The 71940-nt window shown below is 34.9% G+C and overlaps 6 protein-coding genes across 7 annotated transcripts; 3 read left to right on the forward strand and 3 right to left on the reverse strand.

Annotated features, from left to right (window-relative positions):
* The first annotated feature begins 269 nt into the window (after window positions 1–269).
* On the forward strand, window positions 270–6350 carry LOC108996059 (E3 ubiquitin protein ligase DRIP2-like). The gene is made up of 8 exons (XM_018971808.2): window positions 270–472; window positions 571–783; window positions 1749–1848; window positions 2621–2954; window positions 3115–3554; window positions 3676–3726; window positions 4945–5017; window positions 5700–6350. The coding sequence occupies exons 2-8, from the start codon at window positions 669–671 to the stop codon at window positions 5871–5873; spliced, it is 1287 nt and encodes a 428-aa protein (XP_018827353.1). The 5' UTR covers window positions 270–472; window positions 571–668; the 3' UTR covers window positions 5874–6350.
* A 4916-nt stretch (window positions 6351–11266) lies between these two features.
* On the reverse strand, window positions 11267–12506 carry LOC108995906 (PRA1 family protein E-like). Its single transcript, XM_018971577.2, has one exon. The coding sequence runs from the start codon at window positions 12280–12282 to the stop codon at window positions 11716–11718; it is 567 nt and encodes a 188-aa protein (XP_018827122.1). The 5' UTR covers window positions 12283–12506; the 3' UTR covers window positions 11267–11715.
* Window positions 12507–17596: 5090 nt separating this feature from the next.
* On the reverse strand, window positions 17597–21709 carry LOC108995908 (GABA transporter 1-like). The gene is made up of 7 exons (XM_018971579.2): window positions 21389–21709; window positions 20356–20478; window positions 19857–19951; window positions 19548–19734; window positions 19289–19419; window positions 18764–18979; window positions 17597–18139 (listed from the first exon to the last, which is right to left on the reverse strand). The coding sequence occupies exons 1-7, from the start codon at window positions 21609–21611 to the stop codon at window positions 17744–17746; spliced, it is 1371 nt and encodes a 456-aa protein (XP_018827124.1). The 5' UTR covers window positions 21612–21709; the 3' UTR covers window positions 17597–17743.
* Window positions 21710–34760: 13051 nt separating this feature from the next.
* Window positions 34761–38804, forward strand: LOC108996036 (probable WRKY transcription factor 21). The gene is made up of 3 exons (XM_018971770.2): window positions 34761–36150; window positions 36294–36419; window positions 38278–38804. Exons 1-3 carry the CDS (start codon window positions 35387–35389, stop codon window positions 38420–38422), a joined length of 1035 nt encoding a protein of 344 aa, XP_018827315.1. The 5' UTR covers window positions 34761–35386; the 3' UTR covers window positions 38423–38804.
* An 8173-nt stretch (window positions 38805–46977) lies between these two features.
* Window positions 46978–47739, reverse strand: LOC108995945 (ethylene-responsive transcription factor 3-like). Its single transcript, XM_018971622.2, has one exon. It carries the CDS (start codon window positions 47636–47638, stop codon window positions 47129–47131), a length of 510 nt encoding a protein of 169 aa, XP_018827167.1. The 5' UTR covers window positions 47639–47739; the 3' UTR covers window positions 46978–47128.
* Window positions 47740–65048: 17309 nt separating this feature from the next.
* LOC108995979 (putative pentatricopeptide repeat-containing protein At1g12700, mitochondrial) lies at window positions 65049–70831 on the forward strand. Of its 2 annotated transcripts, XM_018971679.2 has the most exons (3): window positions 65049–65363; window positions 65973–68014; window positions 70516–70831. In XM_018971679.2, the coding sequence occupies exons 1-2, from the start codon at window positions 65246–65248 to the stop codon at window positions 67220–67222; spliced, it is 1368 nt and encodes a 455-aa protein (XP_018827224.1). In that variant the 5' UTR covers window positions 65049–65245; the 3' UTR covers window positions 67223–68014; window positions 70516–70831. The 2 variants fall into 2 exon arrangements, with proteins under 2 accessions (XP_018827224.1, XP_018827223.1); XM_018971678.2 differs by having other exon boundaries at window positions 65049–68014.
* The last annotated feature ends 1109 nt before the right edge of the window (window positions 70832–71940 follow it).

The raw sequence follows: 71940 nt of genomic DNA on the forward strand, positions 1-71940 counted from the left end.
TTCAGCTGTTATTGCCTTTCCGACACCACATTTCAAACAAGAAGTTATATTATATTTCACATTCTAAATTATTTTTTTTAAATTATACTAATTTATCGATTAAATTATTATTTCTGTCTGTTAATCTCGAAAATATATTTCATTATTAAATGATATTTTGAATGCAAATGAACGATTTTGATTAAAAAAAATACAGACGTACGTAGGATAAAAAGGAAAGAAAGAAATAGTAATTTAGTTTATATAAAAAGAAAGAAATTTCGGTTCATGCTATTTTCAACGAATAGAGCCTCTCCTTCCCTCGATTCAGATCAATCAGCCACACCCCCTCTCTCTGTCTCTATTCTCTACAAATACACCAAAACCCACGTCGAATCCCCACGAATATAACTGACCCATTTGATAATCTCACGATCTTGGGCCACCAGCTTTCGGGTTCTCCACCGATTAAGAACCATATTATTGCCTCTCTGTATGCAACTATGCATTAATTTCTTCGTTCTGGTATGGTATTTGCAGGCTTTGCTTGCTTATTCTTGTGCTGGCTTCTGCATCACTGGTTTAATGCAGGTGAGCTTGGTGAAATGGACGTAAATTTTGCGTGTGTGCCTGTGGTGGTGACATGCAGTGTGTGAACACGTGGGTCGGAGAGGCTTTGACTGCTGGAAATGGCGAATCAGGTGGTAAGGGTCAGGAGGGAGGCGATTGCGGCGTGCATGACTTGTCCTCTGTGCAATAAGCTCTTCAGGGATGCCACTACAATATCTGAATGCCTTCATACGTGTGAGTCTCTCTAATCCGTTCCTTTGTGGTCTGAATCTTGTTTGCCTTGACTTTTTTCGTGGCAATTTTGAAAATTTGCGTGTTGTAGTAGCATTTTGCGGTCTTTGTTATTTTGATTGTTGTTATTTCGTGTTTTGTTCTCTGGGTCTGGCTTGGTTTGGCACTTATTGTTCTGGGCGTTGGATTATTTAGAATTTCGATGTTTGTTGCGATCTTTGTTATTCTGTCTCTGTCTCTCTCCTCTTACTACTTGAAAATATAAATCCTTCGATCAACTGTGACTATCTGTAAATTAACAAGTTTCTGTTTCATAAATATACGTGTTGGAGAATGATTTGGATGTTTGATCGATAGTGATAGAAACGGAGGGCCTTTTGTTATAGTAACTAAGTAGAATTGTACTTCTGCAAGAGCTCTTGGATTTAAGTCCTTGCATATTCTAGATTTAGCTAGGCTTTGGGTGTGCTGGCCCTATTAGTGAGGCCAGGCTATACGGTTTGGCCATTGCGAAATTGAGTATCAAGGGACCCGTCAATTCTCCTTTTCGTTGGTAATCCATGATTTAAATTTTGCGATCACGTTACTCAAAGGCCTCTTCTTCTGGTCAGGACTCTAAATAAAGCTCCTTTCGTAGGAAAAGGAGATTTGAAGAATGATCATTTATATTCTTGCATAGTTCTTTTATGCCTCTTGTATATCTTTGTTTGAGTTAAATTTGAGTGGTTAACTCAGAAACTGCTAGTGGACGGTATGTGTCACTAGCAAGTGATGCTCTATATAAATAAGTTATTAAAAATCTGACATACCTCTTATTTTTGCTCTCCACTTTTCCTCAGCTATAGAGTTCATTAAAATTTAATTTCTTGAACACGTGATATTTGTGAACTTCTTTTTTCCTGGTCCTTTATAGAGTTAGTGACTCAATGAACAGATGTCTGATGATTTGTATTTTAAACTTCATCCAGTCTGCAGGAAGTGCATATATAATAAAGTTTCAGAAGAGGAATTGGAATGCTGTCCAATATGCAACACTGATCTGGGTTGTGTTCCACTGGAGAAATTAAGGTTGGATCTCATGACCATACAATCTCAGCTATAAGTGGAATCTCTCTGTCCTTCTGCGTCTTTACTTTCAACATTGTTTACTGAGTTGTATATTGCATGAGTTGGGGCTTAAGAAGTGATAAGTTCAGGTTCGTATGATTGGCTGGATACCACTACCTATCCTACCTATCCTACCATATCTTAGTTCTTGAGATGGAGTTTTTGGATGATTAATGACACTGCATATGCATAAGGATCATACCATTTATCTGCAACATTTCTATCCAAGAATGCTCATTTTTCATGCTTCAATCATAAAATTTGGGTGTTTCTTTTGGTGCTTATTTTCTGTTTCCCTAGTTAGGAGGCAATATGTTTTGTAGTTTCTAAGAATGTGGAAAGGCACTAAAATTCAACACACATTTCATACTCATCAGCCTATTGGGTTTTTGGAACTTATTTTTGTGTTATGTTTTCATTGGTTAATATTTATGATACTCTCTGCATTTCTGGCAATATTCTTGATTATCTTCTAGAGCTATGCTTATACGACTCTTCTGTGTGTCTGCGGGTGGGTGGCTTTGCATTCATTTGAATATGCTTAGATTGTGTAAATTGCAGCTTCTCATGCCTTGTTTCTATTTCTAGTCCCATGTTCCACTTTGTAGCAACAACAAAAGTTGTCCTCTTAGGAGCATGCAGATTTATTCTGTATATTGACCATATCAGAGTGGACGCTTTACATGGGAATTCGTTCTAATAGCTAGCATACTTATTTATCTCTGATCATCAGGCCAGACCATAGTTTGCAAGATGTAAGGACCAAGATTTTCCCTTTCAAAAGAAGAAAGGTAAATGCACCGGAAGTTGTGCCTTCAAATACATTGCCAGCAAGAAGAAAGGAGAGATCACTGTCGTCATTGGTGGTCAGCACTCCCAGAGTGTCAGCCCAGGCTACCATGACTGGAAGAAGATCAAGAGCTGTTGCAAGAAAGGCTGCTGCTTTACAAGCCTCCAGAGTTCCCATTGAGAAACAAGTTAAAAAGGAGGAAGATTCTATGGAAGATCATCCTAAGAGTTCAAGCTCACCTGAGACTTCAAACAAGCTTCTGCAATATACTGGGCAGGTAAAAAGGAGGCTAACATGCTGTTTTCTTGAAATCTTTATGCTGACATGATTTTTGTTTTCCGGCCTGTCTATATGGTTTTGTTTCCCATTAGCTGAAAAAGGTTGCATCTTTTCCATTTCACTAATAATATTCTTGCTTGTATATTTGACTGTTATAGAATTCTTACCCTGGTGAGCCTAGTCATTCCACCCCTATTAAAGAAACAGAGAATGATCCTGAACAGTGGGACGCAAAACTGGATCTGTGGAAACCTTTGAACTGTCTGGTGGAAGTTGCAAATAGGACTAAATCTTTCAAGTCACAGGGGTTTGATGCTAAATTAGAACCTATGCAAGTGAATGAGACCAAAGGTCAAGTGCGAAAATCCAAAATTAAGGAAATCAAACACAAGTCTAAAGCCGAGGATAAAATGAATATTACCGATCCTGCCTCTTCGGAAATATTAAAACCCAAAATTTTGCGGAGGGCTCGTCGAAAAAGGGAACCTGATTTTGGAGACTCAGGCATTTCACCCCAAGCTGTGCTGGATGCTGCTGGTGCTAAACACAAAAGAAGACTCGGTCCAGTTTGGTTCTCTCTAGTAGCTTCCCAAGACCAGTGAGAAACGACTTTAGCTTTCAAACTTTAAATAGTTAAATCCATAATGAAAAATGAACGAATTTTCTTGAAAATAAAGTCCTCGTCGGTTTTTTTATTGAGCTGGAATTGATGATTTCAGGGAAGGAAGTGCACCCTTGCCCCAGATTCATGCAAATTACTTGAGAATTAAGTAAGTTCCTTTCGCCCTATATAGGTATGCAGGCTTGTTTATCATGTTTTCTGAATAAGTTCATTCCTTGTTGTTTTAGCATGTAAGATCAATTGAATACAGTAGCATGAGTTTGCACAATTTTAAACTTTGAAAAAGATTAACACCCATTGATCTTTTACTGGTTTTTTTTTAATCCTTTGACATATAGATAAAGAACGGCATTTACATGGTCTTCATTGCGTAGCAAAAGACCTTGGCATTCATTGCTTTGACATCACATCTGATAACTTAACTCTGTATATTTTGATGGATTATGCATTAGTAAATTTTACATTTATCAATAAGAGATCGTAGACTCATCCAAATTCGAAACTGTCCGGAACAAAGTTGTCTTAATTGATTAATCCTGAAAGTCTCCAGTGGGAAGTCTGTCACATATTATCGAGCCACATATTTTAGGGCCTCCATATGATAAACTCTGGTATGTAGTTTTAGTCTCTAATATTTGAACAGGTGTGTATACTGTGGAGACTTCTAGTGAGCATGTGGAGGTGAGATTCCTAAGTAATATGTTCTTCAGCTGCCATCATAAACCTCAATGTGGGTTAGTTTTTCATCATCTTATTTGACTCCATTATCTCTACCAAACTGACCTTCAATCAAAATCTGAACCGTCTCGTGTTATATAACGGAACCATCTATTTTGAGCTGCTAATAGCATAGATGCTTCTCCCGGCATGTATTAGTGTGCAGTAGCTGCTTGCACAGGAATTCACATTCGGCTCAGCCTTGTTGAAGGAAATCATATGTCCTGAGTATACCAGACCAAATGAAAATTGTTCCATTTTCCGCACCAAAATATGTAACTTTAACTTGGATTTTGATCCTCTCTTGCACGTGTACTATTTTGATAAAAAAGCTGCCCAGAAGAGCCAATCGTGGGAAATCTCAATTGCCTTGAAATTATGTTTGCTCATCCCGTTTCCCTCCCCTACTAAAAGAAAAAACACTAAAAAATTACCTTTATTTAATTGGGGTAAATGATTAATTTCCATCAGAGGTAGTACACGTTGCTACCCTGTGAAGTTAATATGTTCAAGTAAATACTTCCATAGATACTGTTGAGTGCATAGACCAAATTTGTCAATTGGAAAATGCTTTTGTTAGTGACTAAACTAAAAGATTTGTGAGATACTAGGATATATCTTTATGACATGTTTGTTGCTTTTGTCACAGGGATGGAAATGTACCCGTATCACTGATTCAACAATACCTGATGAGGAAACTAGATCTCACCAGTGCTGCCGAGGTGAGTGAATCTGGCCATGCTTCTTTAAAAAGATAATCTCTGGTTGATTAGAAAACCAATTTGAGAAATCTTACTGTTCTGTTTAGTTGTGGTGTATGTATCTGTGTTGATGCTGGGCTGCCATTACATTCGGCCGAATTTTCATATCTTTTAATTAATGTATATTGTACCTGTCTAAGAATTAAGATTCAAATATGTTGCATGTCATTTGAGGACATGGCTACCCAATTAAAGTTTTCTTAAGACTAATTTTTTTTTTTTCAACGGGAAATTGAACTTGTCATTTTCAATTTTATAACATCTTGCATTTTTTTAGTTTGGCTCTTGGTCCACCTATATCTGAGCCTGGTTGCATAGATGCTGTCACATGGGTTATAATATGTAGCATCAACAGAAGTTTACATTTTGTAATGTCCTCTCAACTGTCGAATAACAAACGAGGGCCATATCCGGTGTTTGACCCCAACTACGTAGGGCCTTGGAGTGTTGGCTTGAGTACAATCATACCTTCAGCATTCCTCTCTCGAGACTCGAATCATTAATTTTCCCTTGGCAGATTTTACACTTATAATAGATAATGGCCTCTTGGTGGATAAGCAAAATAATTTGTTAAATTCTGCACACGAGGGTTGGCGTTTCCAGTCTACTCATTGCTAACCATATATAGTTGACACTCTTGCAGGTTGAGATCAAATGTATGGGACAACCAGTTGTCCCGACCTGGCAACTCCACAACGTAGTTGATTTGTGGCTACAAAAGGCACCCACATCAGAACGAATTCCGGCATCAATTGGATCGTCGGCCAAGGATTTCGTGATGGTGCTGGCCTATTCTCAAAAGGTTCCAGAAGCATGATCGATCATGGTTTTTCTCCATCTGCTGCCGTTCAAATCTTCAAAATAATCTGAGTATACTCTAGTCTTCCTAGAATCTCGGTGGTGACCGAGTGGCATTTTTCTTGATGATCCGGCATGTATGTTGTTACGAGGAATAATTGGTTCATTCGCAGCCAACATTTTCCTAGGCTTCGAAATAAAGAGTCGTTCGCTTAATGTTACTACATGTCTGAGACAATCACCCTTTGCTATGGCCTGGCAGGCTCTGCATGTTTGCTGCTGCTGCTGCTGCTGCTGCTGCAGCATAATTAAGAGGTCCAATCTTCAACTGTTACGGATTTATAACTTAGACTACTGCATAATTACACACCACGTTGTAGAACCCTATAAATTCTTAACTGATACGCGCTTTTCGGGCCTCTAGTTGAGCTTGAGCTTGAACTTGGTTGTAACAAAATATTCAAGTAAATTAATTACCAGCATCTTTTTTAAATTACTGTGCGAGAAACCACTAGTTCTCACTCTTCCTTTTTATTTTTTTCTTCTTCTAATGAAGAGAACTCCATGTTAGTAAGTTACAAAATGACTATGGCGGCTGTACAATGACACAATACAACATACAAGGAAATCCTAATCCAGCTAGACGGGTCGAATCAACCCGCTGATTAGGATTTACTTAGAGCATTCTCAGCCAGTTAGCTAAAATTTTAGCTAAATTTAACTAAGATTTGTACTTTTTTTTTTTTTATTTAGCCATTAAGGTATTTTATGGGACTACATTCCACACTCTATATTAACTATTCAGGATGAGAAGATCTCTTTTTCTTTGCATTCAATCAGAGGTCAAAGCTCGCAATCCATATTTTGTCCAAAAAATAGACAATGCTAGAAGACTTCATTGTTTTGGCCTTCAAAAGATTACAATTGCACTAAGAATTCTAGCATATGCAGTAACTGATATTTTGTGGATAAACATTGAAGAGTTTCAGAGACCACTGCAATGAAAAGTCTAAAATTATTTGCTAAAGCGGTGGTTTGTAATTTTGAAGAACAAACCTTGAGGTTATCAACAAATGACGATGTTGCGAGATTGCTAGCGATTAATGAAAGTCGTGGCTTCTCAAGAATGTTGGAAAGTATCAATTGCATGTATTAGAGATGGAAAAATTGTCTAGCTGCTTGAAAATGTATATATTCTGGCTATAGTCGTGAATCAACTATTATTTAAAAAGTGATTGCATCTCATAATCTTTGAAAAGTCTAAAAAAAGTTATAAGAGAATGAACAACAAGCAAATAGATAGAGAGAAATAAATGGGTTTTGGTTTATGGAATTGATTAATAAAAAATTCAATTATTTTAATAATATATATATATTTATTGAGTGAATAGTACTGCTAGCAAAAGATTGATAGCATGTAGCAACTGGCTAATTCCAAAGTCATTACTGCTAGTCGGCTGGAGTTGAATTTAACTCACTTTTTCACATTTCACTGGCTAAATTAGCCTTTACCTTACCAGTTGTAAATGCCCTTATATATTATATTATACTCTTGTATGGCTGTAAGACTCTTTGATTATCATTTGAAATAAAATTTTTAACAATTATGTATACGCAAGTATGTTATCGAATCACAAAAATCTCGTATCTCGCATGTGATTGATTCCCCCTTTTGTTTTTTCTTATCATTCCTAACATTGACATCATAGAAATATGTTGTCTTTACCCAATTAAACTCTGAACATGTGTAACAGATGTAATCTACTCCTTAGCTAAATCATCAGCTTTTCATAAGAGCAAAATCTCCTATTTTAAAATATAAGAGAAATAATAAAATAGTCTCTAATTTACCTATTTGGATGTATTAGTCCTTTAACTTCGAGCTTTTTAAACCCTATACTTTCAACTTTAATTAAATCAATCATTTCATTAATATTATTCTAAAATGTCGCATGTCATTAAAAAAAAAACTAAATATGAAATAAATTATTTTAAAAAATAAATGTAAATTACCTGGATGACCCCAGACCGACGCTGGGTTATATTCAATGTGAGATGTGGACAAGCCCAGGCACGCCTGCTGGGTTATATAATATTGGTTTCAACTGTGCACTTTATCCAATAAAATTATATTGCTGCAAAACTCTTTAACCATGTAGTTCAGAGCCATAACACTAACTACTGTTCAGAGAAACCCAGGACATAAAGAACATCAAAGTCTATAAATGTAAAAGTTTGGCTATAATTAGGTTATTAAGTTGATAAGTTTGTATAGGATTAAGTGACTAAAATGATAGAATTTATCTTATTATTAAGTTGGTGATTTTGAATGAATGTAAATTATTTATTGACTTTATCTATAATAATATTAAATTTATCTAGAAGTATTAAATGATGTTTAGATAAGTTCTCAAGGAATCTGCACTTATTCAATGAAGAGTTATCGTGAAATGTCAACATTTCATCAGGAGACAACTTTGGGACCATCAATAGAGTCTTATTGCAGATCAAATTCCTACCAGACTCATTCCGTCAGCAGAGTCCTACTACATTTCAAACTCCTATCAGATTTGTTTCATCAGTATAATTTTACTGCAATTGAAATTGATTTTCAGATTGTTTATTTAAGGGATCCTATTGGTTAAGATCAGTAGAGATTCAGATTTGCATATTTTCTAGAGCACTTTCCAGTGCATATTTTGTTGAGAAATTTTTTTTGAGAAAATTCATACTGTTTCTCTCAGAGAGTGGTACTTGAGTGTGAGAAATTTCGTTTGAGAATTTTTTAGTGTTTTATCTATCTTTTTTAGTGCGTACATACTCCGTGTCGGAGTTGAGGTGACCGAGTTCAGTCATTGGAGTTCTAAGAGAAAAGTCAATATTTGAAGATCATCAGAGGTTCTGGCTACTACTGCGGTAGAAGACAAATATGTTATTTGTTTGGTCAATAAAAAGTGTCAATTGACAAAAGTTTTGTAATTGAACTTGTAATTAATTTTCAAATAATAAAATTGACTTTTTTGGGTTTGGCTACCTCGTAGCGTGTTACCTTTAAAGAGTTCTTTAAATGGTTTCCTTACAATACTAATCTTGGTGTTATACAATTTATTTATTTTCTATTATTGCTTAATTATTAAATTAATTACATGTTTGACGACTAACCAATTTGTTAAATAAATTGATAGATATTTCCGTTCCGTTACAGAGGTACTTAAAAAAATGCAAATTTGAATCTCTACTGATCCTAACCAATAGGATCCCTTAAATAAACAATTTGAAAATCACTTCCAATTACATTAGGATTCTGCTGATGGAACAAATCTGATAGGAGTTTGATCTGCAGTATGACTCTGCTGACATAATGAGTATGATAGGAATTTGATCTGTAGTAGGATTCTGCTGACGGTCGCGAAGTTGTCTTCTGATGGAAAGATCTGTGCGAATTCTAAATAACGAGGAAGTATGACACGATAAGGGTGATAAGTGGTGTTTGTTTAGGACATGAAAAGAGTGAGAAAGGATTTTTGGTGGGTTATGAGATTATTCATGTCAGTTTTAAACTAATGTCTACCAAGTGTTTGTTTTTATGTCTTAACCAAGCTACTTTATTTATTTTGTCATGATTTTACTTGCATTCATGGTCATACATCATGTGCATTTAATCCATGAAAAGTTGAGATACATAGGAGTTGTTTATCATGTCTTTTTTAGTGTATCCATCTCGATTTACATAAGTGATATTTATTATCTTATGAGTCTTGTCAGATTAGTGACAAAAAAAGAGAGATTTAAATGTGTTATTGAGGTAGAGTTGAACGAGCTGAGGGAGAGATTGAGGGGGAGCAGCAGAATATTGAAGGGGATAACTATATACTTGAGGGGGAACATCAAAATATTGAGGGAGAGAACTAAGTACTGAATATGGTTATTGATTATGACTAGAATACTATTTTAGTAGGTTTAAAAACCATCATAACTTTTGATTTTGTTGAGACTAATTTCAAAGAATGTTTTATGTCATTTCTTCTCATTGTTGTATTAAGATTTTATTCACAAAATCTTGGTCTGCTGGTTGTTTTTGTCTCGAGTACATACTACATTCATCAAGTTTGTTTTGTCATCATTCTGCCAAAGGGAGAGATTGTAGATGCAAGACATTCATTAATTTGACTTTGTCACCAATCCGCCAAATGGGAGATTGTAGATGTAAAGTTTGGATATGACTAGGTGATTAAGTTGATAAGTTTGTATAGAATTAGGTGACTAAAATTATAGAGTTTATCCTATCATTAAATAGGTGATTTTGGATGAATGTAAATTATTTATTGACTTTATCTATAATAATATTAAGTTTATTTAAGAGGTATTAAAGGTTGTTTAGATAAGTCATAAGTGAAAAAATCGAGTCTCAAATAATCAGCACTTATCCAGAGAAAATGTTGATTTGAAATTTGTTATTGCAGTGAAGAGTTATCGCGAAATGTCAGCATTCCGTCAGGAGAAGACTTTGCGACCGTCAACAAAGTCCTATTGCAAATCAAATTCCTACCAGACTCATTCCATCAGCAGAGTCCTACTGCAGATCAAACTCCTATCAGATTTATTCCGTTAGCATAATCCTACTGCAATTAGAATTGATTTTCATATTGTTTATTTAAGGGATCCTATTGGTTATGAATAGTAGAGATTTAGATTTGCATATTTTCTAGAGTACTTTCCAGTGTATATTTTGGTGAGAAAATTTCTTGAAGAATTTTCATATTATTTTTCTCAGAGAGTGGTACTTAAGTGTGAGAAAATTCGCTTGAAAATTTTCTAGTATTTTATCTTTCTTTTTGAGTGCGTGCATATTCCGTGTCGGAGTTGAGGTGATCGAATTCTGCCATTAGAGTTCTAGGATAAAAACCAATGTTTGAAGATCGTCAGAAGTTCTAGCTGCTATTACATTAGAAGACAAATGAGTCATTTGTCTGGTCAAATAAGAATATTAATTGATAAAAATTTTGTAACTGAATTTTACTTATAATTAATTTTTAAATAATAAAATTAATTTTTCTAGGTTTGGCTGCTCCATATAGTTTTATCTTTAAAGAGTTCTTTAAAAGATTTCCTTACGATACAAATCCTGGTGTTATGTAATTTATTTATTTTACGTTATTACTTAATTATTAAATTAATTATATATTTGATAACTAATTAATTTATTAAGTAAATTGATAAATATTTTCGCTGCGTTACATAAATATTTGGATAATTTCAAAATCAATAGATCAGTGATAAATAAAGAAAGTGGATCCGACTGCCATTTTACAAGCAGATGCGATTGATACCAACCTTGCTTCCTATCGCAATGAAATTCATCTTTCTACGTCAAGAGTCTAATCACAAATTTTCGGTCGGGACAAATTTTCGGTGGGTGAAGACTCTTGACATAAAAATCCTCTTTTTTATATGAAAGAATCACAATACAATTTTCATCGCATTTGTACTTGTAAATTCCATAATTCCACAATCATCAAGGTGAAAGCTTTAGAACAAGAATACCCAAATTTTGCCTAATCCCCCGTCAACAGGCTCCTCTTGCTAGCATGGCAAAGCAGTAACTACAAACAAAACCTATATAACGTCGATTCGTGCTATAACATTTACAACCATATCGACGGAATGAAAATTTGAAAAACGAAAACCATTTCAGAAGCAAACTATAACCAACTTTGAACTATAACCAACACGAAAGAAGAAAAATGAAATCGATTTGAACTTTTAAGGCTGGAGAAATCAATGCTGTTCTAACCAGATTTCTTTGCCCGAAGCCTAATCAAGTAATGCGATATTGTGTTTTCGGCGCGTGAGGGATGATGTTACACGCGGCTGAACCCAGCGCGCGTGGGGATACTCCCCACGACAGATAAGAGACCTCCTTCTGCGGCCTCTCGCTCGTCGTCGTAATACAAGTCCTCCGTGCCACGAAACGTAGCGTGTAAAAAGACGATGGCGGCCCCAACCAGGAGTGAGACCAACACGTTCAGCCACACGTCGGTGAGCACCAGAGCGACGATCGTGACGAGTGCTAGAGAGGCCAGAATGACGCGGTCGTCGACCTGGCGATTGAGGACGACGAGAGGTTCGTCGCGGAGAAAATAGAGGTAGCACCAGGCGGCGAAGACGATGAGGAAGACGATCATAGAGACCGGATGCCATAAGAGACTGAGGAAGAGGACGAGGAGGACGATGAGCGTGTAGTTAACGCGGAAGTGGCTGAGGTTTCGCTTGATACGGAGGATAGCTTCGCCGATCGCGTATGGGCGCGTGAAGGAGGAGAAGGGTTGGACGAGCTCCCGCCATGGACGTTGCGAGTGGAAAGAAGAGCGAGTGGCGGAGGAAGTGGAGCGGAATACGCCAGAGTATGGCGGCGATTGTGAATTCATTGCAGAGGGAAACCCTAGCAACAATCAAATTGGTTCAAAGTTTCAGACACAGATTCATTCAGTCCCCAATCGAAAACAAAGAGAGAAGCAATGAACGACGTCGTCTCATGGTCCCCGGTAATTTATCCATACTTTCGAATTGGATTGGCCCGTGAAAAAGGAGGGATGTCGGCAACCAACAAAATATATATCGAATTAAATTTTTTAAATTTTCTTACCAATTAAATTATATTAGTAGCGTAAAAAATTATGTCAATTTAGGGCTGCCGGCCCATCCGGCTCCCACCTGCATGATGCCTGGTGTGCTATCCTCCTGCCTCATGCGGGTGAGCGGGCGGGTTGTTGATTTGGAGTAATGATATCCTTACACATTTTTTATTATTATTTTATTATTATTATTATTTTTTTTGTTAATTTTACTATTTAAATATGGATAAAAAAATCTCAAAATATGACTTTCTTGCTTAATCTAAAAATAAATAAATTCAATCAACTAACGTAATCATGTAATTTAATTAAAAATAAATTTAATTTTATAAAAAATGACATTCTTAGTTGATTAAATTTATCTTCTTATAAATTATGCAAGAATGTCATATTCTGAAATTTTTAATCCAGATTCAAATGGTAAAAAGAAAAAAGAATTAGATAGTAAAATAGTAGTAAAAGAGGTGTAAGGCTGCGTTTGGTTCCTTAACTCATCTCAACTCATCATTACAACTTTTTCAAATCCCAACACAAAATATAATAAACAATTTTATTTTTTCAAATCCCAAAATAATAATAATATTAAAAAATAATATTCTAACAATATTTTATTATCTCAACTCAACTCACTTCAATATCCAAACACAACAGTGTATCATTACCTTTGTTTTATGTGCGAGGGACCAGGTGGGTGGAATCTGCCCAATTCATCGTGTAAAAGGAAAAATTCATAAACTTCGTAATTATTTGTGCAGGAGAGGTGCTAGAGCCACAAACAGATTTTACAAAAATAAACTCATAAGTTGATGTGGTTTCATATTATATAATAGATCTGTTTTACAATCTAATGTACCATATCAATATATAAATTTAATTTTGTGAAATTCCTTTCATGACTATAGCATTTATCTTTTTATGGTCGTCACCCAACACAATTTCCCTCTCCTTCACGCTCATCGCCTAACGTCAATGCTTCTTCACTTATTGTCCTCTTCTATTTTTCATCTCCTCTTTTCATCCTCTTCCTCTTTTTCTCCTCACAGACCCCATGGCCACGGTAGCCCGTCGCTGACATGCTGTCTTCTTCACCCTCTTATTCTTCTTCTTCCTCCTCTTCTTCTCTCCCTTCTCTTATTATCTATACAAACCCATTGCCAACCGTGACCATTAGTCTCTAAATAGACCCTCGGCCAGTATCGATCGTGTCTCTACACAGACCCATGCAAGGTCAATCGCAGTCGTGGTTCTTTGCGTATTTCTTTGGCTTCATATGTTGTTTTGTTAGATATATGTATTATTTTGTTGGATAGGTGTATGTGGGGTTTGATCCGTAGATTTGGATATGTTGATTTGGTAATTGGGCCTATTAATTTGGTGGTTGAAAATAAATTAGTTTTTGTTTGGTGAATTCTGGAGGGCTTGCAAGGCCATCTGCCCGCTTGGCAACTGGGCAGGGTACCAGGAATGGGGCTAGCAAATGTTCGCCCACCCAGGCGAGAGCGGGGAGCAGATTGGGTAGCTTCCCACTCATATATTGTGGGTAGGTAGCTTTGTGCTAATCACACTGGTTTATCCACTTTTGTCAACCTCGCCAACTGCCCACTGTGGATTGCAGCTAGGGGTGTAATCGCTTCGGGAGAGGTCATGGGCTGAAAATTTCGGTCAATTAATTTTGCTGGACCAGACCGTTAACAATCAGTCCGGTCGGTCCATTCAGTCCGATTTGGTCCATGAACATTTTTTTTCTCTTTTTTCTTTTTTTGACAGAAAAATTAATACAAAAAATTAATAAAATTAAAATTAAGTAATCTCTTTAACATTTCATTGTATATATGGTCAATAATGATATCTTAGATGAAAATTATATAATTAACTTATACAAGTACTATACAAAATAATATATTATATATATAATATTTAAAATATATATACATTCAGTTGGTCTCGATTCAGTCCATTCAATTTTTTGGGTCCGAATTGATAGTCTTACAACCCTGATTGCTGCCCCTTCTGGCTCACCACAATCGATTAATAAAAATAAGAGATGATTCAAAGATAATACAAAATTACTACATTTACATAAATGGATAAAATGTTATATATAAGGTACCTTTAACAAAAATATCTTACAGTCAAATCTCATTCCAATAATTAGTAAGCTTTCATGCGTTTTGTTTTGCTTTGAAAAGGGGAGGTGACAGTGCAAAAATCAAGCACCACCAAACAACTATAGTTTGTAGCCGAAAAAAGGCTTAAAATAGTCTCAAATCTATTCCAAAAATTAAAAAATAATGAGTCTTAGCCATAAGTACATTTCGTTTGGCACGAGTCTCAAAAATAGTAAAACCATAGCATACCAATGAAGGGGAAAAAAAGAAAGCACAAGAGAACAAATGAAAAACGTGAAATATGCATTTTCAGGCATGAAATTTGAAGGATTCGTTAAATCCTATTATTTGGTATAGAGATTACAGGATAAAATTAAAAATAAATTTAATTTTATAAAAAATGACATTCTTTAACTCTTTGAATCAATTTTTATAAAATTAAATTTATTTTTAATTAAATTACATGATTATGTTGGTTGATTAAATTTATTTTCTTCTAGATTATACAAGAAGATCATGTTCTGAAATTTTTAATCTAGATTCAAATAGCAAAAAAAAAAAAAAAAGGGTAGTAAAATAGTAGTAAAAGATGTGTAAGTGTATCACTACCTTTGTTTTATGTTTGAGGGACCAGGTGGGTGGAATCTGCCCAATTCATCGTGTAAAAGGAAAAATTCCTAAACTTCGTAATTATTTGTGCAGGAGAGGTGCTAGAGCTACAAACAGTTTTTACAAAAGTAAACTCACAAGTTAATGTGGTTTTATATTATATATTAGATCTGTTTTGCAATCTATCGCGTCAATATATAAATTTAATTTTGTGAAATTCCTTTCACGGCTATAGCATTTATCTTTTTGCGGCTGTCGCCGAACACAATTTTCCTCTCCTTCACGCTCATCGCCTAACGCCAATGCTTCTTCACTTCTTGTCCTCTTCTTTTTTTCATCTCCTCTTTTCATCCTCTTCCTCTTTTTCTCCTCACAGACCCCATGCCCATGGTAGCCCGTCGCCGACACCCCGTCTTCTTCACCCTCTTATTCTTCTTCCTCCTCTTCTTCTCTTCCTTCTCTTATTATCTATACAAACCCATTGCCAACCGTGACCATCAGTCTCTAAGTAGGCCCTCGGCCAGTATCGATTGTGTGTGTCTCTACACAGACTCATGCAAGGCCAATCGCAGTCGTGGTTCTTTGCATATTTCTTTGGCTTCATATGTTTATTTTTTAGATATGTATTATTTTGTTGGATAGGTGTATTTGGGGTTTGATCCGGAGATTTGGATGTTGGATTTATTGATTTGGTAGTTGGGCCTATTAATTTGGTGGTTGAAAATAAATTAGTTTTTGTTTGGCGAATTTTGGAGGGCTTGCAAGGTCATCTGCCCGCTTGGCAACTGGGCAGGGATACCAGGAATGGGGCTAGCAAATGTCCCCCCACCCAGGCAAGAGCGGGGAGCAGATTGGGTAGCTTCCCACTCGCACAGTGTGGGTAGGTAGCTTTGTGTTAATCACACTGATTTATCCACTTTTGTCAACCTCTCCAACTGCCCATTGTGGATTGCAGCTAGGGGTGTAATCGCTTCGGGAGATGTCATGAGCTGAAAATTTCGGTCAATTAATTTTGCCGGACCGGACCGTTAACAATCAATCCGGTCGGTCCGATTTGGTTCATGAATATTTTTTTTTCTTTTTTGTGACAGAAAAATTAATATAAAAAATTAATTAAATTAATAAAATTAAAATTAAGTGATCTCTTTAACATTTCATTATATATATGGTCAATGGTGATATCTTGAACGAAAATTACATAATTAACTTATACAACTACTATACAAAATAATATATATATTATATATTTAAAATATATATACATTCAGTTGGTCTCGATTCGTTCGTTTAATTTTTTGGATCCGAATTGATAGTCTTACAATCCTGATTACAGCCCCTTCTGGCTCACCACAATCGATGAAGATTATTAATAAAAAAAAAATTTACATACTACACCTTCATTCACTCTTATCACTAGGATCAAGTATCAAATATATGTAAATTGTTAAATTCTTTTTGATAAAAATAAGAGATGATTCAAAGATAATGCAAAATTGCTACATTTACATAAATGGATAAAATGTTATATATAAGGTACTTTTAACAAAAATATCTTACAGTCAAATCTCATTCCAATAATTAGTAAGCTTTTATGCGTCTTGTTTGGCTTTGAAAAAGGGAGGTGACAGTGCAAAAATCAAGTACCACCAAACAACTATAGTTTGTAGCTGAAAAAAAGGCTTAAAATAGTTTCAAATCTATTCCAAAAACTTGAAACAATGAGTCTTAGCCATAAGTAAATCATTTCGTTTGGCACGAGTCTCAAAAACAATAAAACCAAAGCATACAAATGAAGGGAAAAAAGAAAAGTACAGGAGAACAAATGAAGAACGTGAAACATGCATTTCAGGCATGAAATTTGAAGGATTCGTTAAATCCTATTATTTGGTTTAGAGATTATAGGATAAAACTAAAAAAAATGGAAAAGTCATTGAGATTGTGATTGTGGGGATCTCGAAAAATCTCACTTATTGACTGTAGGTTTGGATAGTGAGGTGAAAATTTTTAATTTTATATAAAAGTTTAAAATATTATTTTTTAATATTATTCTTGTTTTGCAATTTGAAAAAGTTGAATTATTTACTATATTTTGTGTGAAAATTTAAAAAAATTGTAATGATGAGATGAGATGAGAATTTTATGTCTCATCCCACTTCACTTGCCAAACTTGCCAGGTTGGAAAGTGGGGAGGTGTTCAAACTTTCCAGGTGTTGGTACTAGCAACTGAAAGACTGTTGGATTGACATGGGCATTACTTATTGACTAACCCAAAAACAAAATGACACAGTAACATTTGAAAACACCATGAGAGGCTTACATTGGTTGGTGCAAGTTTGAACACTTGGGACCAAAAATGCACTGACATTTACAATGTAACAATGCATCAAATTAGTAATGAACAAGTAGATGCTATATTCGCACATTAGCTATACTGGAAATTAAAGCATTTTGATATGGTTTCAAGTTCAGTCTGCAGTGTAAGCTATGAATAGGAAACTCGCATATCAGTTGGAAAATAAATATATTATAAACAGTACTTACATATCATGAAAGAATTTGTATGTCTTGATATCTTTGATGATGAACTTAACAGCACCAATGCAACCTAACACTGCAACAGCTGAGAACCAGGTAGCTATTGCAATATTAAGGAGCTGCACTGAATGGCGAAGTTTGGTGTTCTTGGGCATGCTACCCGCTTTCAGATATGCTATTGCAGGGAAGACAAAGTCCAGTGGAGTGAACCCAATTGCCCCACAGATGGACACAAAATCCCCAAAAAAGGGCATTGCGGAGGCAATAAGAGTAATAAGAACCATGTAAATGGAGGTGAATGTAAGACGGATGAAGTGTTTTCTCAGAGGAACATTTCTATTAGCTTTATTGGACAGAAATCTTTCCTCAAAGTAGGCATATGTTGGCCTGCAATATATCTAGAAAGAAGCAATTTAGTTCAAAGAGGCATTCAAGTAATAAGAGAAAAAACATGGAAAATGCGAACTTGTCCTATGGTTTTGCCCCCTCATTTTGACTGCTCACGTATTTTTTTTAATTTATTTTATTTACTGATTAAGGAAGTAACTATTAGTAAATTTGTGTATTTTTGTTAAAAAATGTTTAAAAATTATTTGAAAGAAAGAAAAAAAAAAATTGCACTAGCTGTATTACCATTGGGCAGCCAACTAGCACTGTCCAAAAAACATATATGACAAAATAATGGGAAGATTCTAGTGGAAAAAACCTAACACTGCAAACTTGGTTTGATGCCGAGAAAGTTTAAAATTATGTATCTGAATGCTCATATGGCCAATTTCTCTGTTCTTTTATTTTTCAGGTATTTTCTGTATTCACAATTTGAATTTATGTAAGACTGATATTGGTTGTCACAGTGCAATATTGTTTTCAGAACATTATTTTCTACAGATTTTATGGGTAAATTATGACACGCTTTTAAAAAGAAATCTAGAAATCTGTCCTGAAAAAATGAGAAATATAAACACGAAAAAAAAAGAGAAGGAAAGTGCAGATGTTTATTCAATACATGTTACAAAGAGTACCTGATAGCATCCTGATATTTGAATCACAGCAAAGAGATTGGCCATGACAATTGTCCATTCAGGAACACTTAAAGAAGATACTATGTAAGCCTGGACTTCTGATCCAAACGCCCAGTATCCACAGAAGGCTAATATCCAGTAAGACACGATAATGATACTGTATGCTGCCGTTACACCTTTATACATATTCTTCCTTGCAGGTTCTCTTACAGTGTTCTGGCAAGCAAATGATTGTTTGTAGTCACCATATTCATTGTTAAGAACGTATGAATTTCAAAACTCAGTTTCAGTTATCAATTTAAACAGTTTAGAATATAAACTAAATAACTAAATTCACTTCTTTTCGTATATCATGTTAAATCACCAATTGTCTTAAAAGCTTAAGCTTATGAACAAGATGAATTTAACTAACAGATTAAAAAGGAAAAGAACATGGCTTTTGGCTGATTGAAAAAATCAACCCCAAAAAAAAAAACAAAAATTAAATTTAACTTCTTGATGTAAGTTGTTGTGGAAATATATTACTTGTATTTCTGGAAGCATTGCATCTCCAAAGGAAAAGGCAACTACACCAAGAGCATTAAAGGCTTTAAAGATCTTAAGAGAAGAGCTCCCTTGCAAACTGTAACTTGATGTGTTTCTGTCAATCTTTTTTCCTAAAAGGACATGAAAAAAGAAAAGTTAAAAACATAAACTGGAGATGAAGTTGTGAAGTGACTACTTTGGAAGGGGGAGATAGATTCAAGTCAAGAGAGCAGGCAAACAGAAGTATCACAAAGCCTACCATTATAAATTGACACACCAATGGTTGTAGCAGCAAACCCAATCGTGCTTAAAGTGCACAATGAATTTACCCATCTCAATGAGTGGATGTCAGGAAGCTGAGAGAGAACAAGTTCAAAGGCTCCAAAGAAAATAATGAAATGCTGCAAGGTTAAGGCACCATCCTCGCTAAAGTGTTTATAAACTGCCTGCATAAAGATGGAATAGAAATTCACCACCTCAAACCCAAAAAAGAAAAACTGGAAAAAGAAAGAAGAATGAAAAAAGAAACACATATATTACTGTTCTTATCATTTTATGATTTCCTAACCTTAAGGCTGCTCCCAGCAGCAATTTGAATGGCAATGTTGTTGCCCAAAGATGCCACCTGCTGAAAAAATGCAATAGAGTAATAACCCCAGAATCCTTGGAAAAAAAAGAAAATATTAGAGTCAGGTAAGCATAAAATTAAAATAGAGAAGTTAAGTTCAGGTTATAAACAACAAGATCTTTTAATTTTAGTTGTCTATGAGCATTTGTAGTTCATAATTGCCTGACTTAAAAACAAACTATAGCTCATTCATTATCCAAAGGGAGAAACAGAGGGTCTGGTGTTCAATAAAGTTGGCCCTTATGTTTTAGGTCGACAAGACGATTTGGGCGTTCAAGTTGTGATGTTCTGAAATGTACCCAACAAAACAAAAATGTCTCTCCATCATTTTACTATCAACAATTATAATGAAGTAAAGGTTATCTTTCTTATTGTTGTGGCTGCTGTCACTATTGTTCTTGTAATTATAAACTGAAATAATTCAGGAGCTAATACCAACCAAAGATGCTCCCTGCAAGTTTTCTGTACGTAATTTGCTTCTTCCCATTCCATCTCCATAACGATGCGATCAGAAGACTAGAATACCAAGTTGCCAATGTTCCACTCACTAAACTACTCACACCTGAAAGGAGGAGTAGCAACAACATTATCCACAATAAGTACTGCCAATTTAAGGGAAAAATGCAATTAAAAAGAAATTATCGCTCACCGAATATAGACGAGAAGAAAATAAAAGGCCATGACTTAAAGCATAGCTTTATCTAAATTTCCAGTGCCAGAGACTCAAATTAGAAAAAAAAAAAAAAATCAAAACTTTAACTGAATTCAGCTTCTGTTATCCGGGTTCCCCTTACAGGCCTAACTGGGTAGATAATATTTTGGCAGTTGTGCACGTATTGGCTATTGGAAAGTGATCTTTTGGATTCGGATTCATTTGAAGGGAATCACGTCCCTAACTACCTGGTAACCAACAAGGCACTTAGAGCCAGCCCAAAATTTTAAAAGAAAAATCCGTAGTAGTTAAGAAATGAATAATAAGAAGAACAGTAGTTAGTACAGAAGTAACGATCATGCTAAGTGAAAATAGAGTATTTGGGTAAGCAACCCTTCCAAGAGTGCTCTGGTTTTTGGGTTTGTTTCTGGTTGAATTATGGGGCCGAGAGAATTCTCTGTGCAGGTTCTCTTTTGGGTGCTGAAGAATACGTCGGTCGATTTCCCCTCTGCACTTACTTGTCAAAGGTTCGAGTGCTGCTGGAAGTGTCTTCTCCGATGTGCAACTACAGTCAAAATTGAGGTTTAAAATTTATTGAAAAGTTGCTTCCTTGTCTGTTTTGAATCAACGCCATCAAGCACGATTATTTCTCCTTTTATCGCACTTTAATTACTTACTTAAAAGAAGTAATTTTATCATTCCTCTTCTTCTTCTTCTTAGGAGCTCAACTCAGTTGAGTATAGCAGTTTTCTATTGCTTAACAAGTTTTCTTGGCTACCAGACACAGAGTTGATAAACAGAGGAATCAAATAGAACTGACCGAGGGGCCAACCGAGAGAGGCAAGAGCAAAGGGCAAGGGAGCGTAAGCAGCAGGAGTGGCAATCGTGGTGGCGACATGGAAAGCCGCGTGCTTCCACGTCCCTCTTCCATCCACCTCTCCTGCTTCTTCTACACTATCTTCTCCATGTTTCTCTGCTGCTGCTGCTGTTGGTGACGGCGGTAGCGAACTCACTGGTGGCTGAGAAGAATACTCTGAGAACATTGCAGCGGGTCAGCTAGTTAGAATTTTGCAGTTGAAACTGGCACAAATCACAGACTAGGGGTAAGAGTCGTCCATTCATAAATGAAACTCCTTTTCTTTTCTTTTGACCTTTCGTTTTGTGAACATGCCGGGGAAGATAAACCGTGGGGAAGTTTGCAAAGTCCAAACGATTACGTAATATCCCACGACATAATTCAGAACCCTATAAAGTTTGGTCCCAATAATACTATCATCCCTATGAATATGATTCCATGTATTTATGTCAACGTGTTTACACCCGAGTTCTGGGAAGTGCAGAGAATTGACGACTGTCTGTATTAGATTGTCTGGTTGTCATACTTATTTTCCTTTTAATTTATTTCGTTGGTTTTTGGATTGTTTTTAGAGTGTCGAACTTGAACACTTCCCACGACGGGGGGCGGGGAGCTGGGGACAGCTCTTTAAACAGCGACGTGTTGGAACTAGGAAGTGAGTGACACTGTTATTCTTTATTACTAGCTAAAGAATAAAAAGTAGAGCACTAACGCAAGAAATGCAGAGAAAGTGTTTGAGAGAATGCCTCAATCAATAATTCTATTATATCATTTCATCCTTGTTATTTATCACACTTATACATAACCTTACAAAGAAGAGCTTTACTAAGTACAAGCGGTTTGGCATACCAAACTATGTACCTACGCTGATATGACTTTTTTATTGAAAAGAAAAACAAAAGAAGAACAAAAGAAGAAAAACTTTGTAGATCAATTTATACAAGACTATTGAAAGAGAACAATTCCACTATTTTCCAGATCACACGACCCCTAACACTCTATCTCATCAATTCATTTATACAAGAATATTCTAGAGCTAGCTCTACACCTTAGCATTTGTTGTTATGAGAAACCTTTCCAGAAGCTTCTAAATATGGTGGCATATCTTCATGTTGCAATATCTCCCGTGGACAGGTCTTTGTAGAATCTTCTTCTTGAGAGATGATTGCCTTAATAGCCCCCTGTGAATCAAGCAACACCGGAGAAATGGTGAGGTTTGATCGTAAAAGATTGAACCAAGCAGTAGAGAGTGGCTTAGTGGAAATGTCAGCAAGTTGATATTTGCTAGAGACAAAGGAGACTTTAAGAGCCTTGGCGGCCACTCGATCTCGAGCAAAATAATAGTCAAGATCAACATGCTTCATATGAGAATGTAGAACAGGATTAATAGTTATGTATGTAGCACCAAGGTTATCACACCAAAGAGGGGGTGAATCAGGAAGAAAAATACCGAGCTCGCCAAGCAATGATTGTAACCAAAGAAGTTCACAGGTGGTATTAGCTACTGCCTTATATTCGACTTAAGTGGAAGACCTAGCTATGGTGAGTTACTTTTTAGAACCCCATGAAATAAGGTGTGAGCCAAAGTAAACACAGAATCCACCAATGGATTTGCGATCATCAGGTTAACCAACCCAATCAGCATAAAAAAAGGCAGATAGAGTAAAAGATAAAGATGTAGAAAAGTGGAGACCAAAGTGTTGAGTGAGACGTAAATATTGAAGAATTCCTTTGACAGCCTGCCAATGAGGAATCCGAGAACAATACATGAATTGACACACTTTATTAACTGCAAATGAAATATCTGACCGAGTAAAAGCCATATATTGCAAACTACCTACAACATTGCGATAAAGTTTAGGGTCCTCAAATGAGGGGACATCAAGGGCAGTAAGTTTAATAGAAGATGACATAGGAGTGGACACAGATTTAGAATTGTGCATATTAGTGCTTTTGAGCAAATCAAAGATGTATTTGGACTGAGACATGAATAAACTATGAGGATTTCAACTGACCTCTGTGCCAAAAAAAAAAAATGTAAAGAATCGAGATCTTTGACTGGAGATGAGGCACAAAGAGCATCCATAAAATCAGAAATTAGAGATTAATTAGAGCCAGTAACTATAATATCATCAACATAAATTAACACATAAATGGAATCGGTGGAAGTGCAGAGAATAAAAAGAGAAGAGTCTGACCGAGAACTGTGAAATCCAAGAGACAATAGCTTATTACTCAATTTAGAAAATCAAGCCCTAGGGCTTGTTTGAGACCATAAATATATTTGTGCAACTTACAGATATGTGTAGGGTAGTCCAGATTTGTAAACCCAGGGGGTTGTTGCACGTAGACAGCCTCATCCAGATCGCCATGTAGGAGGGCAGTCTGAGTATCCAGTTGATGCAAAGGCCAATGAGATGACACAACAATGGAAATGAGAAGCTTGATAGTGACAGGTTTAACAACAGGGCTAAAGGTTTCAGTGAAGTCAATACCAGCTTGTTGATGAAACCCTTTAGCCACAAGATGTGCCTTACGAAGCTCAAGAATCCCATCGGCATGTCGCTTGGTCTTAAGCACCCATTTGGAATCCAAAATATTGAGAGTGGAAGAGAAGGGAATCAAATCCCAAGTGTGATTTTGAAGAAGAGCTTGGCTCAGTGGCCATAGCCGCACACCACTATGGATATTTGGAAGCCTCAGTGAAGGAGGTGGACTCTTTAGGTATGAAGGAAGGCACAAAGATCGAAAGGGCAAGGGAGACTTGGGAGGGGACCATAGAATTGTACCGTTAGATCAAAGGAAAGGGCAATGAACATTGTTTTTAGAACGAGTGACCATGGGATGAGTGGGAGATGGCCAAGAAGGCAGCGTGGACAAGGGAAGGGCAGAGTTGTATGGCGTTGGTGAAGAGAGATTTGAGGAAGACGACCTAGTCAAAGGAACGGAGGAAGTTGGGTTGATAATGAAGTAGTGGGAGTGTGGGCTGTGGTAGGGGACTCATAAGGGAGAACGGGCTTAGTGAGAAAGGCCTAGGAGAAAGGGAGAGGGGTGGAGCCTTATTAGGGGATGGGCTGGAGAAAGAACAAGAAGGCCAAGATAGTGGTAGAGGCCTAGGAAAAATATGGTCCAAAGAGGGAGAAGTATTTTTGGGCAAACAGTGGGTCGGAGAAGTAAAGGGAAAAGAGGTTTCATGAAATTGAGCATCACGGGAAATATAGGTTCGGCCCGTGGGTAGGTGTAGACAAAAATAACCTTTGTGATATGGGCTATTGCCCATGAAAACACAAAGTTTAGATCGAAGGTCCAATTTGTGACGATTAAAAGGTCGCAAATTGGGTCAACAGGCACATCCAAAAGTCCGTAAAAAAGGAATAATCAAGAGGATGGTGAAAAAGAGCCTGAAATGAAGAAAGATTATTGAGAATAGGCGTGGGCATACGATTGAAAAGAAAAACCGTAGCATGAAATGCCTCAGCCCAGTACTTATGTGGAACAGAGGCATGAGCTAAAAGAGAAAGTCCAATCTCTACTATATGACAATGTCGTCATTCAACAACACCATTTTGAGCATGAGAATAAGGATATGTTATATGATGGGTGATGCCGACCGATTGAAACAATTTATGAAATGGCTTAAATTCACCACCCCAGTTAGATCGGACTGACACAACATTAGAGGAGAATGAATTACTAGCATATCGAAAAAAGATTAAGAAACTAGAAGAAACATCAGATTTAGATTGAAGAGGAAACACCCAATTGTATTTAGAAAAGTTATCTACAATAGACAAATAAAATCGACAATCAGAGGAGGAAAGCACAGGTGCCGACCCCCAAACATCAAGAAACAAAAGTGCAAAAGGCTCCTGTGATGGAGATGAAGGGGAGTGGTGAGGCAGGGAATGAGACTTTGCTTGAGGACAGGTAGGACAGGGAGGAGCAGCAGCACCGGCAGTGACTGAAAGCTGAAAATGATGAAGGGTGAAGGAAGTGGTTTGAGGGGATGGGTGACCTAAGCGAGAGTGCCAAATCTAAGGAGAGGTGCATTCACTAACAAACGCTTGAGGCGAGGAACTGGAGACAGAGAGAGAGTGAGAGTGAGGCCGAGACATCTGGTGGTAAGAATGTAAAGAACATTCCTAACGTGGCCACGAAGAAGAGCTGCCCGGGTATGCAAACAAAGAAACAATTAAAGTGAAATTCAAAATACACCGAATTATCAAGACAAAATTGACGTACAAATAGCAAATTGCGTGTAATATAAGGGACACGAAGGAGTTTGCGAAGAAGAAATTTGTCAGAAGGAGCATGCAATTGATCTGTGCTTATGTTTTGGATAGGACCATCACCGATGCTGACTTGATCGGAGCCCTGATAAGCAGTAGCGTCCAGATTGAGGTTGGAAAAATCCGCAGTAAAATGATTTGTCACTACAGTGTCAGGGAACCAAGCACTAGACTAGGGTACAGAAGAGGGAAATGTCGTGAAGTAAGCTACAAGTGATGGAGGGGCTAGAGCTTGATAAGCTTGGTTGAACTGGTGATAGCAAGATAGTGTGTTGTGTGACCAATTTTTTGACAAACTTGGCACACTGGCAATTATATGGTTGATTGGAGAAGAAGTTATGGTTTTGAGAGTGACCACCTCAGCTTCCCCCGCGTCCTCTTTGTCCACGATGGAAGTTCCCTCTACCCCCACCAGAGGGAGTTGATGAAATGGGTTGTCTGGTTGTAGTAGCATGAGTGGCAAGCTGACCATCTGAAAGAAGAATTTGAGTTTGATGAGCAAGCCAAGACTCATGATTCAAGAGATAATTATAAACTAGCAGAGTCGATAGCGAATATGGCCAAGTAGTAATGGAGGTCACCAGTTATTCATAGTTAGTGCCAAGGCTTGCCAGTAAATAGATAATAAATTCAGATGAAGAGAGCGGTTGGCTAGCAGTGCCAAGAGTGACTGCCAATGATGTTGCTTTGTGAAAAGACTCATTAATAGACTTACATATTTTCTTTAGAGTTGCTAATTGATACTGGGTCTGCATCACATGAGCTTAGGATTGAGCTGCAAAGAGTCTGTGTAGCGTGGTCCATACCTTGTGTAAGGTTGCACAATCAAGAACTTGAGCTAGGACCGTGTCTGATTAAGAGGAATTGATAGCTGAAATGATTAACTAATCTTGCAAGATCCATTTGGTGTATACTGGGTTGACATTTCCTTTAATTATGGGAGGTGGCATAGCAGTTGAGCCATCCACATATCCAAACAGCTGATAGCCCATGAGAAATGGCACTATTTGTGCTTTCCACATAAGGTAATTATCTATGGTAAGTTTGAGTGTAACAAAGTGTGTGGCTAAGTTAATAATGATCGGATTGATCATGGGTCCTTTGGTAAAGAAGAAATGGACGTGGGTCCTTTGGTAGCTCTGGTACCATAAAGAAACAAGCAAAGCACTAACACAAGAAATGTAGAGAAAGTGTTTGAGAGAATGCCTCAATCGATAATTCTATTATATCATTTCATCTTTGTTACTCATCACACTTATATAGACCCTTACAAAGAATATTTATACAAGACTCATGAAAGAGAATAATCCCACTATTTTCCAAATCACACGACCTCTAGCACTAAACCTCATCAATTCTGTTATACAAGAATATTCTAGAGCTAGCTCTACACCTCAGCATTTGTTGTTATGAGGAATCTTTCCAGAAGCTTCTAAATCTGGTGGCATATCTTCACGTTGCAATATCTCTTATGGACAGGTCTTTGTAGAATCTTCTTCTTGAGAGATGATTGCCCTAATACTACCTGTAAATGTGACTTGTGGCATGTGGGTTTGTTGATTTGAAAGGGCCGATTCAAAATGTATTCGTAATGCATGGTTAAAGTAAGACTTTCGAAGACTGATGGAGTATTTCGACGTAATAAATACTCCTTATTCAATCAATAAACTATTGTTTTACTTTAACGCTAAAAAAGAAAGTCGTTAGGTTCTGTCTTGTGAAAGTTCTTGTAAATTGGCTCTCAAGATCCCTAATAACAAAGACGTATGAGTGTTCTATTTTGATGTTTTAAAGAATTTTGTTCATCTTTTGTTTTGGATCAAACTACTTGGAGTATTACTATAATGAATACCATGATTTGAGTTTCAATGAGGAAGGTCTAAGGTTGTATTCAAATGCAAAGATTATAAGTTCCTTTGTGGATTTGGGGTCTAGAGATTATTTAAAGCAAAAACGGAGCATTTCGATCACAAAACCATCCACTTCATAAATAGCTGAATCCTAAACCAGCCAATGTTTAAACCCCTTGATGTATCTATGTTTGGTGGTTTGATGCTAGTCAGCTAGTGTCCTACCTTCAAGTTTGTCTTATCTTGCTGAATTCTGTTACATGATAGCCTTCATTTTTAGTGGTGTCAAAATGCATAGATGAGCTTGCTAGGAGCAAAAGTCTCTAGATAGTTGATCTACAAGATATCATTTATTCATACATTTAGATGAATTTGTCCCAACTACAAGGGTGTCGGAACTTGAAACAAAAGTTTCTCCGATATGTTTGGCAAGATTTTGAACTCTGAGCTGAATTGGTTTCGAGGTTTATGTTGTGCAGTTGATTAGCTACCAATTGCCACCATATCTAACATATCAAAGGAAGGGTGAAATGTCAGTGTTAATGCCTAAAAATAGAGCAACAGTCTGGAAGGGGAGAAATATCCATTCTTGGCCCCGTTGAGGTTGTTCGGGTCTCGATTGGTGTTGTGTGGGCCCTCGACAGTGGTTCGATGCAGCTATATAGTGTCTGTGCGTGCATCAATGGCGGTGACCAGTAAAAAAATGCAAGAAAAGTAAAGAGAATGGGACACACATATTTACGTGGTTGGACACTAGGTCTACATCCACGAGGGTTCGAGGAGGGGAGAAATCCATTGTAATATGCTTGTTTACAATCTATCATGGTCTCTCATCCTTATTGTACAATAGAGATCTAAACTCTACTATCTGGCTTTCCTCCTCTCGCTGGAGTCTATGTGGTGAGGTTGAAGAATGTGAAGTCTCAGAGAAGCCTAGCCTGCTAGTCCCTGAAGTCATATGTGTTATTTCCTTTTATCTCATGTTCTCATTTGCTTTATGTCATATCATCCCTCATTTATGTATACTCCGTTCTTTTCTTCTTGATAGCCTTTCTAGCCTTTTGTCTCCTCCTGCCTTCTCTCTTTCTTCTCTTCTGATGAGTTTCCCCTATTAAGTTAAGCCTAAAAATACTATGAGCCTGTTATATTATCTCTTAGAGTCAGCTACTATTGAGCATCTAGTACCATTTATGTTTCTTGAAGATAGTGGTCTCAGCACGAGTAAAATGTTTGCACCCTTTCAGCTGTGCAAGTTTCATGGATTGAGATGTTTTCTGGTATTAAACTCTTAAACACATATGTTTTGTTTCTTCTTCCTTGCCATCGGAAAAAAAGAAAAGGACTCCAAGAACTAGACTGAGGTGTGAGAACTTTTGTACATGTGAACTCTTAAACCATTATCATTTCCAGACGTAAAGCGCAAAGAAAGTGTTGCTGTTATCTTACTAATTGCTATATCACTGTCCGAATGCAAATGTGTGTGGTGGCCTGCATTTTTTAGGGTAAAAAAAGGTATGAACATGGCATAACTGTGTCAAATCAGATTAGAGCTAGAACACTGGCAACAAAGAGGCATCCTTGTGGACAACCAAAAAAGATTACAAAAAACAATGAGGCCCATGATCGTGCTTTTATGTTTAATCAGATTTGCAAAAATCAGAACAATATTTGGATTTAACACGAGGGAGATATCTCCAATTCTTCTACATTTGTGTTCCTCATTTAGCCCATTACCATCTTAGATTGAACACAAATGACTGATTGCATTAATTGGGCACAAAACCAGACCTACTTTTTTTCCACTTCTGGTTATAATCATGCCCGTACCTCAAAAGCATAATACCAGATCCCAAAGAACCTCTTTTGCTTTATGAATTAAGGAGTAAAAGTCAGAAATTCCATGTGCAACTACCCCTAAAGATAATGTTCGATCCGTTTGGTTGTTAAAGTGTATTCAGTTTAATCTAATTTTAGCATTCATCTTAAGTGAATCTTACAAAACTCACTCTACTATCTCAACTTATAACTATTCATAAAAAATTTAAATCAACTCAACGTTCAAACGCAACCAAAAGCTCTAAGAAGATATTCTTCAACCAAGATAAAGGGACATAATTATTTTATTTTATTTTCCCTTGGTGGGGTTAATGAGGCAGGACAAAGTGGCCTCATCTTGTTTATGAATGGGGATGTTTCCAGGTGGGTGGGGCTAACAGAGAGCTCTCTAGCATGGCATCAAGCAACCATTCTGTGTCTGTAAGTAAAAGAAGGTAGGAGATTGTTTCATTTGCAGACACACTCACCTGTGAACACATGGGCTGCAGTGTTTATTCCCTAATCGGGCAGTGAGAACGAAACTGAGAGCCTTTAGAAACAAAATCCAAAGAACAGACTGTTTGAGATTCCTTGAAAAAGGAAAGGTAAAATATATATGATTAATTTTATTAATCTGAAAAGGCTGCTCGCAGTTTTATTAGTTTAAAAGCTCATGCCACCGACGCCAAGTCATAAAGACTTAAAAGTAAACCATCCAGCATGTAACTCAGTCCTCAAAAGGTGATATTTTATTTCCCAGAAAATAACATAAAAAGGGGATATTTTATTTCAAACGAGGAAAGGAGTATAAAGGATAAATAATAATTGATACATACTATTTTTTTAAGAAAGAATCAAGGTCATCTCCTAGATTTTACACTAAAAATGCATGAACCACACCAAAAACGTACTATGTTCAATGAGTAATGTTATAAGTATGATGAGATTTACTATAAATCTGGACAAATTGATGTGTCACTTATAAAAAGTTAAATTAAAAGATAAGTTTGTTTTAATATTTTCCACATCATTCTACTTTTTATTTTTAAAAGCACTTTTATTGGATTAGCTAAAAGTTAAATCCATTAAAGATTTAGCTGTTAAATCATAAAATGTGATCACATTGAAATTTAGCTACAGTCATTTCTAAAATTATTTCTAAATTTAAAATGAACTATTCATTCATTAAATACATTTTATATTAATTATTTCTCTCTCCCTTTTATATCAATTATTTCTCTCTCTTTTAAATGACAATTGAAAATATATAATTAGAATATGATTACTAATTAATATATAATATTATGAATAGTAAAATATGATAAAATAAAATAAATTCATAATTAAAAAAATTAAAATATTTTTGAAATTATTAATTATCCATTATTATATAATGAATAAATGGATAATCCAATGTAGAGATTTGATATGAATAGCCAAAGTTAAATTCATCTTATATTATTTTATTTTCATATAATGAAAAAATGGTTATTCTAACGTGGAGACTTATGTGAATGAAATAGTTAAAAATAAAATTCATTTTACATTCATAAAAAATGTATTTTAACTTTAACTTTAACTAATCCAATGAAAATACTCTAGCAGATGTTTATTTGGTCGGTGAAATATATGAATTTGAACTCCCAACTACCAAATTAACTAGTTTTTTGGTTTTTTTTTTTTAATGATGAAGTGAAAACAACATAGAATCCAAACAACATTATTCTTCTAATCTTCTTTCTATCGAGAGGTCAAAGCACACTGCTGAGAAGGTTGAAACTTTAGAAAGGGGTTTGGTAAATGGTTTGACAAGAAGGACAATGAAAGTAAGGTTGTCCAAAATTGGACACAACGAACCATCCATCCTCAGACAAAAATGCTAATCCAAGTCTATTAATTTTCTTTCCAAGCAATTATGGATAGAACTATTCAACCAGACAAGTTTGGTGTGAGGCATGATGGCTTTGTCACCTCAACAATGCAAAGGAAATTGTCTTTCCTTACCGGCCTATCTTTCTTAGGAAGGGGAAGAAAAAAATGCTCCCCCCATGTTTGACTGACGTTGAAATCCCAGCACTATTTGTTGGACATATATGGATGATCATGGGATCAATTAACAGTATCCCATGATATATGTTTTTATTTATCGTCCAATTTTAGGACAAATATAGATTGTGACTCAAGTTTCACCTTCTATGTAACATGGAAATGGTACCAAAAAGAAAAAAACAAAAAAAGTTAAATTGAGTTGTTTAAATATATACATAAGTTGTGTGTACGCACGTGTAAGGATTAAGTGAACTGTTATAGATATAAAAAAATTACATAAAAATAAATTTACAAACTAATATAACTTTATGACATCCGTTAGATCTATTTTATAATAAAAGTAATTTTACAATCTGACGCACCACGTCAAATCACTTCAATTTGTGAGTTTATTTTTATTTAATCATTTTGTAGTTAAAATATTTCTCAAGGATTATTGTAGTATACTGTTAAGAATTTAATACAAATAATTAAGTTTAATTTTTTCTATCAACTTTTAAGATAAATAATAATTTTATATGATATCGAAATAAAGAGTTTGAGTTTAAATTTTAACTCCGCACTCTATTCAATATAATTAAATATTCCACATGTTATATGTATAATTAAATCTTCAAGATCGAATGAAATAAATCTTCATTTATTTTTCATGAAGCAAATATTCCTAGGGGAAAGGTTGATAATTTTACTATTAGTTTGAGATTGAGTGAAGAATGATTAAAGGAATATGTCTTAGCTCCAATTATGAACACATATTAATTATGCTAATGCCTTTGACTCATGTTAAAGATATTCATCACGCAACCAAATGTGCATTATTGCTAATAAGTTAATAACACTTGCCCGAATTTCTTTAAATTCTGTGTTCAAATTAAAATAATTTGATTTTAAAAACAAATAAATATAAGGTATAGATTTCATTACATTTAATGATATTTGTTCGAGAGTTGTGAATCTAACATGAACACTTTTTATGTTGTGTATAATTTAGACAAACAGCTGATGATAGCAAATCTCTGATCTAATTTATCTCCAAACTGAATAATATAATTTCAAAAGAAATAGACAACGTATAAAGAGTGGTTTAGATTTTGAGATGAGTTGAGATGGATTGAGATCGTTTGTGAATGGTAAAATAAAAATTAAATTATTTATTATATTTTATGTAAAAATTTGATAAAGTTATTTTGAGATTTGAAAAAGTTGAATTGTTTATTATATTTTATATGAGAATTTAAAAAAATTATAATGATGAGAAGAGATAAATTTTAAATGTAAACGGAACCTAAATCTCACTACATTTAAGACTATTTGTTCAAGAGTCCTGAAAAATGTGAACTAGATAAACACTTTAATATTGATTTTTCTCTGATTAATAAGAGTAATATTATATACAGTCGTAGAATGTATAAATATTGTATAATTATTTTAAAAAAGAGTAGAATCTATTATTAAAAAATTAATTTTTTTATTATATAAATATTATATTTATTTATTTATTTATAAATAATTATATAATACTTATATATTCATAATTACAAGTATAATTTCTCAATTAATAAATGATTCCAACCTCTTCATCTAATTTCTCTAATTAATATTGCTTAAAGTATTTTTCTAAATAAAGTGTCTACCAGATTACTCTACCGAGAGAACGGGGGTGTGAAGTCAACGACGGCGGGACCCACGCGGTGTCAGTCACGGAATTAGGAGCAATGTACCGTCGGTGCAAGATAGCGGTTTGGAGAATAGGGCAGTCAACAGAACCTAGCAGTACGTGTCAGACTGGAGCGAGGTATTTTAAACGTGGCAACTTTCCATTCGTTGCCCTTCGTAACGGCTATATAAGAAAGAGTCATTCTCTCTCGGGGACCGTTCATGGGTCCCACTGTTGGCGGATATTTTGATAAGGAAAATGTTATTTCTACGTAAGTTTTCTACCGAAAATTTCTACCGAAAGGCAATTTTTTTTTTTATTTAGTGATTAAAGAATGTTTTTAAATGAATTTATGATTTTTTTATATTTTTTAAAAATATTTAAAGTGTTTAAAAAAATGATTGAAAAAAAAGCAAAAAAAAAAAAAAAAAAACTTTTGCCTTTCGGTAGAAGTTTTCGGTGAAAAACTTATGTAGGAATAGCAGTGCTCTTTTGATAAAGCCGCGCAGATCACAGGGGAAAACAATTTCAAGAAAAAAAACAAAAAACACTTCAAAGGAAAGTAAACCCAGAGAAGTGAAAACAAAATAATTTTAAACAGTAGCAGTTTATGTGCATGTTGGCTTTGTTCTTCTGTATTGGTTTATTATTTATGAAAAATTCTGCTTATAACTCTACATAGATTATGGTTTCATTAAATAGTTTTATATCATCTTATTTTATTATTATAATTTTTTTAAAATTTTACACAAAATATAATAAATAATTTAATTTTTCAAATTTTAAAATAATAATAATATTAAAAAATAATATTCTAACAATATTTTATTTAATTTTTATCTAAAATCATCTCATCTCAGCTCACTATCTAAAAGAGATTATATATTTAGTAAAGTATTTATATGATATAATTTGATTTAAAAAATATTAAAATTTTAAGTGATATATATGTATACTCTACACACTAATTTAATAATAGAATAACTTTTTATTAAAATAAAAATAATTTTTTAATCTTGTTAATTACATGAGTTATAGTTTAATAGTGAAAGGTGATTATTAATAAATTATATCATTGCGAAAACAGTTTGCCAGGATCAAAAGAAAAGCAAGCATCTTGGTTTTGAGAATCAGATACCAATCGATCCTAAGTTTTTTAAAATTTTTAATAATAGATATTTTTTGTTTGTCAAGCATTTTTCTTATTCATTAATGTTTTTTTTTTTTTTTTTTTTTGTGTAATGAGATGATGACATTCAAGTCTCAATATACCAACAAGGACAGAAGATGCAAGATGAAAGAGTGCAGTGGAAGAAACTGAAGAGAATATGAATCCTTTTTGGCATGAAGACCAAGTGGAGGATTAGAAGAACTACAGTGTTCACATAAGCCAAGTCCAACCCCCGACATATATATTATATATATATATATACACTACAAACAAACCTCAACAGCTTAATGACAGCAAAGACAAAAGCACATAGTTTCATCTTTTGGAAGTAGTGAAACGCAAGGCGCAAGCTAAGAGACACAGCAGTCTTGAATTAATTGAAGCTGAAAATGGGGGAGAGGAGAAAAAGAGTGACAGAGGTCTTTGTGTGGGACCCACCTTCAAATCTGTGACACAGACGGCAGTTTCATTTCTCTGCAGCATTCCTTATTTAAATGCCTATCTTTCTCTCTCTACATCCCTTCTCTCTTGAGTTCTTTGTGTTTTTCCTTCTTTCTCTGGAAAAATTATAAAATATTGTTGAGGAGAAAGTGGAGGGCTTTGTATTCTTTTGGCGCTGTGAATTCTCAAGCGAAGCAAAAGTCTTCCTCTTCTCTTTCACACCTTTCAATCTCAAAACCACCGAAGAAGAATGAGAATCTAGGGTTTGGCTGCACCAAGTCCAACAAGGTCTGTCCTTTGGTGCTATTCCTGCTTTTTCATTCTAGCTTTGATCAGTTTCCTTCTGTGAAAATAGCTGTATATGGTTTCATCTCTATTTGGGGTTTTCTCTTTTTCAATCAATCTTCACTGACCCAGTTTTTAGTGTTCTCCTGGTCTTCTTTGTTTCGGAAAACTGAGCCTTTGCTATGGTGAAATTCCTGATTTTTCAATGAAAATCTCTAGCTTGGGCGTTTCAAGTTCGGTGAAAATGGGATTTTGACTTGGGTTTTTGTTCTGTCCGATATAGATGGCTGAATATCTGTTGTTTGAGTAGTTATCTTATATCTTGTGGTCTTTTATGGTGTACGTTAGTTAGGTTTTTGGTGTTCGGTTCTCTAGTTTTTTTTTTTCTTTTGGTTGGGGCTTAGTATGGAGGAGGTTGAAGGAGCTAATAAAGCAGCCGTGGAGAGCTGCCATAGAGTTCTGAGCCTTTTGTCTCAGCCTCAAGATCAGGTTCAGTGTAGAAATTTAATGGTAGAAACTGGGGAGGCTGTCTTCAGGTTCAAGAAAGTCGTTTCTCTTTTAAATACAGGTTTGGGCCATGCAAGAGTGAGAAAGCTCAAGAAACTCCAAATCTCTTTTCCCCAAAACATACTCTTAGAGAACCCCACTTGTAGAACAGATCAGCAGTCCAAAAATCTTCAATATCTTCAGTCTAGCTTTCCTGGAAACCCAATTCAAGAAATTGGCTCTAACGTTAAGAGTAATCTGTGTTTGGGAAACCCATCTTTGGAATTGAGCTCAAATGGGAAAAGCCCTCTCCAACTTTCCCAAAAAACACCATCAACACACTATCACTTCCTCCAACAACAACACCAGCAGAGGTTATTGCTTCAGCAGCAACAGGCGAAACAAGAAGCCGAGATGATGTATCGCAGGAGCAATAGTGGCATAAACCTGAATTTCGATAGCTCTAGTTGTACTCCCACAATGTCATCCACTAGGTCTTTTGTTTCCTCCTTGAGTATAGATGGGAGTGTAGCTAACTTGGACGCAAGTGCTTTCCATTTAATTGGGGCACCTCACTCTTCAGATCAGAATTCACAACAGCATAAGAGAAAGTGTTTTGCCCGGGGAGAGGATGGGAGTGTGAAGTGTGGGAGCAGTGGTAGATGTCACTGCTCAAAGAAGAGGTTAGACTTTTTTTCCTCTCCATCTCTTCCATTTATTTTGGTCTTGGATCTTATTCTGTAGTTTTCCTCTTTACCTTTTTTATGTGAAACGATTTCATTTTTTGTAGACAGATTTTTCTTAATATGCTTTACTTTGCTTGCAGGAAACATAGGGTGAAGAGATTGATCAAGGTACCTGCAATCAGTAACAAGCTTGCAGATATACCTCCTGATGATTACTCATGGAGGAAATATGGGCAGAAGCCAATCAAGGGTTCTCCTCATCCTAGGTATGTTGAATCTCTGCTTCACGTCAAGTTTTGTAAATCTGATGATTGGCTTTAAAGTTTCATTTTAACTATCGCTGTTCTGCAATTTGATATGCATTTTTTAGGGCGTAATGCACTTAACTGAAGTGTTATTAGTTGTTCATGGAAATTAGAGTTAACTTTTTTCTGATGAGTAGATGTTAGCGTTGTTGTTTCTTTCCAATCTTTATTTTGAGAAGTACTGCAGTGGAAAAAGATCTGCATCCTTTTTTCCTCATAACTGAGGCGAGGTGTTTGACCATATGATGGTTTTCTGTGATTTAACTTTCAATTAGCTGTGATTGGCCATTGGATGGTATTTTGTGATTGTTCACTACTCTCCATTGGAATAGCAATAAACGTGAGCTACGTACCCAATAAAAATACTATTCGCACTGACCAATGTATTTATAGTTTAGTGAAGCGCCACGATTTAGATGCAACATTTGAAAGAATAAAAAACTAAAGTCCAAGTCTAGGAACCAAGAGTTTTTCCTCATGCTTCCTCTGTTGCTGGGGGTGGAGCACATACAAGCAATGTTCTTGTCGATGGAGGGGAGGAACCTTTAGGCCATGTTTGGAACTTGGATTGAACTGAGTTGAGTCTAATTTTAAGTTGAGTCTATTATCTAAATACCAAATTCTCAAATCACTAAATTCATCTCAACTCAAAATCTCTTTACATATGGGACTCGCAACCTTTTTCAACTCAACACTTCTTTACACGCTGGACCAACATTTTTCAACTTTCTATAAATGCACCTAAACTCATTTTAACATCCAAACACATCTAAACCTATCTTAAGTGGGCCTTATAAAACTCTCTCCACTATCTCAACTCACTGCTATTTATAAAGAACTCAACTCATCTCAAACCAACTCAACATCTAAACGGGTTCTTAATGGTGACTGCAACAATGGACAGCTACCATTGCTGTTGTCACCATTAACTGTTGAGGAGTTTCGTGATTTGAATGCGGGATATGACGGGGAGGAAATTATGGGTTTGTCATTGGTGCCTTGTGAGGAGGAATGTCTAGGGTCAAGAGTGCAATTAGATATTGTGTTTGGGAATAATGTTGTTCTCTTGGTTTCTTTCTCCGATAAACAATATGGCGGGTTCACCATTGGATTGAGTTCTGCATAAAGTTAATGAGATTCAACATATCGTTGGGCTTTCACATGGAAGAATATAAATCACTACTCACTGCGATTGTGGCGAGCTAGTCGCTTGAAACCAAATAAAGTTTTAAGAAAAGTTGGGAGTTAAAACGTCTTTCTTGGACAATCAACTACAACGCTGAGGGTAGTAGCTCAAGTCAATGGAAGACTAAATGGAGGGCATTATGAAGACGTTCTCGTAGAGAGAGTTTCGGGTAGAGTATTAGCCCCAATTTGGATTGGAAACTCACATCAACTCATCTCATCTCATTATTACAACCTTTCCAAATTTTTACACAAAATATAATAAACAATTCAACTCATCTTTGAATCCAAACGGGATTTTAGTCTTACGGGAAACAAGGGGTTGGGGTTGGGGTTTGGGAGGTTTGTTTTATTCCAATTCGGGTTTGGTGTATTTTATGTAGTTTTTCACGGGTTTTTTGAGTCATTTGGAGCTCTCTAGTATGGGCTAGATGTTTTCTTGTATACATCTAGTGTACTTGGTTACTCCTATTGATATATATGATATTTATACTTGTATAAAAAAAAAAAAGAATAATAACTAAATTAAAATGTTTCCAAACTTTCAAAGTTGTTACAGTTTTTGCATGAACTTCAAGTTTCAACATTTAAGGGGGCTTAGTAAGTTTGAGAAGCTGTTTGTGAACTTGTGCAGGGGATACTACAAATGTAGCAGCATGAGAGGTTGTCCTGCGAGGAAGCATGTTGAGAGGTGCTTAGAAGAGCCTTCCATGCTCATTGTTACCTATGAAGGCGAGCATAACCACCCCAGGTTACCATCACAGTCTACAACCACATGAACCGCATGGAGAGATATTTACGAAGGCCAAGCCCTGCTTTTTAGTTTACCAAAATCTAATGTATTGGTTGGCTTGGAATGTACATATTTTGCATTGCTTGACCATGGATATATTTACTTGGAGCAGTTTCTTGGTTCTGAAGGGTTGACTTGGAGCCTTTATCTGACAAATTGGCATGAGTCCCCATACTTAACTGAAGAATTATGTACTGTCGGGGGTTTCAAATTGTAAGAACTCCTTTAATCCTTTTTAGCTAGAGATGCTTTAAAAAGCCTAGGGGGCTCGGGTTCAGAATGAATGATAGAAGATGCCATTGCATCTGCTATGTGACTAGAAGAGTAAAAACTTGGCTCTTCCCTCAAAAGGGTTGGAGCTTTTTAGATTTCCTTTTGGGTATATCGTAATTGGTGTGTAACAGTGAGAGGCGACGCTTTTCACATACATCAACTCGCCTCAGTCACCAACGCTTCTGATTTTTTACTGTTGCTCTTCAGTCGTGACAAGTGTTGTTTGACTTGAATTTGAGTTATCGTTTATTTTTATAATATTTTTAATCTCATTTACTTATTATATTTTTTTTTTATTTTTTACATAAAATATAATAAATAATTTAATTTTTTTAAATTTTAAAATAAAAATAATATTCAAAAAATATATTCTAATAAATATTTTATTCTATTTTTAATTTTTATTTCAATTTATTTAATCTCATTTTAACTAGATTAGGATGTCACCTCCCAAAAAGATATGTCAATTGCAGGCAGTGAGCACTTGTGAGTATGAAATGTGCTAATGAAACTGCAATTTAGGGGCCAGAAATATCAGCCAGTTTGGGTAAAATAAAACTGAATTAGGCCGAGAAGGAAGTACTTGGATTATGTATCCAATTTTGTGGACTTGAAACTGTCCTTTTCTAATAAAAATGTAGCTCTATTTTTCACTTCTCTGTTCATCTCTGTTTCTAGAAGAATTATTCAAAGTGTCCAGATTTTAGGAGTCAACAACAACGCATGTGAGTTGCAAGGGGACCAAAATGGGTAGGCATGCTTCACATTTTATGGTAATATTCTTCCTTTGGCATCCAATATTATATTATTGGGACCATTTCCAAGTATTTCCAAATCATGGGAAATGGTCACTAGCCTCCCTAGGTCATGTACCGGTTTGCTGGCAACCTATTGTTTGTTCTCTTGCTAGTATTTAATGGGGAAAAATAAATAAATTATTTAATTCCACACCCAAGAATGAAGAGCTGACACGTATAGAGTGTAGCAAATTAAACAATAAACTCACATGGAGACAATCTCAGCTAAAAAAGAGCAACCCAGCGGCTAAAAAAGAAAGTTTCAAAAACCCAAAAAATAAAGGAATACAAGAGTTTTTGAAAAAGATCAAGAACTCGTGAGTTCTATATTCGACGTATGTACTTTGCTGTTACCCATTACTTAAGGTGCGAATCACCAATCTCCTTACAGACACATTACAAAAGATATTCAAAATCAAACAAGAGACCAAGAGAGTTTTGTGGGGGAGAGAAAGAAAGGGGAGAGGAGAAAGAGGAGAGGGCACTGGGGAGAGAAGAGAAATGGAAAATGGGAGAGGAGAAAGAAGAAAGGGTGCGGGGGAGAGGAGAGAAAGAGAAGAGATACAATTCAATAAACTCGAACACATCACAAGACACATAAGTCTCATATGTGTTGAAAATCTATTGGCCAGTGTAAAGTGAAATATAACACCCGACTTGTTTCAAGCTTTTCTCTTCATAAAAACTTTAGTCTGATAGAAGTTTAAGGGCTGGTTTAGATTGAAAGATGAGATGAGATGGTTTTAAATAAAATATGAAAGTTAAAAAAATATTATTAGAATATTATTTTTTTAATATTATTATTGTTTTAGAATTTGAAAAAATTAAATTGGGATTTGAAAAAATTGAATTGTTTATTATATTTTGTATGGAAATTTGACAGAGTTGTAATAATGAGATGAGATGAGATGAAACACTTTCCGAATCCAAACGGGGCCTAAGTCTTGATTTGGATAGTGAGCTAACATGAATTGAAATAATTTGTGAATAGTAGTGAGATATTTGAGTTGAGATGAGTTTGAAATGGTTTGAGTTAAAATATTTTATAGGATTTTGGAAAATGAGAGAGAAAAAGTTGAATACAAATATTATAAAATTAAAATATTATAAGAATATAAAATTTTAATAAAACTTTTGTTTTGAGATTTAAAAAAGTTGAATTGTTTTTTGTATTTTGTTTGGAAGTTTGAAAAAGTTGTAATAATTAGGTGATAATTAAATGAAAAAGTTAAACATTTGAAATTGAAAAGTGTTTGTATTTGTGGTGTTTGGATATTAATATGATATGAGATGAAAGCATCTCTCCATCCAAACTAGGCTTAATTTTGAGGTTTGAATGATGCTACAATTGACTATGTTTCAAATCAACTAATAATGTGAGACGTGACACTCTTTAATCCTCCAATTAATAAGTAAAAGTTGAGTGCTGAGAGTACTGGTATTGGATTCATCAAAATGAGTCAAATCTTCAAACTTTGATGATTTTAGCTTTAAGATTCTGGTATTAGATTCACCATCTACTCAAATCTCAAGCTTTAAGCTACAGGACATTTCCATTCATCTTTAAATTTGAAAACCTACTGTTCATGGCTATCAGCATTATTTTGTTAGCAAAATTTGATTTTCGCCCGTGATGTCTTTGCTTTCTCCCTTTTCTTTTCATTTGCCTTTCTTCCTTTCCCCCCGAAATCCCTTGCACTTTCTCTGCCTTTTTTCCTCTCCCCTTGAAATCCTCAAGTCCCTTTTCACTTCCTCTCTCTTTCTTCCCGACTCTCAGATTTCCTTTCTTCATCTCCCTTTCTTCAAATTCGTTTCTTCCCTCCGTTTCCTCTCATTTTTTTTCGCCAAGCTATCCATTCCATTTGTCGTGAGAGTCACCAGTTCATCTTCGTCCATTTGAAATTAAACCTCCACTGAAGTTCAAGTTCCTACGAGTACGGAGTGTTTCAGGTGAAAGAGGACCTTCATCACCTCCAGGCAAGCCGTTACCGCTCCTTTCTCTTCTTTGATTATTCGCTCCGAATGTGATCTATCTCCATGAGTTCACTCTCCCCCCCATCTTTATATATTAATCATATATGCATGTATGAGAAATTTTACACTACATTTGTATCCTTATGTATGTATTTTTTCCCGTGAAGAAATTTTGCACTCCATGTATGTGTTTCAATCCTTCTGTTGTTTGATTTGTTTGAAACAATGAGTTGTTTTTTCAATCCTTTTTTTCAATCATTTTGTTGTTTCTTCATGGGCAATACATATATATATATATATATTTATATATATATATTTCAATTAATTTTATTTTCTTGGAACTTTGTATTCAGTCGATAACATTACATTCAATTGTCATCACTTCTGGGTTTACAACATTACTAAACATTTTTCGGCATTCAAATGATCAGATTTTCAGCTTTTAGTTGCTGCCCAATCACATGTTTTGGATAAACATGTGGATGGTAGTCGCTATTAAGATCTGAATTCGTTTTTTTTTTTTTAAATGGATGATTGCATTTTGGAAATGTTAACTTTTTGTGAGCTGATTGTAATCTGAATTGTGACTTGATGTTGGGTATGTTTAGATGCTTGTTATTTATTTTGTGTGATGATAGCAACTTGAGTTAGATTAATCTGAATGTTGGGTTTTATTTAGATGCTTGCTATTTATTTTGTGTGATGACAGTATTTTGTGTGATGATAGCAGCTTGTTTTTGAGTTAGATCAATCTAAGTTAATTCTTGAGCTTGTTGTGAAAGATCTTGTTAGTGTCTTCTATTGTTGCATGCTATCTGATCCAATTGGGTTGTTGTGGCTTGGAGTGAAATATGAGATATTCTAGAATGTGGAGTCCAAATTTCAAGGACTCTGTCGCCTCTGCACAGAGATGTTCAAAGACATTTTGGCCTTCCATTCCCATCAATAACCAAGTTTCTTTTTAAATTTAAATGTCTTTTGTTGTGAATGACTGTCCAGAACTTTCTTGTATTATATACGGTGCCAAACAATACGGCTTCTTCATATCTTGTATGTTACTTGATGATATTTAACTCACTGTACTAGTTCCTGTGAGGATGAATTATTTTTTTTCTTTGGGTCTAAAGCTCTTTCTCTTCCATCAGGTTAGCACTCGAGTCCTGTCGAATGTTGCTTGTAGTGATCGAAACAAATTCAAAGTATTATGTTGCATGCTGTCACGTAGTTGCTTTGTCCCTCTCTTGCTCTCCACTTCCTCCCACCCTCCCTTTTGATTAATAATATGCATTTTGATCTGCCAAAACTATCTGGCATTTTGGACATTTTCTTTGTTGCAGTATACTGCTCTATTTAATGCTAGAATTGATAAAACTCTATTTTTACAAAATAATGGCAATATAGTTAAAAATAAATTCAACAGCAAGTTGTCACCTACTTAATGATCAAAAAGTCCCCAACGAGGTGATAGGGGTGCTGAAGCACTCATTATGGATGTAATAAGGGAGTAAAAGAAGCAACCATTGTGATATTCAAATAATGTATCACCATCAAATTTTTCTTCCTATTTTTCAAATGGTCATTTTTCTAAATTCTCTTCATTTTTTCTTAGAACTTGACAACTTGCATTAGACTTTAGTTGCAATTTCTAAAGCTGAAGTTCCCACAAACTTCCCTTATAACAGTTTCTCTTCATCAAAATGGGCACTTGATTTTTTGATTGGGTTATTATTTTGAATTTGACATGAATCATAAAAGCTATTTTTACATTTTATATTGAAATGCAAAGGGATTAGGTTAATGAGCCATGTTTATCTTCTTTGCATACTAGATCAAAGTGCACATATTTATATATATATGTACAGTTGATTGCCTTTTGCCTTTTCTCTTTGGTGACTTTTTCATTAGGTTTCATTACTTTGGTGTTTTAATAATTTCCCTTGCTATATATTTTTTGAATAAATATAGATTTAAAATATTATTTTCTCTAGACTGCAGCCTAAGGTCATCTTTAAGGTTAGAGAATGCAAAAATCTAGGAAGACATGTTTTTGATAAAAATGTAACTAGACAACCACTATGAGATCTGTATTAATTATTTTGAAGTTGGTATGTAGCCTTTTTGTGTTTGACATAGACTGAACTTATATATGTGCCCTTGGACTTACTGTGTAACTGAAATTGCTTATGTGTATCTAAACTAATTAATATGATGCATTCCTATTAGTTATGTGTTAGGCTTCGTTTGGTTAGTTAAATACCCTCAACTCATCATTACAACTTTTTCAAATTCCAACACAAAATATAATAAACAATTCAACTTTTTCAAGTCCCAAAATAATAATAATATTAAAAAATAATATTATAACAATATTTTATCATCTCAACTCAACTCAACTCAACTCAACTCACTTCAACATCCAAACACAACCTTAGTATGGAGAGAGTATATTTAACAATAGTTTTTTATACACCCAACACATCGTTGAAGCTTACTATATCAATTATGTTAAAATGTGTTTTACTATGAGTGTAGTGTTAAATGTTTATATGAAGCAAAACTTGTTAGTATAATAGAAACTCAAATTCATAATTCTTTTTAGAGAAATAATATTTACAGTTTTAAAGTATGCAAGTCTTGTATATTTATTTAAAAAAATAAATCTAAAATTTACATAAAAAATTAAATTTTTAACCATAAATTATATTTTTTTAAAAAGAAATACAAGAAACTCACGTATCCCACCATATCTATCAACCGTATCTAGCATTTTTTTTTTAGATTTGATTAACATCCGTACCAAACTTGTTACGACTGTTCGGAGGATAAAGAAAATAAAAGAGAGAAGGAAAAAGAAATTGAGAGAGAAAAAAAAATCTTATTTATTTTATTTTATTTAATTGTTATTAATTTTTTTAAAAATATTTTTATAAAATATAATAAATAATTTAATTTTTTTAAATATTAAATAATAATAAAATTAAAAATAATATTTTAATAATATTTAATTTAATTTATTATTTACAATTTATTATTTACAATTTATTATTAAATATATACTGTGTGATGTTTAAAAAATATAGAATTTGACTATTCTGGACGGTAGAATAGTCTATTCAATCTGTCTGTTAGGTAAAATTTAATATTTTAATATTTTAAATTTTTTAATATACATTTTTTATTATTTTAAAATATTTTAAAAAATATAAAAAAATAATAATATTCAAATAGTTATTTTTTTAATTATTAATTAAAAAGATTAAAAAAATTAAAATATATCAGGTGTGAAAATAAAAAAATAAAATGAGTGAATAAAATAATATTTTTTAAATATATATACTGTATGATGTGATGTAAGGATGAGAAAAAAAAATTTTGATAAAAAAAAGAGAGCGTGTGGATGAAGTTAAAAAGAGAGAGAATGTCAGTGGGGGCGGCGGGTCAGTCAATCAGGATTGAGAGAGGCTCTGGGTAACGTAAGGAAGAAGCCACAGCCAGAGGGAGAGAGAAGAGGGTTTGGCCGAGTCAAAGGGAACTATGATTCTGAAGACTACTTTTTGAGAGAGAGACCGTAACCCTCAGCCTGTCAAAAGGCGCCTCCCTTTCTCCCCAGTTTTCATCTTTCTACACTGCACGCGCTTAATCATATGACTCCACCGGTTCTTATACTTCCGATTTGATAATAAAAATTCTATTCGATTGATCATCTTCACAAATCACATAATATATATAATTTTTTAAATTTTTTTATAATTTATGAATGATAAATACAAGAATTTAATTAATTTTAAAAAAATAAATTCAAATTTCACTTTAAAAACTAAAAATAGAAATAAAATATGATATGAAAAAATAATGAGTAAAATAACTCCTTAAATAGATATGACATCTAGTAAAAATTTATGTTTTAAAACTAGATCAAGTTTTTTTAAAAATATATATATATATATATATATATATGACTTATTCACTCTAAAATTATATTTATTATTATTGGTGCGGACTGTACTGCACGTTTCTTCCAAATTTATTGTTTGATTCAAAACAATTATTTTTTAAATAAAAAATTTATAAAAATAATTTCATAAATTTATATAATACATTATATATATTTAACAATAAAAATAAATTTATAATCTAATATATCACATTAAGATAGCAATACTTTTTAATTCAATTTGTGATCTATTATTTTTCGGAGCCAAGCGACCACCACGCGCTTTATCGTAAGATTTTCAAGACATCAATCTTTCAGATGGACGAAGACTCTCGTCAAACAAATCGAGGTGTGAGCTACATACGCGGCCTAAAATGCGCATGTGACATCCATATGTCATCGCAAGGGGAGCTCTATCACTGCTACGCACGACTTTTTTAGGACTAGGATCATCGATTTTTTTAGACCTGACGTTCTTTCGTACTTCCATGGGTGGCACGTATCCCTCACGAGTCACCACATTTTCTGTGTTTGCATTTTTTATTTTCTCTAAAGTTGAATGCAAATATACAACTTTCTAAGCTGTAATTCATTATTTTCCTATATATTTTTTTCGTTTTCTGTTATTTCGTTTGTTTTAGATTTAAAAAAAAAATCTCTTAAATTTTTGTCCTTCACTCTTCCTTAGAGTGTAAAATTGTTTAATTCTATCTTATGATAGAATGTAGAATTTGTTAAATCTGTCTAAAGATAAAATGTTGTCTTTTAGACGGTTAGTCTGTAGAGAGTTATATCAATGAATTAGATCATGATGATAAAATAATAGTTAGTTTATATTCTGTATATCACAAGTCAAAATTATAATAAGATGAGATGAAATGATTTTATATAAGAGTTATAGTCTCGTTTAGATAGTGAAATAAAATAAGATGATCTTAAATTAAAATTAAAAATTAAATAAAATATTATTTTTTAATATTATTATTTTAAAATTTTAAAAAATTAAATTATTTATTATAAAAAAATAAAAAAATAATAATAATAAAATGAGATAAAATCATTTATATATCAAAACAAAATCTAAATTATATCAATTTATAAATTTATTTATCTAATATTTTATTTTATAACTAAAACATTTCAGGTCCGTTTAGATCTTAAATTTATTTTATTTAATTTTTTTAAATTTTAATATAAAATATAATAATTAATTAATTTTTAAAATTTTAAAATAATAATAATATTAAAAAATAATATTTTATTTAATTTTTAACTTTCATTTTAATTTAACTCAATTTCACGTCCAAATGAATCCTTCGTCCCTTCCTGCAAAGCCCTTCTCCATCTAATTTTTGTGATTCATTTATCATTTTCACATTCAAAATATGTTTTATAAGTCTGTGCGTTAATTAAATGCGTTTCGACATGAGTAGAGATTATATTGAATAAAATGTTATTTTTTTAATATTATTATCTTAAAAATTAAAAAATTAAATTATTTATTATATTTTATATAAAAATTTTAAAAAATTATAATATTAAAATAAAATAAAACACTTTTGACTGTACAAAATTAGCCTTAATCAAGCTTTGCATATGCTGGAACTGGAATTAGAAACTAATGACGAGGGTAAAAAAGGAACCCCAACACCAAAAATGTAGAATACAAAACCGTACGAGCTATCCGACGCCGGAAACCTCGATCTCAAGCGTTTCAGAACAGGGGCGCCGGGAGATTCAGATCGAACAGAAACGGCTGCTTCGTTTCATTCTTCTTCTCCTTATCCTGCTCGCTCACCACCATCACGTCAACGTTCTCCATGTTGTACCCTTTGTACTCCGACCTCACTGGAGGCGGACTCCCAGCGCCGGAAAAGCATTCCGGTTTGGGCATCCAGCCGAAATAATTACACGCACCGGCACCACCGGAAAGTACTGGTGGCGTAATTACAAGGCCGCGGAGGCCGAAGTTGGTCCTGGCCTTGATCCCGCGGAGGCTGATTGCAGCCTCGTCGTAGGCCAAGGCAGCCTCCTCGGCAGTGTCGAAGGTGCCAAGCCACTTCCGGGTCTTCCTCCACGGATCTCGGATCTCAGCCGCGAACCGGCCCCAAGGCCTCTTGCGCACGCCCCTAAAATGCACCTCCCTACGCTTCCCCGTCGATTGAGACTGAGTACCGGAGACGGCGAGCGAGTCTCGAGGGGTGTGAAGCGCATCAATAGACATCGGATCAGTGTACGGACAAGAGTAAAAATACAATGCAGAAAGAGATGCCAAGAGAGAGAGAGCGCGTGAGAGTGAGAGTCAGGGATTTGGAGAGTATATATAGTGGAGGGGACAGTCTGGGTTAATGCCGACAGGTTTGGTGTGAATGGGAGCGTGGAGTTTGTGTATTTTAATAAAAAGAAATGTTTTTTGAGTTAAGTGTCCTGTATTGCAGTTAGAGCATTGGTAATGGTCTAGTCATTGTCAAGTCTAAAGTTTGGCTAGAATCTTAATTTTTAGCTATAATATCAATTTTTGACTAGGTGAGTCCACATTGGACTAGCTATTATGAAGTTAAAATCATAATATAATATTATATTTTTTACTTTTTTTTATTTTTTTATTTGCAAATACAATTTATATATTTCTTAAATCTTCATGCTTTGTAGAAATAATGTGTCTACTCTATCAATCAGTAGAAATAATATGCATGCCATGCATGTTTTACCATTCAAAGAGAGAGGGAAGTGATAAAATAATAAAATATTACTTTCCATTATGAATAGTAGCTAGCCATATTTGGAGAGGACTTAAGATTTACTATTCATCAAGTCTTAAGCTTTGGACCATTGGCTAGTCCAATGTGGAGGCTTTTTCTCACATCTAGCTAAAGTTTAGACTTGCATTAGTATTTGACTAGTCTATTGCCAATGCTCTTAATAAATGGAGTCTGGCTATTCTGCTCAATTAAATGTAATTTTTATTTATTTTATTTTATTTTATTTATTTTTTTCATATTTTTTAACATATTAAAATATTTTTAAAAAATTCAAAATATATTAATTTATTAAAAATTACTTTCTTAATTATTAAGTAAAAAAATTAATTACACAAATAATCAAAATAAAGGAATAAAGTGAGGGATAAATTAGCATTTTCTTAATAAATATGTGATTGAAAAAAAAGTGATGGAATTTAATATTTGTTTTAAAAAATGTGTAAGACTACAATTTAGCGTTATGTTTTAATAAAATTATTATTCATAATATTTAATGCTTTGTGTGAAACGATGGAAATTCGGCTCTATAATCAAAAGAGACACAGAAATGGGAAAAGGAGACTGTGATTGGTGTCACAGACTCACGATGACGTTCCGATTTTCCTACTTTCCCACCTTATATTTTGAATTTGACTTTATTCTAAAGAAATTGTATTTGCATTTAATTTACGTTTGAATAGTATAGTGATTTCAAATATTTTATAAATAATAATAATAAAATAATAAAGAATAGTGATCCAAACTAGCTCATAGATATACAAGTTATTGTAATATTTTAAAATAAATAAATAAATTTAAGACTTATATAAAAAATTATTTTTAATAATATATTTTATTTTTAAAAAAAATGTATGCGAAACTTATACACCTTAAAACTGAATATAACATTAGTCCTACCATAAACATTATTTTGCTTTGTATAAATAGAAAATGGCTAGTACAGTTTTATGAAGTTTCGTATATTTAAAAAAAAAAAAAATAGATAAATTTGAGATTCATATAAAAAAAATCTATTTTTAATAATAGAATCTACTTTTCTTTTTAATAAGAGTGTATGAGACTTATAAATTTTAAAATTGTCTTTAAAATTAATTTATATAAATACAAGAGAAATATAAATGATAATTAAAATTCAGATAAATAAATAAATAAATGTCAGAAGTGAGCTTTTTACATTTTTTAATGGTTGGATCTACTTTTTTTTTTATAAAGGACTTGTGTGAATCTTATGCATTTGTGACTTGTATATATTAATTTCTCTTATAATAAAGGGTTAAATTTCGTGTTAAACTATGAACATATATCGTTATAATTAAAACCCTAATCTTAATTAAAGTTTATTTATAACTTTAATCAAATACATGTCTTGACTTTGATAAAAATGTAAAAATGTTTAGAAAAAGAGAAAATACACTTAATATGAAATGAAGCGTAATTTCATCTTTTAAGACATGTGTTCTTCAAAATTAATGTGATACACTCATAGAAGGGCGATTAACACTGAAACTTCAAATTACAGCCCAAATTATTCTGGATTAGAATTTAGGGAGTAAGGGATAATAAGGAGATACCTCATTTAGGAAAAGTTATAATGATAAATATTTTAACTACAAAGATATCTTATAAATATAAATCTATATATTGAAATGATTTGAAATAATATGTTAGATTATAAATTTATTTTTATATATTTATTTATAAAATTTTATAAAAATAAATATATAAATTAAAATAGGGCCAACATGTGTTTTCCCTTGAAACAGCCATAAAAATCTTGTTTTTCGGTGGGTGCATAATTAATAATATAATATGGTCATTCATCAAGTCAAATTCATTTATTTGAAGTCTGAACATAAAAAAGAGGGATTAGCAATTTCAAGGCACGCGCAAAAGGTCTTCCCATTGTAAACCTCAATAATGCTACTTTTCATGATGATCATACTGCCTCTTCTCACATGGTCCCACATTGGTGGAGTTGATTTAAGTTAATCTAAAAATAATAATAAATAATAAACTTAACAAACACAGCCTAAGGCATAAACTTAACAAACAAACCTAACTAATTGCAGTCCTATGTAGCTCATATTTGCTATATCATTCACTCTACCTCCTCCCCTCAAGTCCCTATTAATTCCATTTCTAATTTCAAATAAGGTGTATTGAATATGGAGATTTATAATCTTTTCAAAATCCATTACTATGGTGCAATCAAAAGGCTCAATGATGTCACTACCTAGACACATTGATATACTCCATCTATTGCACGTGTTCACACACACACACATGCTTAAAAAAGAACCTAAAAATAATATTACTAAATCTTAAATCATATAATAGCCGTGTTAACTTGATTGCCATCTTAAAAGCAAAAATCACCAAGCATATCAATGTAATTATTAACTCTGTGTTAACGTCATGTTTCGGACACCCTTAAGTCAAGCTCTAACAACTCAGGTTTTCGTAAACAAACCCTGCACAAGGTAAAAAATATTACAGCTTTGAGAGGGCGACCTTGGGGCCGAGGAACTTCTATTGCCAAAATTAGTAAATACTCTTAGAGTGCAGTAAATAAGTAAGAGAGTTTAAGGATCAGAGAGAGTATCCTCGTACCTGGATCAACTATTTATACTACAGGTTTGAAGAGCAGATCATGCCTGCTTTCATGAAGTCCAGGTTCTCCGTATTGTTCATTTTGTCAGAATCTTAAAATGCGGCGTGACTCTGCGACGACCTCATTAATGTGGTGCGGCTATGCGACGACGTCATTAATGTGGTGTATTGTTCGGGTGGTGGAGCCATTAATGTGGCGTGGTTCTCCAACCTTCTCCTCTCAGTCTGCCTTTCTCCTAGTCCGTTCATGCCTTCTCTGTCAGTAGATCAATAATTCTTTGTATGTCACACTTGTTGTGTGGGCAGACACTCGATAATTAGACACTACTCGAGGGGGCCTCAGATCAACGAGTCACAACCCCTGCAACACCATCCCTCTTACAAGTCATGTACAGAGGATTCTCCTAGTGGGCCGGGTTCGTGGCTTTCTATCCTGGGCTGGGCTTGATAGGGCCTTGAGGGGCAAATCTCCTTACAGTTACCCTACTAATTCTCACAGGAAGAGTACGATGAAAATTTATCATGATTTGATCCCGCCTTCCTACCAAGGTCGGGCACTTTATTTTGGTTTTCTGAGGTCCGGGAAGCTTCTGCGGGTTGGCATTTCTGTCAGCGTTCTTATCTTCTATGATGGGCTCACATTTTCATTACATCTTTTCAAACTCATTAATGAAGGGGGTGTCAGGCAGCTTTTCGTGTTGGCGTCGCTTTGTAAACCACATTCCATGAAACTGAAACAGCGAGTATCCTTGTTGTCACAGTGTATGAGAGTCTAACCGTCACCTTCTTTTTCAAAACGTGAGAGTGAGACTTGACTTCTGCCCACTATGTTGTGATTATCCCGCCATTTTTGTTTTCTTGATTTTTCTTCTCTTCTACCAGTCTTCTTTGTTACTTTGTGTTCTGGCAGTGATGGCTTCCGAAAAATCTATTCAACCCAATGTTTTTGGTAGGGGTTTTGTCGAAGCTGTACCAGTATTTTTGGGTAGCGGATGGCGCTCGACTACTGACCAGCCAATGCTGGCCTCTTTAGCCCTCACCTATCAAGTACCAGAGTCTGTTTCTTTAGAAATTCCTGGTCCCGACGAGGGCACTATTGATGCAAAGGGCCATTCCTGTAAGGTAGCTCTATACCTTTCCTTGTTTTCATGCGGCTTGAGATTGTCGTTTCCTCGCCCTATTCGTGACCTTATGGATCGTCTCGGCTTGGTCCTTTCCCAATTACATCCGAACGCCTGGAGATTATTGATTTGCTACAGCAATATCTAGCGGCAGGCTTTGTCGGAATCCTTCCCGGACGATGTGGACCTTACCAGACGTGAGTTTCTTCTTGCCCATAGGGTGTTACGCCTAAAGTGGCATGTGTGCAGCTTCAAGGCATCCCATGCCCTAGTCACCTCGGAGTCGTGATACCACAAGGTAAAAGACTGATCCCCAAGTTTCTTCTTCGTGTCTGGCCGCTAGTGGGAGTTTCCCATACGGACAGACTGGGAAAAATTTCTGGAAGATAAGGTTGTGTGTTCGACGTCAACTCTTATGAAGCGAAGCGTCTTGCAATCGTGGTGGAATGGGTGCAAAATCATCCTGACAGTGTTCATTCCAAGGTCCTCCTTTCTAAGGAAAGCTTGATGAGTTCTTTGCCTCCCCTAGGACACCTTCCTTCTAATGATAGGCTGGTTGATATGCTGCCCCAAGTTGCTCCACTTTGGAAGCGTTCCTCGGCCCTTCCTCTATCGGATAAAGGGAAGAAAGCCCGCCGGGAGAGCATTCAGGTTGAGGATAGACCTTTTCCTGGGGTTCAGGGCCCTTTAATTCGGGAACCAGCTACTTTGGAGGCTAGCCATCCGATTACTGTGGCGGTCCCAGCTCCAGTCTCGGCTGGCGAACCAGTGAGTAGTTTTCCCTTGGTGCCTCTTTTGGTGGCGATTAGTGAGGTGCCTGGGGGTGAGGTCGAGATGGGCACCCTCCTCCAAAATATTTTTGCATCTTCCACTGCTAATTAGGGACAACATTCTTCTTCATGGATCTCTCCTCCTTCTTCGTCCCATTTAGCCGTCGGTATTCACTTTCTCGAGGTGGCCAATGAAGGGGTGGAGGCTTTTTCCAGCAACCGTGTGGAGGAAGAAGATTATGTAGGGGTAAATCTCCTCTAGACGTTGCTGCCCAATGAGTCCTGCTGCAGATTCTTTTGTTTAGGCTGATGAGGGTTAGAGAAGTCTGATCATCGATCCACTCGTCCAGGTAGAGTTTCTCGGAGGTGTTGGTTTTGTAGGTGATACAATCGGTGAGGGTCTGCATGACGAACTGCTTACTTGGGCTGAGTATCCATTGGTGGATGACTTTCCTCCGGATGCTGCTATCGACCCCTCCTGGGGGGTTTAAGTGAGGACCCGCTTGCTCCTCTCGAGGTTTCTAGGGGACTTCCTGAATTTACGGGTCTTGCAAAGGCGCTTCCTTCTTTGTCCCTACTGGCGACTGAGGGGAGCCGAGAGGAAGCTATTGGCCGGGTTGTTGAACGCTTGTCGAGTTTCTTCCATGAGTTTGATCGTCCCATTCCCGCCTTTTACTTTTCTTTTCCTTCCTTCTCCTTTTTTCTCATTCTTTCCTTTTCATCGCCAGGAGATCTTGGACTGTGCTCGCGGTGATAGGGAGGAGAGGGAACAACTGATGCTTGAACTCGAGAAGACGAGACAATACCTGTCAAATGAGCACAAGAGACCGAAGAAGTTGGAGCGTCGCCAACGGAAGCATAAGCAGAAGTGGGAAAAGGAGAAGATCCAATTGGAGCGGTTCAACCAAAGTCTTCAGGATGACCTATCCTGAGAGCTATAGGAGAAGAAACGGTTGTACCTACTGAACCAAAGTCTTCAAGGCGACTCATCGCTAGTGTGGGAAGAGAATGACTGATAGGAGCAGGTGGACCAAAATCTTCAAGACGCCACCCTCTCCTTACAAAGGCAGCTAAGGTGGTTCCCGACAATTCTTGACAAGGCGTGGGGACATGGGGTCGCTAAAGGCCGCAAATCAATGCAGTCATTTCTTCTAAGGAGTCCGAAGCTACGTTTGAGATCTTTTACCAAGTACCTTCAACGACTTGTGCTTGGCGACATCCCTACATGCAAGGCATCCTTGGAAACCAACCGCGACCTGGGAAGGATAGAGATGCTGAATGCTTTTCCTAATCCAGTCGCACCTGCGTTGGCATTAGTGGAGCCAGCCAACCGTGTTTCTGCTACCGCTAAGAAGGCCAACCTCGCTTCTACTGTCGCTAAGCCAACCACCCTTGCTCCTGGAGCCGAGACTAAAAGACTTTATTTATTTCATTGCACTTTTTTTTTTTTTTTTACACATGTATTCGCATTTTTTTGCTCAACGGCTTTTACACACACACACACACATGTATATATAACGATTTAATGCACATATATTTGCTTGCGATGCCTTCGCCAAATCTTTGTTGTTGTGTGACCAGCTTGGGGCACTAGGGTAAAGGGGTCCACAGAGCTCCTACCTACCCTGCTGGCCGGTCACATTGCACTTGTTTATTTTATGTGGATAGTTGTTCTCGGAATGCAGCCGTCATTTTAATCGTTATTTGGGTGGTTGTGTCCAGTTGTACCTTTGAAGTTTCCCGGCCTATCCTGCTGGGGTCCGATTTAACCTTTTCGACCCCGCTAGCTACTTTAGCCTTTGACGTTTCTCTGTCTACCCCGCTAGCTTCCTTAGCTTTGTTTTTTTTTTTTTTTTTTTAGGTCTTGTTCAAATTTCTAAGTTCTGAAAGCAACCACAGATTGTTTGGTTGACATTCCTTATTGGCTATTTGGCGCCCTTGGGCTGGGTAAAGGTTAAAAACCCAGCATCATAACTCTAGGCCTCGATTTCCTTTGCTTTTCTTCCGAAATTTCTTTGTTTTTTCTTCTATCTTTCATGATTCTAATGGATCCTTCACACCCTAGTGGGTGACAAAAGAAATTCTGTTAAAAAGACTTTAGAACTTAATATTTTTATAGTACTTTTTTTTTAAAAAAAAATTCGAATATTATGTTTAATACCCATATTTAAAAAAATATATATTTTAAACACTTTTTAAAAGGTATTTTAAAAAACATTCTTTTTAACAATTCAAAAGGCTTGTTATAGGCCTTTATTTATTTTTATACAAAATAAATAATAATACGTCAACACACACAATGCATGCATACTACATATTATATTGTTGTTTACATCACAATGTAATACATCAATTTACAAAGAACAAAATAAATAATAATACATCACAACAATATCAAGATGTAACACTCAATACTATCTGTCTCCAACATAAATTTATCCAAACTGATTGTTTCTTGACTTAGAGCATTTCTGTCTGGTGCCCTATAACCTATTTTTTCCTATAATTTGAGAAAAAGTTTAGGGAATGCTCTCAAAATATCCCTCCATCCGGATTCTTATTTTAGGGAAAATGTTTACGAGATGAACAATAGTTCCCAAACCTCCATTCGGATTAATATGGGGAACCACTGTTCATCCCATAAATCACTTTTATCAATATTTTATTCATTTTAATGAAATTAATTCTTCTTCCAATCATCTACATATTCTCTCATACTCATATTTGTTATAGTTTTAAATAATAGTTTTAAAAATAATTTAAATAACTATGAAAATATAAAAAAATAATAATTTTAAAAATATTAAAAATAATTTAAATTTTTATTTAAAATATTCTCTAGAGTAATAGTTCAAAACATAAGCAAAAATATTGAGTAGTTAAATTTGTAAATGGAAGTGAGAGAAAAAAGTAATAAAAAAATAATAGAGAAATATTGTTTTAATAGAATAGGGAAAAGAGATGGAATGTGATGTAGAAGTTTTTTTGAAGATGAATAAAATTTAGAATAAAATTATAGAGAGTTTCATTTTTACCTAAAATTTTGGGAACCAGATGAGAATGCTCTTAGTAATTACTCTATCAATGATAAATTAAGAACATGTATATTAGGAACCAAAAATTAAGATTAACTCTAGTGGGGACTGCTACTCCAAGCATTAATTTATCACAAAACTAGTGAAAAATGTGCTTGAAATTTTCAATAGTCTTGCATGCGACAATCACTCATGCATGCATGTTAATTAATGTTGGTAACTTGATATACATACGACTTTGACGTGCCATAATAAGTATTTGAGAAGTTTGTGAAATTACATCTTCTGAAAACAGTATATTTGCATAACAAATTAGTTAAATCTAAGGCGGCTTTAGAGAAAAAGAAAAAACAGAAAAGTACTGCATGTATGCATGATTAATGTTAAGATTTTAGCAAAACTTTTCTCTTAAGTCATGGTTTTAATTTGGATGTTGAGATGGTAGTATTGAAATAATTTGTGAGTTGTAATAAATTATTTGAGTTAATATGTTTTATGAAATTTTAAAAGAGGAGAGATAAAAAATTGAATAAAAAAATATAAAGTTAAAAGAGGAGAGATAAAGAAGAGAGATAATATAATTTTTATATATTATTTTTTATTTTGAAATTTGAAAAAATTGGATTATTTTTTTAATTTTCTTACTTGCATTAATACACGAGATTCTTGACATGTATAATAACAGTTGCTTTACTCTACTTTTTTTTTTTATTATTATTTTTATAAATAATTATTGCCACATTTTTTTCATTTATTATGAATGTTTGCTTCTACCAAAGTTTTTATTACCTGGATACAACTCTTTAGTTTGATAATTCAATAGTGTTCTCGTGTACATCAAAATTTGGAAAATGAAATGGTAATCATCAAATAAATTGATAACTTTTCAGGTTCCTAATTAGTTGTTTTTTATAAAAAGGATTTGAAACTTGAAAACTAATATTTTTTAAAAATGTAATAAATATTTTTATTAATGACTTATTAAAGATGGAATTTACTTTCCCTTAACATTATTGATGATATGGATAAACCAAATAATTGGAAGGCTAACTAATAATTAGTTCTTTTATTATTAAATAAAAAATAAAAACATATATCCATCAATTTGGAAGGCTAATTTCTTGGTCCTCCAAGCATTTTCCAACCAAATAATTATACTGCAAATAAAAGAAAGAGGAAAATGTTGAACGAAATTCCAGAGAAAATCGAGAGACATATAAAAGAGAAATTGGAAGAGAAAAAAATGAGAAATTTAAAGGGGACTCGAGTAAATAGAAAAGTGCTGCATGCCATGGGTTTTTTCTTTAGAAATTTTTAAGGGCCAAGCTTATATGTTTTCATAATAATTAAAGTATTTTTCAAAAATTGGGGCGAAGTTTTGAAATTTTAGCAGGAACTTAAACGATTTTTTTAAATGGTTAATATAGATTTTTTGAGAGTTAAAAATGATTATTTATATTTTATGGGTTCCCCTAGATACAGTCATTTTTGTGCACGAATTGCGTACACTATGTACATTAGCACTTGTTTTATTAGAAACAAATTAAAAAACGTGAAAAGAAGATGGACTTCACAGACGTCCCATGTCTAACATTTTCGCACGGAAAAATATAGTCTAGAAATATTAAAACGAAAATTTTATGTATAATTATTTTTGTGTATTTTTTGTACACTCTACTAATATGATTGACTGTATTAATTTTTTTAATGTAAAATAACTATTTTAATCAATCACATAAATATAATGCATAAGAGTATGTAAAAGTGACTATACATAATAGAATTCATACTAAAAAGTAATCTTTAGCAACTTTATTAAACCATTGTGAGAGAAAATCAATGGTAATGATACCCTTACTCCTATTTTATTATAAGTTTATTATCTATATTTTTTTTTGGTTTACTATTTGAATTTAGATTAAAAATTTTAGAACATGACCTTCTTACATAATCTAAAAAAAAATAAACTCAATCAATTAATGTAATCATATAATTTAATTACAAATAAATTGAGTTTTATAAAAAGATCTTGAGTCTCCTCTAACTAATCTCTCATCTCTCAATGGAAAGAATAGTTAAGTGGCGGGATAGTCTTGGTTACTCTTACGAGTACATGAAGGATCGAGTTCACTGGTCCATAGTGGGCTAATTGGGGAGGTAGTATGGAATAATTGGAAGAACGATGGGAAAAGTTAAGGCTTTCAAAAGAGGAAAATCATGAAATAAGTCCGGAGACAAACAATTTGGAAGAAATGATGAAAAAAGGAGAAAAAAGTATTATAGGGAAGCTGTTTTCTTATCAAGTTAAAGGGGAAGAGGTGATATTCTCGACAATGGGGGAGATATGGAAAGTTGGAAAAACTTTTGCATTTCATGAAATTAGTTCAAATTTTTTCTTTATTTCTTTTGAAAGTCAAGCGGATAGAAGCAAAGTACTCAAAGGGAAGCCTTAGTTGTTTGAAAATTGCCTATTTTTACTGAAACCATATGATGAGATGACACTTCCAAACAAAATGAAGTTTGATATTGAGAGCTTTTGGATACAGTTGCATGATCTGCCACTAGTATGCATCAATAGAGAATACGGAGGCAAATTGCAAGTTCAGTTGGTATTGTGAAGGGGATAGACGTGAAAGAAGATGGCATTGGCTAGGGAAATTATTTACGAGTAAAGGTGGAGATTGATATAAGGAAGCAGCTGATGAGGGGTAGATTTATTGATCTGTTGGGTGACAGACTCTGGATTCCAATTAGGTACAAAAAATTGCCTCAAGTATGCTTTACTTGGGGTAAATTGGTGCATGGTTCTTCAGGGTGCAACAAAATTAGAGGGGTGTGGCTTCGTGCAACTTCAACACCAAGGGGTAGCCTTTACAAGAGACAATATGATGAAGGCACATATGAGTCTGGTGAGAGTTTTTTTGAAAGTCACAACTCACAAGGGTGGAGGTGATGGTGGGGGATCGAAAAATTCAAGGCTGATAATGATTTCGGCAAGCAACACTGTGAGAATGGAGGATTCAGGAAAAAGTGCAATTGAATGCAAGAATTATGGGGGTTCAAAATTTGAATTCAAACAAGCTGGATTGTAGGAGGAAGTTAAGGAAGAAACTTATCAAAATGGCTGTTTTGATAAGTATTTAAATTTGAATTTAAATTTGGATAAGATAATAGCTGTTGGAAGTGATGAGCAAAAGGATGAGGTATGTGAGAAACAGTTGGGCCATGGAAGAGTCTCTATTGAAGCAGTGGCGGAACTAGAAATTTGTTTTAGGGGGGGCCAAGCAAAGCTAAACCTATAATAAAATATTTTTTTGTTGTATTTCTATACAATTTTTTTTACAGTATAGAATAATTTGATAGTAAGATCTAAAATAAAAATAAAATACACTTAATAGAACCTATGTATTAAAAAAGTATATGACATGTCAATAACAATATATCATTGAAATAACATAAAGACACTTGTACAAATATATCAAACAAAAGAAATATAGAATGCCTAAAATTGTAACTTGCATTCTTTTAAAGAAACAAAATCATAAAGTATTGAATTTAAATCAAAATTCTTAACTATTTCTCTTTCAATATAGACAACTAAATTATTTGCTAGAAACTCATCTTCAATTTTGTTGCGAAGTCTTGCTTTAACAATCTTCATAGCTGAAAATGCTCGTTCACTGGTCACTGTAGATACTAGAAGAGTCAAAACAAGACGAATCAATCTATCAATAAGATGGTATGTTTTTTATTTCTCTATCTCTACCAATCTTCGACATAAATCTACAATGGATGACAGATTCTAAAACTTCGGATTAGTAAGCACATCAACTTCAAAGTGCATCCCTTGCTGCTTGCAGTTGCAACTTGCAAAGTGTGAACACGTACGTGACGTACCCGTAACTCCTAAGCCTCAAAAGTTCAAAACTAGCCTTTTGCTAATTGGCTGTTTGGCAGATATGTAGACAAGATAAAGGTTGAAACTTGAGAAGAGAACTGCAGTGTGCAGTGTAGAGCGGCAGTGAAGGGACGCTTCGTATTCTTTTTTGTTTTTAGTGAGAGTAGAAACGTGTGATTAGGCTATTAGATCATTTTATTTTATGTGAGATATATTTTATTTATTTTATTTTTAAATTAGATTAATTTTTTTAAAATTAAATTTATAAGTAATTAATTTATAAAATTAAAATAATTTTGTAGAGGTGGTCAAGATAAATTTTTAGAGGGGGCCAACATAAAATAAAATTAATATAATCTTATTAAACTATAAGAAATTAATATATATTAATTTTTATTTCAAACATTTGGGGGGGCCGTGGCCCCCCCTGCGCCTTAATAAGTCCGCCACTGTATTGAAGGATACGTGGATATAAAGGCTGGACAGATGCATTATGGACCTAAGGGGGATCTGAAAAGCATTGCAGATGTTAAAAAAAGCAAAGATAGTCGTGTCCTAAAAGCTGGCATGATAAAAGAAGTTGAGTTGAACATTATAGATATGGGGAAGGCCACCCAAGGAAAATGGAAAATGATAGCTCGTAGTAAAGGTAACAATTTTGCCATGTTATTGGGGTCAGGTATTAAACGTTAGGGGTGGGCAGCGGGGCCCCGCCTCGCATGGAGAGGGCCTAGCGGGGGCGGGGGGCGGGATGACCCCAGTGAACCCTGCCCTGCCCCCCGCCCCCGCTCCACATATATAATTTTTTTTATTATATATATACATATATAAATATATTGTATTCAAGTCATTGGATTGTCTTGGCCTCTAAAGACAACCTTTATATAGGAGGCCAAGACAATACAATAATCATCCTTAAGCAAACAATACAATAGTCATCCTTAAGCAGTGTGAGACTTAGTAGTAAGTCTCACACTGCTTAAGGATGACTATTGTATTGCTTTGACCTCCAATATAAAAGTTGGCTTAGGAGGCCAAGACAATCCAAAATCTAACTCTAATGAGTTTAAGTTCTTTTTATATTTATAAATTTTAATTATATTATAATTTGGGTCTAAAAAAATATTTTTAGACAATTTTTTTTTTTAAACACAATGTGTTAGCCTAGGTGGGGGGCGGGCGGATGGAGTTCTTTCCCCCGCCCCCCCGGCATTGGGTGAGGGACCCCGTGCCTGCCTCTTGTGGGCAGGGAAAACCCAACCCCCGCATGGTGTGGGGCGGGGTGCGGGGGAGGGTACCCCCAGCCCTGTACCATGCGGGTATCACTCCTATTAAACATAATCTGCTAGAAGATAGTGGGGATAGAATGGAGGATGTAGTGATAAAAAGGGAAGTTTGAACTAAGTGTGGAAGACTCAAACACAACTTAGGTATTGGTGGAGGCTATGAGGCAGTCCCGCCAAACATTATGAAAACACTGAGTTGAAACTGCTAGAGGCTTGGGAACCCCTGAACAGTTCATGAACTTTGCCATTTGGTGAAGGAAAAGAAGCTCCAAGTAGTTTTTCACATAGAAACAAAACTACTTGCTAGGAGGTTTGAAAGAATAAAAAGTAGGTTGAATTGTGTAGGTCGTTTTGTAGTGGAACCAGTGGATAGAAGAAGGGGGTTGGCACTATTATGGAAAGCATATTTGGATGTTGATATTATTAACTTTTCTTAACAGCATATTAATTCAAAAGTTAAATATGATAAAGAAATGATAGATTGGTACCTAACAGGTTTTTATGGTCATCCTGAATTATGCAAAAGGAGACATGGAGCTTATTATTGACTATAAAACCACCTACATGCCAACCATGGTGTGTGTTAGGTGACTTTAATGAAGTGTTATTCCAATCTTAAAAATCAGGAGGGAGATTGAGACTAGAAAAGCAAATGGAGTATTTCATAAATGTTCTTTAGAGTAATAATCTTTGTGACTTGGGATGGGAAGGGGACAAATATATATGGAGTAATAAACATGTTGATGGCTCATTTATTAAGGAAAGACTGGATAAAGGGGTGGCTAATGCTAAATGGTCAGAATTGTTTACTAATGGGGTGGTGCATGTGTTACAAGTAGTAAAGTCTGACCATAGACCTTTATTGCTAGTTATGGAGGAGAAAAGTCAAGTTTGAAGGAAAAAGAAAAGGCTGCTCAGGCTTGAGGCAAAGTGAACTCTAGAGGAGGAAGGTAGTAATGTGGTACAAGGGGCATGGAATAAAGGTTCTACAATCTTGGATCCCCTTCAACAAGTTTAAAAGAAGTGAAATACTTGTAGAAGGGACTTACTCAGGTGGAGTTCTACAATGGTCGAGGATGAGGGAAAATGCATTAAGGTGAAGAATAAATTGTTGAAATTGGAACATCATAATGAAGGAGCTCATAATGTAGATGCTATTAAAAAGATGCAAAAATAAATAAGGTTGTTGTTGGAAAAAGAAAATACAAAGTAGAAACAAAGAGCTAAACTGGACTGGTATCAAAAGGGAGACAAAAACTTGAAGTATTTTCATGCAAGTGCTAGTCAAAGAAGAAGGAAAAATTGGATTAATCAGATCAGAGATGCTCAGAGCAGGCAATTGATTGATAGGTAGGAGATAGAAGGGGATTTCCATAAGTACTTTATGGGCATATTTACTTCTTCTAATCCCACGAAGGAGAATATTGATAGCTGTATCACTGTCAATGAGCCAAGGATGTTTGTTGGTATGAATGAAAAGTTACTTAGGGAGTATACTAAAGAAGATGTTTATGTAGCATTGCGGCACATGGGTCCCCTAAAATCCCCTGGACTTGATGGTTTTGGAGCTTATTTCTACCAATTTATTGGGGCATAGTAGGGAAAGATGTATGTAATGCTGTTTTAAATTTTTTAAATGGGGGTCTTTGGATTCTTGTATTAATTTTACATATATAACTTTAATTCCTAAGGTTAAATTCTTCTGCTACTGATAGTGAGTTTAGACCTATTTGTCTATATAATGTTCTTTACAAACTTGTATCCAAATTTCTAGCTAACAGGTTAAAAAAGATGCTGAATTGCATCATCTCCAACAACTAAAGTGCTTTCATCCCTAGGCGCCTCATTACAGATAATGTAATGATAGCCTATGAGACTTTGCACACTATGAAGACAAGACAAAGAGGAGAATTAGTAAGAATGGCTCTAAAGTTAGATATGACAAAAGCTTATGATAGAATTGCATGAGATTTTCTTGAAGCAGTGATGAGGAAGCTGGGGTTTGAAGAGAGATGGATCAGATTAATCATGAAATGTGTAACCTCAGTTACACATTCTGTAATTGTGAATGGGCAGCCAAGAGATTATTAAACCTACTCGAGGTTTAAGGCATGAGGATCTCATTTTCCCTTACCTTTTTATTTTATGTGCTGAAGGGTTGAGTGCTCTAATAAACTCAGCTGAAAGAGGTGGAAAAACAAGATGGGTTGTTGTTTCAAAAGGTTGTAAAGGTGAATCACCTATGATTTGTTGATGATTGCATCATCTTTGGAAGGGAAAATCTATTAGAATGGACTAATATTCAAGAACTACTTCACTGATTTGAGAAAGCTTCAGTAAGGCCCAAAGTCCATCACGTGACATAGGATCGCCCCGGTGACCAGCGAGACCCACCAAGGTATATCTCAGTTCCTCTCTTGTTTTTCGTCCCAGCCTTTCTCTTCTCTCTCACTCACCCTCCCTCGAACATTTTTTTTTCTCTCTTTCTCTCTCCACTGTGAGTGTCACCAGTGTAAGTATTCCCTGAGCACGCTACCATTCCCTCCACCACACCAAGACTCTTTGCTTCTCTTTCTTCTCTGTGCACAAAATCGCAAACCGCAGTGACTCCATCGCACCATTGCGTTGCAACACCACCGTCGATAAGCCTGTCTGTAGCACTCCTCAAGGATTAGAATATGATAACACATATTTGTTCTTTTCGAGGGGAGCACCTCCAAGAAAATAAAAGGAAAAATGAAAGAAAATGGGAGAAAGATAAAAGAGATTTCTCTATCATTCCAGATTGAAAAATACAATATTTCGCTTTTAGTATATATTTGCTACCCGGCGACCGTCAAGGGAAGCAAATTGTAGAGGCCATGGCCATGGCCATGAGTCAGACCAAACACTAAATAAAAATATAAGTTCTATTGTAGAGACAACGCACGACCCACCAAAATTGACTCATTAAATCTAATAAAAGAAGATAGCTGACACTGAAGGTCGTGAAGCCCATCAAGCCGACCCAAGTTAATTGGGCATGTTACACTGTCCATCTACCCGATCTATTCTCTCCCCTTCCCATGTCTGTCTATTACTCTCTCAATTTGGGTGTTAGATAGGGGTAAGAATTGGGCAGTCCGAACTGGAAAAACCGACCGGACCGGCCAATTCGATCCAGACCGAACTTAACCGGGAATGGTCCTGATTGGTCTCAGTCCGAATTTCATAGGACCAAATTCATTCAGTCCGGTCCACGGTCCATGAGTTTTTCAGACCGAATCGGACATAATGAAAATTAAAAAGAAAAAATTTATAATTTATATATATTAATTATATAGCCTTCATTTAACCAATTAACATAATCCTATCACTAACTCACCATTAAGTAATTATTAACTAATACTAATATCTATAATTTTAATAGTCTAGACTCTAGACTCCAATATGGTATAAAAAAAAATACTAATAGTCTAATATAGACTATAGTTATACTTGTACTAATATAGTTATAACTTATACTAAATCACTGTAACTAATATTAGTATATTACTAATATATAGCTATACTATATTACTAATAATCTAATGCTAATACTATTATATAGTTATACTAATCATGATTCATAATAACTAATCACTATAAGTCATATGTAGTAGTAACATTAACACTATAATAGTATAATATATAGTATTAATATATATTAATATATTATGAGAGTTATAGCATAATACAATATATAGTATTAGAAATAATTTAGTATCAATGTGTTATTATATAATATATATTCCACGATTAATATATATTAATATATAGATTAGTTTTCTAATTTTTTTTTTATGTAGATTAGTTTTCTTTTATCATTATATTTTTCAAGATTAAGTTTGTTTTTAATATTTTTAGCTAAAAAATGTACAAAATTTGAAGTGGGCCTATCATTGTATTTTTCAAGATCAAGTTTGTTTTTAATAATTTTTGCTAAAAAATGTATAAAACTTGAAATAGACAGATAATAATTAAAAATAGGCAAAAAGAAAAAAAAAATTTAGATAAGTTAAATGATCCTTTTTGAGTATGGTCCAGACCGAAAGGACCATCCGGGACCAGACCAAATCAAAATGTATTGATCTGGTTCTATACATTATTCAATTCGGTCTAAGGTGAAAAATCTCTAGACTGAATAAATCCGATCCAGTCCACAAAACCGGCTAAGCTCGGACCAGACCGAGATCACCCCATAATAGATCACATGGTTCAGAACGTTGCCAGACAGCCGCCGGTAAGCACACTCCGTGCCACCGCAACCGTAGTCCTCCGTACACCAATGGTAGTCAAACCACGAAACGAGACCTGACAATATTCTCCAGATGGGTCTAGGTTTTGGAACTCCACCTTCTGCCGCTGCCGCTGCCGCTGCCGCTGCTGCTGCTGCTTCTTCTTCTGCTGTTTTGGCATCATCGTCTTCTACGAGAGCAGCCCCGAAAGGTAAGCTTTCTTCTTTGTTCAGATACGCACACGAACCCACTACTTCAAATACCGACTCTTCACAAAAAGAGCCATGTCCACATAAACCCATTTCAAGCCCCAAAATTGTACAAAGAAACCTACTTTCCGATGCTCATGTCCAAATCCCAGTAGAAAAATTCTTGAAAACCATCTCTAAGTCCAGCAACATCACTCTTAATGAAGCGTTGCACCTCTTCGATCACATGCTTCGGTTGCAACCAGCTCCACCGATTCCTTCGTTCAATCATTTGCTTGGTGCAGTTTCTAGGAATAAGCATTATTCTAGTGTGATTTCACTTTTCAAAAGAATGCAGTCATCTGGGCTGCCTTCTAGTATTTTTACTCTGAACATTTTGCTTAATTGCTTTTGTAATGTAAATCGGGTTTGCGACGGTTTTGTTGTTATGGGGAGTATTCTGAGGAGGGGTTATAGTCCCAACACTGTGACTTATACATCTTTGATTAAGGGATTGTGTAAAGTGGGTAGGGTTGGTGAGGCAGTCGGGTTATTTCAGAAAATGGTCAAGTTGGGTTGCGGGCCTAGTGTGATTACATGTGGAACTTTGATTAATGGGTTGTGTCGAACAGGCAATACAGGTGTTGCGGTTGGGTTACATGAAGAAATGGTCAGTGGTCAATTTGGTGCTGAGTGTAAGCCTAATGTGGTTTCCTATGGTATGATTATTGATGGGCTTTGTAAGGATGGGACAATAGAGAAGGCAAAAGAACTTTTCTGGGAAATGAAGGGAAAGAGAATTTTTCCGGATGTGTTTGTTTATAACTCTCTAATACATGGTTTATGTTGCAAGGGTAAATGGGAAGAGGCTAAAAGTTTGTTTAACGACATGGTGGATCAAGGCATCCAACCTAATGTTGTGACGTTTAATGTGTTGATTGATGCGCTTTGCAATGAGGGGAAGATGAAAGAAGCAAATGGGTTGTTTGAATTGATGACTCAAAGAGGTGAGGATCCTGACATATTTACTTACAACACATTGATGGATGGGTTCTGCTTGGTGGGCAGGCTTGTTGATGCAAGGAAGCTCTTTGATTCAATGACTAGAAAAGGACAAAAACCTGATGTTGTAAGCTACAATGTACTGATGAATGGATATTGCAAGAATTGGAAGATGGAGGCAGCTATGAATTGCTATAGGGAAATGATTCACAATAAAGTTATGCCAACACTTGTAACGTTTCGCATATTAATTACTGGTCTATTTATGGCAGGTAAGGTTGAGGATGCACAGAAGCTATTAGTTGAGATACAAGTTCATGATCCAGTACCAGACTCATTTGCTTATAAAATAATCTTGGAATGGCTTTGCAAGAATGATCCTTTTCCAAAGGCAATGGAATTATTTAATAGTTTAGAAGATTGCAAAGTTGAACCAAGCATTACAACTTACAACGGCCTCATTAATTGGTTGTGTAAAGCAGGGAAAATTGAAGTTTCCTGGCAGATATTTCGTAGATTATCTGATAGAGGCTTGGTGCCAACTCTTGTTACATATTCTATCATGATTCATGGGTTCTGTAGGGTAAAGGACTTGGAAAAGGCAAATGATTTGTTTTTAGAAATGGAAGAAAAGGGTTGTGCTCCAAATGTAGTCATATATAATGCACTTATGCGCGGTTTCTGCGAGAATAATGAGTTGCAAAAGGTGCTTGAACTTCTTCACAAAATGGTGGAGAGAGAATTGTCACCCGATGACTCCACAGTCTCCATAGTACTAGACTTACTTTCTAAGGATGAAAAGTATCGTGAATGTTTGGATCTGCTACCAACATTTCCTACCCAAGAGCCACGAGGTTGTAATGATGGATTTTCACTATGATTTTTACTTACCAATTCTATCTTCAAGGTACCTAGGGGGGACAACTCTTACACTAACAAAAAGTTACAAAATGTGAAGGCTTGTCACTGCACTGTCCAAAATCCCAATTCTAACTCTTCTCAAGCAAAGGGGCTTTAAGGGTTTGGTCTAGTGAAGTTTGTGTTGGGGCTTGTGAAATTGATGATCTTGAGTAGTGAAGTTGCATTTGGTAATTGATTGGGATGTTTGTTGGACTACCCGGAAATAAGAAGCTTGCACTAAAAATGATTGTATTGATCATCTTCACGCTCCCCTGGTGGTAAATTGCAGCTGATAGAAAAATATTATTTTCTGTGATTTCTCAAGCTGCAAGGAGATTCACAATGTTATTTGGAGGAGCTTCTTCAAGTGCTTCAGAACTTATTCGGTGGGCCTGTGAAGAAACTAAAGTGTTTGTTGTTTGTTTTAATATGTATGTTAAGTCCATCTCAGAAACAAGTGGTGGATTGCCCAAGGTTGTAGAATCTGTGCAATTTGCAATGTTATTTTGATCTTTGTTAGGAAGTCAGTCATTAGTGTTGCGGCCTTTCTTAATCAAACATATTTGTCCTGGTATGGAAGTGGTTTTACAGATTCATATGGACCACTATAAGAAAGTTGTTTCTATCTTTACAGCAACTGAATCTTGGGTTTTGGATAGATATCTTGTATCGGGTGTAGTAAATGAAACTTGTTCTTCTATCATTGTTGGGAAACAACCGGAATATTGCCTGGCTCACCAGCAGCAGCTGGAAGTTTTTGACACTGTTACAGGTTTGTTTTATTTCCTTTTAAATTAATTTTAAAAGTGGATCATGTCAGATTTATTTAAAAGTAAACCAGGTAAATAGAGAGTAAGAATTACTAGTATAGGATCAAAACCATTAGGTTAAGCGTTTGATTGAAATGCAATTTCACCCTTTGTCAATGCCACAATGATAATTCTTACCATGCAATATCTTGTAGCATATCTACTTATAAAATATGTATATATATATATCTTGTAGCATATCTACTTATAAAAAAAAATATATATATATATCTTGCTGCATATCTAGAAACTACCATAAGTTTTGAACCAGATAACCATCATAAGTATTGTTCTAGGAAAATGTGAACACGTTGAGTGCATTCTTTAAGGGCTAGCTATAATGCTAGCTTCAAAGCTGTATTTACGGTTTGTGACTTGCTTCTTTCTAGGGGTGGGCAAAAACTCCGGTCACTCCGACTCCGGCCGACATCCGCTCCGGCTCCCCGATGGAATCGAAAAATTCGGAGTTTAGAGTCGGAGTCGGAACCAGAGTTCAGAGTTGGACAAGACTCTGTAGTACCAACTCCGATTAATATAGTTCATATATTTTATTTTGTAATATGTGTGATGGATGGCTGAATAGCCTAATGGTTGGGGTATAAAATTTTAAACCCCATATACACATTCGAGCCCCCATGCCCACATTACCGATTTCTTTTTTTTTTTTTTTTCCTTTTACTTTCTTGAACGATGCTGTTTTTCTCTTAATATATATTCATCATTTTCTTTTCACTAACCCTAACCCCCATTTTGTTCTACTTCTACTTAGTCTCTTTCTCAGCTCAGTCTCCTCCCTTCCTCTTCTTTCTTCTTATTTTACCAATCGTTTGACCTCAAGGAAAAGTAGGAGAAATGAAGACACAAGATCAAGGAAAAGCCTTGATCAAGAGAAATGTTTTTTTTTTTCATTTCGACAGCAGCTTCGTAACAAAGCCTTCGTTTTCTTTCTTTTGCAAGCTTCCTCTTGGATCTCGTCTCCACCCACTCGGGCCACTCTAGATCTCATCTCTGCTGCGAAGCTTCCTTTAGATCCGTCCCTTGATATCGTTTGGATGCTGGGAAAGCCTTTCTGATCCAACCCTTGAATCTTGATCTCGTCTTTGATGCTGTTTGGATGTTGTTTTTTTATTTGCTTATTTTTTTCGTATACTGTGTTGTTTGGAATTTTTGGGTGTTGTTTGGATGTTGGGAAAGTGGTAAGAAAATTGGAAAAAGAAAACCTAGCTCCAAGTTGGGCTCCGACTCCGGCAACTCCGATCGGAGCCGGAATCCGCTTCTATTCGGAGTCGTAGTAAGAGCTCAACTTTGTCTCCGGCTTTGGTCGGAGTCGGAGGTTGGAGTTGGACATTCCAACTTTGTCGGAGTTGGTGCCCACCCCTACTTCTTTCCATATAAATGTTAAGAAGCATGCTATATTTCTTTTTGGATTCCATCAGAAATGACAAATATTTATAATTCAGAAGGAAAGTGATTACATTCAACCAAACAATAATATGTTAGCTATTTTTGACTTGGACGAATAAATAGGTTATGGTTACCCATGGATACCCGCCCTCAAATTTAGTTTGATGATGCATGGTGAAGGTTTTTAACATGTAAAGGAATTCCTGGTCATCTTTTGTCATACACTGAGTCCTCCACTAAAACTATTTCACTGATGTTCCTTTTCCTAAATAGTTTGCTTTGGATATGCAATTTCTTGTGAAAATCGCAAGATATGGAGGATACTTCTCCAAGAACAGCTTGGTTCTTGTAACTTATATGAAATCAGCCTTTCTTTCAGCTGGATTCGATCCTGAAAGGTTGGAGTATTATTTTGCATCATCACAGTATTTTATTGCATGTAAAAAAAGGAGTTCAGAGTTGGAGATCACATATGTTTTAGGCTATGATTTTTTAGGGAATTATTTTGTACACTCATTGTTTACTTAGTTCTTTCATGATTTATTGTTGAAGAAACTCAAAATGAATTTTTAATATTTTTTAGAAAGAAGTTCATGAGTAGTTTTTTTTAAATGCAATTAAACCCTAATGAAACACTCGTTTACAAATATACATGCTTAGACATACATACATGCACACGCGCACACATATATATACAAACATCATGTTTTTATCAACCGTTTATTTTGCTCTGCATTCAGTAATTTGATCTTTAACTTGTTTGAAGTTACAACTTAGGGGAGTTTTCCACCTTGTGATAAAATCCTCTGTATTGGAATTTATATAACATCTCGGTAAGACAGAAAATAATGAGCTGTTGCGTAAGAGAGAATGAGACACCTTAAACAGTGGAGAATATGCACACAGCTGCATTATATTTGGTAAAAAAACCATCATACATATTACATTCTACAATACTACCAGGAAGCCGTTGGGCTTTTATAGAAAAACCAGAATTGTTACTTCAATAAATCAAATCAGAGTCTCTGATAGAAGACGGGGTGCTTGTTTTTTCTTTCAGAGATGACTTGGATAATGGATGGGCTATAAATTCTACTAATGAAGCAATAACAAAACTACTGATGATCGAAAAAAGCAATACGCTTTTAAATGATGATTCTGTTGGTGTTGTTGACGAGGAATTGCGTGAAGACCAATTTGAGCATGTGAGTACTCTAATGAAGAGACAGATTGTTCAGATTATATAAGATGCTAGAGTTACTCAGATTATTCCATGAAGTCATGTCATGATGTAGAAGGTAATATTGCATTGGAAACCGATCTTAATGAAGAGACAATGATAGCATGAATACAGAGTTAAACCCTCCTGAAGAGTTCTCAAATCATCTTATAGAACTGCTATGAACACAAATGATAGTTTTGTGGAAATAGAAGATGTTTACTCCAAAGTATGGGTGTAGAACCGAATCTGGATCCGGATATCCGACGATAACCGGGTTTTAAAAACCAGGTAGTTATCTGCTTGGATAAGTTCAGAAAAAATTCGGTCGATAACCGGATGTAAACCTAGATATCTGAGTTATAACTAGATATCCGGGTTTATTACCTTTTTTTGTTTTTTTAAAAAGACTTTAAAACTTTTAAAAATGTTTTTATAGTACTTTTTTTTTTTTTAATTTGGATATTATGTTTAATACCCATATTTAAAAAAAATATATGTATATTTTAAACACTTTTTAAAAGGTTTTAAAAAAATATATATTTTTAACAATTCAAAAGGCTTTTTTCATAGTCTTTTATGTTTTTTATACAAAATAAATAATAATACATCAACACACACAATGCATGCATACTACATATTACATTGTTGTTCACATCACAATGCAAAACATCAATTTATAAAGAACAAAATAAATAATAATACATCACAACAATATCAAGATGTAACACTCAATACTATCTATCTCCAATATAAACTTATCCAAACTAATTGTTTCTTGACTTAGTAATTACTTAGTCGGTGATAAATTAAGAACACGTATATTAGGAACTAGAAATTAAGATTAACTCTGGTGGAGAATGCTACTCCAAGTATTAATTTATCACAAAACTAGTGAAAAATATGCCAGAAATTTTCAATAGTCTTACATGGGACAATCGCTCATGCATGCATGTTAATTAATGTTGGTATATATACGACTTCGATGTGTCAGAATAAGTACTCGAGAAATTTGTGAAAATGTGCCTTCTAAAGACAATATATTTGCGTAACAAATAGGTTAAATCTAAGGCGACTTCAAAGAAAAAGAAAAAACAGAAAAAGTACTGCATGCATGCATGCATGATTAATGTTAAGATTTTAGCAAACATTTATGTTAAGTTGTGGTTTTAATTTGGATGTTGAGATCAGATTTATCTAGTTTGGATAGTAAAATGAGATGAGATAATTTGTTAAAAGTAATAAAATAATTTGTGAATAGTAATA

Source organism: Juglans regia, chromosome 1, assembly GCF_001411555.2.
Source record: "Juglans regia cultivar Chandler chromosome 1, Walnut 2.0, whole genome shotgun sequence".
Taxonomy (NCBI): domain Eukaryota; kingdom Viridiplantae; phylum Streptophyta; class Magnoliopsida; order Fagales; family Juglandaceae; genus Juglans; species Juglans regia.

Bases quoted from the DNA above. Each gene is read 5' to 3' on its own strand.
- LOC108996059 (XM_018971808.2), top strand. From the start codon at position 669: ATGGCGAATCAGGTGGTAAGGGTCAGGAGGGAGGCGATTGCGGCGTGC. The intron at 1,849-2,620 runs GTTGGATCTCAT...TCTGATCATCAG, and splicing joins GTTCCACTGGAGAAATTAAG to GCCAGACCATAGTTTGCAAG. The intron at 5,018-5,699 runs GTGAGTGAATCT...ACACTCTTGCAG, and splicing joins ATCTCACCAGTGCTGCCGAG to GTTGAGATCAAATGTATGGG.
- LOC108995906 (XM_018971577.2), bottom strand. From the start codon at position 12,282: ATGAATTCACAATCGCCGCCATACTCTGGCGTATTCCGCTCCACTTCC.
- LOC108995908 (XM_018971579.2), bottom strand. From the start codon at position 21,611: ATGTTCTCAGAGTATTCTTCTCAGCCACCAGTGAGTTCGCTACCGCCG. The intron at 19,735-19,856 runs GTTAGGAAATCA...ATCTTTATGCAG, and splicing joins CTGCTGGGAGCAGCCTTAAG to GCAGTTTATAAACACTTTAG. The intron at 19,420-19,547 runs GTAGGCTTTGTG...ATGTCCTTTTAG, and splicing joins TGGTGTGTCAATTTATAATG to GAAAAAAGATTGACAGAAAC.
- LOC108996036 (XM_018971770.2), top strand. From the start codon at position 35,387: ATGGAGGAGGTTGAAGGAGCTAATAAAGCAGCCGTGGAGAGCTGCCAT. The intron at 36,151-36,293 runs GTTAGACTTTTT...CTTTGCTTGCAG, and splicing joins TGTCACTGCTCAAAGAAGAG to GAAACATAGGGTGAAGAGAT. The intron at 36,420-38,277 runs GTATGTTGAATC...GAACTTGTGCAG, and splicing joins AAGGGTTCTCCTCATCCTAG to GGGATACTACAAATGTAGCA.
- LOC108995945 (XM_018971622.2), bottom strand. From the start codon at position 47,638: ATGTCTATTGATGCGCTTCACACCCCTCGAGACTCGCTCGCCGTCTCC.
- LOC108995979 (XM_018971678.2), top strand. From the start codon at position 65,246: ATGGGTCTAGGTTTTGGAACTCCACCTTCTGCCGCTGCCGCTGCCGCT.